The sequence below is a fragment of the Rhyacophila brunnea genome, unplaced genomic scaffold (assembly GCF_057557595.1).
Source record: "Rhyacophila brunnea isolate RB1 unplaced genomic scaffold, BYU_Rbru_1.0 scaffold_1, whole genome shotgun sequence".
NCBI classification, from domain to species: Eukaryota; Metazoa; Arthropoda; class Insecta; order Trichoptera; family Rhyacophilidae; genus Rhyacophila; species Rhyacophila brunnea.
This window is the reverse complement of record NW_028232751.1, coordinates 62,323,063-62,395,151: the sequence shown is the minus strand read 5'-3', so window position 1 is coordinate 62,395,151 and position 72,089 is coordinate 62,323,063. Positions and strand designations below refer to the sequence as shown.

The following is a 72,089-nucleotide window of genomic DNA, read 5'->3' as shown; positions in this document are numbered from 1 at the left end:
ACTATTTTATGTAACAAAAATACTTTATGCAGTCATCAAATGTTTAAAATAGTTATAAAGGATAATAAGGCTTCAAAATTATATAAATAGATTATCTACAACGTTTAAGGAGTGTCCAGGATCATGGTTTGAAAATACAATAAAAACTCAATTTTGACCTACGACGAGCACGTGGGCCGTTAAGTATTACTATTTTTTTTACGTACTAAAAAAGGAAAAAATAAATATATTTTTATTGTTATTAAAATATGTATATGCATTTTTTTTGACGAAGGGGTACTCAGTGTTACTCAGATCCTATTCCCTTTATTCGTTACTCTCTAGTTTCCAAAATGTCACATTCCCTAAGCAGTGGCGGCCGGTGGTTACCAAAATTGCTTTTATAGGGGGTGCACTAAAAACTTTCTTACCTCATTTAAAAAGAAAATCAATTCGGCGTTGTTTCTGCTTAGCGAACACCTCAATCACTTTCTCATTAAAGTCTGGAACTGATTGTAAAAGTTTTTTCTCGATGCTTAACACAGATAGACAATTATGTCTGTCGTGGTTCATGGTATTTCTTAAAAACGATTTAATTCTTTTAAGGGTTGAAAAACACCTTTCACTTTCCACAAATGTCATCGGAATTGTACAAATGATTTTTAAAAGTTTAGTACATTGGGAAAATGATGTCATTAAATTATTATTATAAAACAATTGTAAAATAGCTATAGCACCATCCGCGTTTGTAAAATCGTCCCTATTGTAAATAACTGATAATTCGTGTTTAAGTTTAAATTCATCCAAAAAGTCATATGATTCCAGGGTCATTTTAAAATCATTTTCAGGAAAATTAACCCTGTGTATCCTTCAAAATGTTCACAATAAAAAAGTTTCGCCGCTAGCAAATGTTTATTATATTCAAGCCTATCTTTCATTTGGACTAATATTAAATCACAGACATCTTTACACATTTCTATATTGTTAAATTTTATTCTTTTACTGGGAGGCTCGGATAAACTTTCATGGGAACTTTTGATATTATTAACAGACACTTCAAAATCACAAATAAAACGTTTTATCAATACGGAGTCTAAGTTTCGAGATTGCAATTGTTTAAATAAAATGTCACAATGAGGCATTATCTGCCGAAAAAATGATAGCCAAAACATGAAATGTTCATCTGTGAGATACCGCAGAAACATTAATGCTTGATTAATTGTATTGCTATCACTTTCACTGTTTAATATTGCTTCCATATACTCCTTAAGTGGTTCGTAATATATGTAAACGGTGTCAACAGTTTTAATGTTAAAATTCCACCTCGTTTGTGGGGACTTTAGATCGCGGCAGCAGAAATTAAACTGAACAGTGAACTGCAATAATTTTTCAAGACAATATAAAAAAAATATATATAACAATCGTTTGTTTTGAATACTTACGTATTTTTCGACACAGGATATTGAATTATTGACGACAAGGCGTCGGACCCTTCGTCTACAAAATAAAATAAAGTCTAAAAAATTGCGTCGGCAATAAAACTTAGCGCGAGTCGGGTATTGTTAAACATATGACATCATGTTATAATAATGCACTCACTTGCTAAAACAACATGATAACTCAGATATTATTTTTTTATAAATTATATTCAAATATTTGCAAATATAGAACGATTTAAGGATCGTAACCATAATATTTATGTTGATAATCAATTTGTATTCAATATCAGCCTATGTCCAATGAATTTATATGAGATTTAAATAAAAAAAAACTATTTTTTATCAATCCTGCTAAATCTCAGATACTACATTTTTCCGCGTATTCCTACTGTTTTTTTTCTGTGTCGAAATTTATGATCTGGTCGGCGTCCCAAAAAGCAATTAAATCTTGTGTTTTTATGACATGTTTATGACTTTCACGTATCGGGTAGAACTGTTATTACACAATGCAATATGAATGGCAAACTAAGATCGATATTAGTGCGTTCACCACGAGCGCACGATTTCGATGACTATTCAGTGAGTACATGCTTTTGGTATAAATTTACATGGATTAAATTGCGATAAACGAGTGATGACTTATGAATAGCATTGTGCACATTGAGTGATGTTTAGGAAAAAGCAGTGCAGCGCACATGCATAGTGTTAGAGGAGCCGCCGCTGTCCCTAAGTATACTTGTTATTATACAATAGACGATTACCAACCCTAAAGATGAGTTAATTTACAAGTTATTTCTTTGCTATATGTTAATCCATATTAACCTTTTTACTGCCGGTAGGTGTATGTATAGCGGTACCTTGCACGCTACGAATTTTATTTGCAAAAATAAAAAAATTAAATTAATTTTTGTTTCAAGCGGTAAAAACGAATTCTGCGTGTATGTGACGACATTCCCAATATATGTCGTGTGTTCAACATATTTGCATGTTTAAAATAATTGATTTACCCCCCGTTTCCTGTTTAACCCTTTATAGGACAACTTTTTTTTTAAAAGATATGTGCTTAATTATTTTTTTTATGTATTCTATATTCATTTTGATGAACAGAAAAAATATTTTTTTTTTTATGTATATAGTTTTTTCGTAATTATCGATTTCCCAGCGGTCAGTTTTCTGACCGGTGTCCATTTAGGTAAAAAAAATATTTGTTCACAAAAATTTTTTTTAATAATTTTTTTTAGGAAAAAATTATAATTTCATTTATTTCTGTAACAAAAATAATTACTTTATCAATTTTATAGAAATTTCTCAAAATAATAAACATTTCTAAGGCCTTGTTGGCTTTTTCTTTTGTTCAGATAATTGATACGGCATAAAACACGGTATGCAAAGGGATACTTTGCAATTTGTTACTGAGCTTCGTATCACTTTCAGCATAGTGCTGCAATAACCACATCTACGAAGTGTACATTTTTATGGATAATGATTTGAATTGATATCGTCAGGAAATGGAGGTCGACCAACCCTTTTTCGTGAAGTAAAAGATCCTATCAGCTGATCAGCCAACTTGTTTCTAAAGTGAAGATGTGTAATAGGTTTTTTTTCATTATCCAACACACATTGGTATTCTGTTATTCCTTCAAATAATCTCAGGGATGCGTCTTTACCCATGTCTTCAAGGTCTTTCGCACTAAAACCTCCGCTTCTCCCATTTTCCATCCTCAGACAATAAAAACAAAATTTTGTTCGGCAATATAGGCTTCTACTTATACATATAACATTCCATAACTATTTTATTTCATTCTGAGATATGTATTTCAAAAAATTATTACAGTTTGAATGAAAACAAAAACAATTATTTTTACCCGCGATTTTTATGGAAAACATTTTTTCAAAGAATGACACATATCATCAAATAACTCGATAGCGACTAATTATCCACAAAAACTAACTAGTAATTGTAAAAGTTCACTATATTGTTATATGAAATTAGATGTGTTGTGGTTTAGAAATTATTTTTAGTGTTTATATTATGTAAATCAAAAAGGATCCAAATTATACAATTTGAGGTTAGATTTTCGACATGCCACTCAATAATTTGATATTATTTTACTATAACACATACAACTTATAGGTGAAATACAAAAAACTATATATTTGTATGTATATATGTAAGTGTGCATACTTTGTTTTCAGTAAACAAGTCACAATTTTCAAAAAACAAGAACTTAAAAACACTGTTGTTGAAAAACTGGCAGCTATCATGTCGCTAAATGGACACCGGTCAGATAACTGACCGGGACACATTTTTCGTAATATACTCAATATGTGCGAACTTCAGGGCGATTGGTCAGATTCAAGACCTCTGTGCATTATCTGAGAATGAGTAAAACCCATAAGGGTGTTTATAACTTGTAAAATTATAGAAATATAGACCTTAATGTTGCCGGTCTCAAAACTATCCGTTTTTCGCTTATGACCTATAAAGGGTTAAAGCGGGACGTCCACAGACTTCATTTTTGTATATGCGGCATTCCGTTCACGGAAAAGTTCGCATCTTAAGACATCATTGGCAGCCATCCGGTTAAAAAATTTAACACTAACACTTATTATCTACCTAGCTCTCCTTTACTATAAATAATATTCTTCCTTTATTAACTTATAATCTATCCTCTTATAGGTACATGTTAATTCGTATCAGGGGTTGAAATACTAATTTGAGTTCAGATGGAATTAGTTAAGCGTAGAAAAATCCAACTAGGTAGAGGAAGGAGAAATCGCTTTGTAACGGTGTTGGTGTCATTTGAAAATAACGCTACCAACACCTAAATGAGTCATCTGCACTGCCACAAGAATTTGACACCAGAATACTATTCTTGCGAATCGAAAGACAATCTATGGGTGTGCGCCAAAAAGACAAGTTTTATATTGACAGGAATTTTATTAACAAATAGTCTACAATATAATATGAATTATATTTAAATATAACGAAATTATCCCTCACAAAATAAATGGACAAATAATGCTTAAAAATTGACTGCTTGAAGAGAATTTTAATAGAGCTTCTACCTCAGTTGAACCTGATGAAATTGGTACTTTTAGTCGTACAAACTCGTTAATCATGTCAAGTGATACAAACATTGAAGATCTGACACCTTAAAATATGAAGCCTAATTATTATGCTTGTATTAATGAAGTTTTAAATATTATTTAAAAACATTATATATAATGAAGCAGAAGAAAGTCATATGAAAACATATATTGTATATATACATATATTGAGGTTTGTGATAAATATAATATAATACGAATCAGAATATTAACGATAATAAATAATGATAGCAGAATCAAAGTGAATTGGTAGTAGAAATTTGTAATTTAAATCAGATGCTATTAGGTGAGGAATGGTAGTGCCTCGTAGTGGTAAGTAGCGTAAGCAACACCAGTTGGCACACGCAGGTTTTTCAAATATTGTTTGTGAATACCAGTGGCGAAGGGTGAAGATAGGCTGTTAAGATTCAACATAAATAGTCAAAAACTTTGTCATTCAAACGTAGGCTACAATAGTGTTTGATAATTTTTTAAATTCAATTAAACCCTGCCTATCCAAGCCATAATAGATAATAGCAGAGGGTCGGAAAGGACCCTTTTTTGAGTTGCTCTGCTCCGGGACCTAATACTTGCTCCAGCTCCGCTCCAAAAATTATGTATTAGAAATAGACCAACAATATTATGGTTTACATGTCACAGTGGCCATCTGGTTATTAAAAAACATTCTCCCTTCCATGTACATTTCTATCCCTCCATCTGTACCAGTGATTTCAATTGAGAGATTGCTTTAGATATTGAAATATTCCACTTACATGAGGTGAGTTTATGCAATACCAGTCTACATAACTGGACATTGTTTTGTCTTAAAATGAGGTCTGTTTAACCGGTTCTACGCCTTCAGTGAGTTTTCTTGCTCTATGAGGCCATGATTGACAATTCACACATACAAATTTTGCAAGTTATCTTGTCCGACTTTAAGCTCAAATTACTAGCCACTGTGGATTGATTTGCATAATCTACAAAATTAAACATACAGTGACATCTGTTTGAAAAATTATAAAATACTAAGCCACAAATTATCGTTATGACAGCCATTTTCAGACAGTCGTTAAAAATCTTCGGCCTGTCAGATACTGCCATTGTAATATCGTGAGGCATACAAAAAGTTAGTTATGGCTTGGGCCATCATATCGACAGAATTGTGACATAGAGCGAGAAAACTCGCTGAGGCATAGAACCAAATGTCAAAAAGTATCAATAGTTTTCATTCTATACAATAACAATATTTTTTTCTAATATAATACTACTTTTGTCTTATTCATAGTTAGTTTTTCACAACCACAAAAAGGTTGGTGATTTGAGAATAAGGTATGTTGCAATAATATGACATCTCAATTCATACTTTTATTTAAATTCTCTACGCAGTGTGTCTTATGTGCCTAATGTTTCATTCGGGGTCGGATTTCATGGGATATACCTACTCCAATGTTGTGAATAAAACAAATTACACCTTTTCATACAAAACGGCTACATGTTTGAATCCTGTACAAAGTATAAATAGGTATAAGATGCTGTTACAACTGCTCCTAATCATTTTTTAATCACATGTCACACATTTAATTATAAGCACCTCAAATGGCTTAAATTTCATATTTATTACCTACATATTGAAAATATACTTAGAAGTGAAGGATTGAAAATTGGAATTAAGTATAATAAATTTCGAATTATGAATTGGCATTGCATTTAGTAAGAAAGGGATTATTTTTTTCTGTCAATATAGGATTTGAAGTGAGGCAAGTATTGATTATGTAGCTAGAGTCTATAGCTAAAAAGAGTTGAAGACCCACATGCCATACAAATATCAAAAATGAAAAAAAATTGAGTACGTTTGGAAGCTAAGTGTGAACAATCTGCAGACTTTGTATGAAATTGATTATGATGCCCAGTCTTTCTTCATCCAATGAATCAACATTTCATGATCACACAAAATATATCAATACCATAAAATAATAAATGGCGCTGTTTTAAAATTGAGTTAGTTTAATCACAACACAAATTCTTTCTGCTGTGAATTTTCTGAACGATAGAATGTATTTTCGGTTGACCTGCATGACTAGCGTCAATCACAGAAGTATTTTTATTTTTAACATAATCAGGTATTATATTTTTGACTGGCGCATCCGAGCTGGTATTATTTGCCGGACACATTGATATATTCATGACCCTCTCCATATCACAGTCTGAAATTTAAAAATAGCATATAAGCGTTAAAATAAGTACCCAACCATGTAGTAAAATTGTATTAGAAATGCTTCAACGTGTTCAGGCACCATGCAGCTAGAGATAGTGATAATAATTTTGAAGATACGAAGGCTTTTTTAGAATTACTAATAACCATGTCCTTGCTTTTTCGTACAAGGTGGTTGTTAGTAATTTTGGTTAGTTAGTTAGTAACACCCAGGCTATGAGAAAAACACATAAATGTTTCTGTCATGACCGGGAATCGAACCCAGAACACTCGGGTAGAAGGCCAGCGCCTTACCCACTGCACCACGAGAACCGCCTTTTATTACTTTATTAGTGTTTATGAAGCTCCGGGCCCAGATGACACCCGGCCCGTCATAGCATCAATCATCTTATAATGAATGAATTAAATGAATTATCAAACACCTAACGACAAATCAAAAAAATATGTTACGAATACAACTACTAGTAAATCTTTAAATTAAATAATAATTCTAAGTTATTGGTAGGTGTTTCTTTGAGATGGTGGTTTTGAATTTGACGATGTTATGCTGATTGCATACATAATATTATTTATTCAGAGACAAAACTTCAAGGCCAATTATCTCAGTTTTGCAAGTGTCAATAATTGATCTCAAACAGATAAATGCGAGCATGCAGTTTTCTTCTTTAGTAAAATTATTAAAACGACTTTCAAATGACCCTTGCAATATGGTAAAATTGGTAAAAATTGACAAAATTTGGTAAAATTGCTATTATCTGCATTACATTCATTCTGCTCTTTCAAGTGTGGAAATTGACTCAAATCCTTATTTTCTAACTGAGAGATGAACAGTTTTAATTTCATATTTATGGCACCTTCTTCAAAAGAATAAGTAGGCGCAAAGATGCAATGCGCCACTTGTAATCATCCAATGCACCACGGTTCTGCCACCAATGCTTTATACCAGGGGTAGTCAACCTGGTACCTACCGCCCACTAGTGGGCGTTCCAGCTTTCATGGTGGGTGGTAGGGGTTTTAAAAACATTTTCATTACGTTTTCATAAAATTCCCTGTAACAATTTAAATTTCAGAAAATGTACTGAAAAAGTATTTATATCGCCCTCGCATAAGTTTAGTTCACGTTACGTAAGTGAAACTAAATGACGCTATAGTGCAACCGCAAACAAAAGAGCCTCGCCCCAGAATAGCTCGCGCATCTCCCCCCATGCCACCCAGCGCTCCCCCCCCCCCTGAAACCCAATCCACTGTGGCATCCAGTGGCACTGGTCAGTACACAGCTAGATTTAGATAGATTATTGTGCAATCGGCGAGCGGATAGAAAATTTGACTACTAACAGAGATACAAAATTGGGCGGTATAAAAAGGTTGACTACCACTGCTTTATACTATAATCAACATAGAAAAAGATGGCAACACTGGTGCAAAAGGAATAATATAATATACTTCTGATTGTCAAATCCATGTAATCCAATGATGTCATTGCAAAGGCAGACATCTTGCTGAATACATCATAAAGTTGATTAGAGAGATGATGACTTTGAATTGTTGCTAGTAAATACAAACTGTTTAGTAAAGACGAATGAAAATATCACTTTTGATCACATTGTCAAAAAGTCGATTTGACCAAATTTGAAAATTGCGTCTTGATATGTTTATTACAAAGAGCACTAACTAAACACTATTGCAATTTTAAGAATACATACTTTAATAGAAAAGAAATTGGCATGTCTTATTTTCTATCATATAACCTATTTCAGTATCAATGTACACAATTCATGGAGTGGGGTCACTGCTAAAAGTTGGTAAGTCTCGAAATCATGTTATGGAGTAATTCATTCTCATAGTCAACTATATATATTTTTTAAATTATCATAAACTTTCAAGTAAGCAACTAGGTCTCTTGAAAGGACAAAATTTATTAGATATTAACATCATTTTACACTATCCAACGATTATAATCAACAAATGCAATTCAAATTTATTGTATATGTTATGCACACTATATTGTCAGCGATATCAATGTAACATAAATGGGTCACATTATCACTAAGGCTCAATAGTTTGGGCAGAAAACAGGAAAGAGAGGGAGGGTCGCCGAGCGAGACAAGGTGGTGCAACAAGCGCGATATAAACAAACAACATAGTGGCTATAGATACTAACAACATTAGCTCAGCCTACTTCCTGCACTAGGGAAGAAATCGGATCTGTACACCGCAACACATTGATCGCAGGTTGGTCATCGGTGACTGGCAAGGAAAACGATTATCACAATGGTGTGAAACAGAAACATTTCAAAATATTATAATTTACATAACGCATTTTTATTACACTTTTGCTTGGAAGTGTTTTCTGCTAAGTCCAAGTGAACGCATGAATATCAGTTGAATATAATGATATATACAACGCAGTGGCGAAGGGTGACTTTTTGAAAGAGGTACCCCGCTTTCAGACGGGATACCGGTGTCACGCTCGTATATAATAAGGAGGTCTTTGTATTCGAACAAAAGGGTATTTGTATTATGTTTATGAACGCCCCGAGCTAATGAGTCAAAGCGTGTATGGTACACTTTTCCGTCGGCCGCTACATTCTCAAGCCGCCGGTACACCTGTTTTTATGATCGCAGCCAGTTTCATGTTCTAATTTATATCGCGAAATTATGCGTTGACTCATTAGCTCTGGGCGTTCATAAACATAATACAATGTCCCCTTTATTCGAATACAAAGGCCTCCTTATTATATACGAGCGCGACACCGGTGTGAAAGCACACCTGTCAGGTATACAAGTATACTTAAGGGAAATAAGAAGATAATCCAATATCACTACTGATGAATAGGTACACACTAAATCGATGACATTTTAAAAGCTCACTAACGATATTAAATTGAGCGATGAGTTTGGACTATGTATTTTCCTAAACATTCATAAACGTAACATACATAATTTCATCCGTAAAACTAGACATTTTAAAATACTCTTCTGAACAAATTATGTTAGTCTACGATTAAACTAACTGATAAGTAGGCTAAGTGGCGGGAGGTTTTATATGGCGGCAAGTGAGAGGCCGTGAATTTTTTAACAAAAATAAGCCTAAGTATTTTGTTTTTTTAAATATATTGAAAGTTTATCATAAACACTTACCAATCATATGCTAAATGTCTCATTATTGGACCAGTATTCTTCCAAATTTAAAATTATTCAAAACAAACGCCTGAGACTGGTATTCTGTCTTCAAAGACAAGCGAATAAGTTCATGTTTTTTGTATTGCCGGCATTGTACGCCCGGCCATATCCGCGAACTAGTTCGCTTTGGCACAGAACCGCCTAGTATGGAGTCTTCGCCACTGATACAACGCATTGGTGGCGATTGGAGTGTAATTTCAACATACACCGCTCCATTTGGAGTTAATATGCGTCGTGGAATATGCATTTTTACACAAACACTGATATTCAATGTTAAATTGTATGGAAAATAAACAGTTTGAAAAATGCTATAGGGACAGCAATAGGAAGGAGATAAAAAATTGGACCAATAAGACAACAACAATTTCACAATCATTAAGCCTAGTACAGACCTACATACACTTTCTGTAAACAAATTATACAATTGTCGTTTACTCCATAATAGCAAACGCACATGCATAAATATTGGTTTGAAACTCAACACATGTCCTCAACTGCAAACATTGCCATCAAATTAGTTGGTACATTGTAAAAATTTGCACACTTTAACCAAAAAAACATTTCATGAGACCTGTAGCGGCATCTGTGTAAAAATATGTACTTAATTGACATTTTGCACATATAGTTTGGATTTTCATCACGAGATGACATTATTATTGAAATTATTTATCAACTCAATTAGTAAAACAGAAATCTGTTAACAAAAGAAAAATTTTACTTATATGTAGACTAATAGGCCCCCATACACGGCCAGTTTGATTAACAGGTTGAACATGCCAATTAACACGTAATGGCAGCCATACAGTTATCTTTGGTAGATATATCTGCTGCTCCCATAGGCAAAAAGTTTTCGACCGCCAGATGTCAGCCAGGTTCAAACTGCCGGCGACCCCCCACTCCCGTGTTTTTGTAAAACTGTTGGAATTTCGACTCGCCGAAAGCTTTTGGGTGACATTAGTTGTTTGTAAGTAGTTAAGTTAAGTTAAGTAGAATAATAGACCGCGCGATACGGCTGCGGCTGGTGTTGCTTATTATAAAATACAAATTCATTTATTATTAATAATATAATAATATGTACACGGAGATCGCAAATATATTTTATTTATTTTTACGAGGGTAAAACAAAGTCATAATTATTTATGTAAACATATTATTTTAAGAATAAATTATTGATTGGGATCCAAAGGTCCTTAATAATATGTTGTCGCTGGTTTGGAGGTAAAACTCATTATGTGCACTTTTGGCCAAAATGAGTTTTTTCATTATATCCACTAATTTTTACGATATCTATTGCTGGAAAAGGTCACTGTGACGATAGCTATCTTATTAACGGAAAAAAACTGGGGAAGAAATCATTATCAGTACCTATTTCAGATTTATGTTCAGGAAAAAGTCATTCCCGCACATAATGATTTTTTCCTGAACTGTAAACATGTATATAAGTAAGTTAGTGAGTGTATTATCTGTGGTTTGCATTGTTTATAACTATCATATTGTGCCAACTGTATATTACTGGATGATTTTTTGTATAAGATGAGAATAAATGATACTTATACTAAATAATCAGAATGATGGTGTTAATAAGTTTAATGTGAAATACTGCCTGAACGTTAAAAATGTGATGCATTTCAAATGGACCAATTAATACAGCTTTAACTGGATTAAGCCAAAACTGGATCATTCAGAAACAATGACCGAAGAGGGGAAAAAAGTCCAGCCAATAAAGCTAGTGAGGCAAACATGAAACTGGTTATCGATCACATTAAGAGTTTCCCTTCGTAGACTTAACAGCCGCGTACGATACAATTAACCATAGAATTCTGCTGAGTAAACTTTACATTTACAACCTCCTGAATGATTTCAAAATAACAGGAGTGATTGAAAAGCTCCTGGCCAACCGAAGATTCTTTGTAACACTGCACGGAAAACGCAGCCGTTGGAGACAACAACGGAACGGCCTTTCACAAGGTACCGTCTTCGCACCCACACTGTTCAACGTTTATACTAATGATCAGCCAATCGGAGTAAACACAAAACATTTCCTCTATGCAGATGATCTAGCCGTGTTATATCAAAGCATTAGCTTCGAAGTGGTTGAGAAACAGCTTAAAGATACATTAAGCGAGTTAAAGACATACTACGACCTCAATCAACTTAAGCCAAATCTAGGTAAATCACGGGTAGGAGCGTTCCATCTCCAAAACATGGACGCAGGGAAATTGCTTGATGTTGTTTGGGATGGGGTGCATTTAGAACCCACAAACAGCCAACAAATACCTGGGAATCACCTTAGATCGGACGCTGTCCTATAAGCAACACTGCATTAATACTAAAATGAAGACACCAGCAAAGAACAGTATCTTGAGAAAGCTAAGCAGTAATACGTAGGGAGCTCAACTACATACACTCAGCCCTTGCACTATGCACCTCGGTGGCCGAATATGCCTGTCCGGTGTGGCACATGTCTGCGCACACGAGACATGTGGACTGCGCTCAACGAAACCTGCCGGATCGTGACAGGGTGCTTGAAATCCACGCCTGTCATTAAAGTTCACGTGCTTTCAGGAATAGCCTCCCTCTAATCCGACTCCAAACTGCAGCCCTAGTTGAAAAGGCAGCCCAAGAGAGAGTCCGCGACAAGTCATGCATGGGTATCAAATGTGCAAAACAAGGCTAAAATACAGAAAAGGCTTTATGGCGACAACTATAATACGTCTGACCGTCTCACCCGAATAAGAGAGACTATCCGCATGGGCGGCCAACCTAGCCTCTGAGGGTTTCAAAGATTGGGTAAAGCCAGCAGAGCACCTCCCGCATGGAGCCAGTCTTGGGTACTGAACATGGAAAGCTCTAAACAGACTGAAAACCATGGCAGGGCGCACCCGAGATAACATGCTGAAGTGGGGGTTCTCTGAGGACCAAACCTGCGAGTGTGGTGAAATGCAAAGCATGGAGCACCTATTTTCATGCAAGGCTTGTCTAGTAAGCTTCAACTTCGACTTGATCTTACAAGCCGAGGAAAATTGTATTACCTTCGCTAACTTCTGGAGTTGTAGCACATTGTAGGTATTGAAGACCCAATATGACGAAGAAATTTAAAATTAATAAGCAATAGGAACATAGATGAAAATGTAGAGCTAGTAATGTGGCTCCAAATTAAATGTCTACGTTATGAGAAAAAATTACCTGGAATTATCCAATATCGGTATAACCATACAGGACCTTACAGAAAAATTTATGCAGCGGGAAAAGGGAGACGGAGTAATGTTATTTCACAATTAGTAGGTGCATATCAATCCATATTACCAATATCTAATTTGAAAAAAAAGATCTTATGAAGTTTTGTAAAAACGGTTACATTCCGGAAGAGTTAAGATATTGGTATGAAAATTTACCATCTATATAGATCGCAACACATTAGACACATTACCAGAGCCAGACGTTTTGGAAGACATTGTTGAGGAATAAAGAATATTTTTAATTGCTGTTTATCTTACCTCAATTTATTATAATTATTGGTTTGTCCTTATTATCGTCATCAGTGTATTATTATTGTGAAATAATTATTATTAATCTCAGTGTATGTTTAATTGTTTTCAATTTGAATTGTTACTAATTCCTATTTTGGTTAAAATAAATATTTTTTATTCTTTAGTACTTAGTAGTAGTCTTAAGTACCTACTAAAAAAGAATCCAAAACAATAAAAAACATTGCGAAACCCTTGCCAAAGTATTGACATACTATCACTTTACTAACAAACATGTGTGTGGAAAAACTCATTATATACAAAAACTCATTTTTTTAAATGTTCCTAATTTTTTTATAGAATCTTCAATGTATTCTCTGATTTTTTATACATTTTATACAAAAAGAAGAAAAAATGTTAATTTGAAATTGGATTTTTAATTGCAAAAAATATGTTCAAACCTCATTATCTCAGAACATCAAAATGTAACATAATGAGTTTTACCTTTAAACCAGCGTTGTGTTCATTTTGTGTACATTTAAAATTTCAATGCCAACACAATATCATAATATAACCATCACTAAAAATAAAGTAACATTTGCGCAAATATATCCACACTTGCTTGCATTTACACATGTTTTCCATCCGCAGCGAATACAAAATAAAACATTAAAAATGTCAATATTCAATAATGATTGTAAAATACAATGTTCATTTGTTAGCAGGCAGAAAGATGTATAAAGGTTTGCACTCGGATTTAGATTTTGAAATGTTGGATTTATAACATATGCTAATTTGCACGTTATTGAGATAGATTTTAATACGATATGATAGTGAATTTGAATACTCTTTGATATTTATATATATATGTAAAGATAACTTACAACTATTGATTGAAAAACCACATAATTCTTGCAGGGTTTAATGATAAATAAATAACAATTTGGTAAATGGCACTAAATTCAATCCATGGTGTCTCCGTATTTGTTCTTAGCCTCAGGTTGAGGTGGTCCAGGTCTCATTATTGGTGGAGTGGGCTCTTCTAACCTAGAAAAAAATTAGTAGATCCAATTAGTACTTTCTTGGTATGTAGCAGTGGCGAAGGGTGGAGGTAGGCTGCTAAGATCCGCCATAAATAGTGCACATTAACCTTTTTCAGTCAAATGTATTTGGTTTTATTGAAATAAGGCTACAATTTACAGATGGTATTGGTTGGGTTTTCAAAATCAATTAAACCGTGTCTTAACCAAACCATAATAGTATTGGTATATTTTAGGCGATATGACAAAATTGTGCACATTTTTTCATTCTTACTGTCATCCTGTAATGTAATCATGTAAATCCTACTTCTCCCTCTATTATAGTAGTTAAAACCCTATGGTTAAAGCAGAGAGTTGCAAAAATGAGAGAATTTATCTAGTACAGTAGGCGCTCGGTAATCCGGCGTTCACCAATCTGGCATGTCCAATAGTCCGGCATTTTGCACCTGAGCTCTCCTGCTCTATAATGCGGCAGGTTTCACATTAAACTGTCGGATTGCATAGCGGAGAGCCGTTCGCTCGGTAGTTCGGTGCCCGACCTTGACCGATTATTTATCATTTCCTAATGAAATTCAATAATCCGGCATTTTCGACAGAGGTGAAAAAATTGTGGATTACCGAGCGCCTACTGCATGTTGTTAACTTAGAATCTTACTTATATGGCTGAGAACGTGCTGTAGAATGTTCATTCCTATTTTTTTCACGGAGAGTATCGTAAGCTACTCCTGGAGTTCTTGGAGGCAGTGCAGAACCATCTATTGTCAAAGATGCTGAAATATTAAAAATTAAAATAGTTAAAATATTAAGAGTATGCTTTAATATCATAACTATAAGATAGTCTGCAACATTCACTGCTGACCTGATAATTAATATTTAATTACAACATTTAAATATCATGTAGACATCAAGGTAAAAATGAAAAATGTGTACCATGATAAACATAATACATAATGCACTAAAGAGATGTACTGTATGTTAACCTTTTTACTACCGGTAGGTGTATATATGGCGCTACCTTGCACGCCGCAAATTTTATGGCAAAAATAAAAAATTAAAATCAATTTACGTTACGTGATAAAAACGAATTCTGTTTCAATTCGGAGTATGTGACGATATTCCCAATATATGTCATTGTGTGTTCAAGATATTCGTATGTTTAAAATAATTGATTTACGTTAAACGTTTACGTAAAATTCTGTTTAAAGCGGGACGTCCAAAGACGTCATTTTTGTATGAGCGGCGTTCCGTTCACGTCTTAAGACGTCATTGGCAGCCATCTGGTTTAATAATTCATTTCTCCTGCCATTTCGTATTAGATGAATGTTTCACAATACATAATAATAATTAATCCATACTCACAGCTGAAAAGGAAAAATGGCTGGAGTTCAGAAACATACATAAATGTCCCTGGACTACCTTACCTGAGTCTCGGGGAAGACAATAACAGACTTCTAGTTTTGTAGAGAATTAAGACAGTACTTCAGTGAAACGGCAAATAATTTTCAACTGTAGGTGCGAGGTGCGACGAAATTTCGGACTGGCTGGCAATCGGAGAGCGAAAGTCGAGCTGTGAACACGTCAATTTGTTTTGTGATGGCGACGGGGGAATTAATTCTTAAATCGTTTAAAAATGACTAAATAACGTTACACATTTACTTGAAAAAGAAAACATGTCAATGAATATATTATTATTATTATTAATAGAACAATAAACATGACATTAAATGGACGCATGTTGACTTTTTATGACAAATTATGTTTTGTCCTGCACGCGTTATTTGCACAATCTTCGCGTCGCGTAGTCACAATTGTTTTAGACCGTGCCCCAGCTGAAGTATAGCCTTAACATTTAAATAGTAAACAAATAAATCATATTTATGTTATATATTTACATGTTTTAAAAATCCGTGCATTTTATTAATATATCTGATATTTAAAAATCTATTTTTAATAATAATATAATTACTTCAATGTTGATTTTTTAAAAATGTAAATTCAATATGACAGAGGCAACAAAAACTTTCCTATCATGTAAGCAAGTGTAAGCGAGATGTAAAATAATATCGTTTTCATTTTAACACTTTACGGTCCGGTAACGCCACATTGGCGTCCTTTGCAAGCCGAACGTTACGATCCGGTGACGCCTACGTGGCGTCCTCACATAGGCATATCTTTACTGTGAAAAATAAATATGAAATTTAATATTTGGTTGCAAGATCTATCGACAGATGGTTGAATGACATGTGCAAGAAGTAAAAGCACGATGGAAAAAAAATATTGCGCGGTTTTTACAGAGATGGCGGACGTAATACCATTCAGTATTTTTTTGTACCTATACCATTTTTTTAATTAGTTACAAGCCCGTTTCTAGGCGGGTGAATCACGAGACATAAACAAAAAAGGTAATAAACACTCAATGTTATATTCCAGTGTCGTCACTTCAACTTCGAAATTTTATTGTCGACCCTTTTCAGTGGTAGTCAACCATTTATGAACCTGCATTCTTTTTTTTTTAAATGAACGCGATTTTTATCTATGAAATTGCGTGCTATTTGATATTTTGTCTTTAATGATTTACTACCCATGAAACGTCCACCATGCTTCATCATCCATGATAGAAATTTTATCTTGAAAATGAGAACAGTTATAAATGTGAACTTGTATCGCGTTGTCATTTTCGTTCGATTTTTTCGGGAGATTATTGCTTGTGTAACTGCATAAATAATAGCTATTATTATTTATATTGCACTAATTTCATTGAAAAAATAATTAATCTAAGTATATTTCAGCTAGGATATATATTTTTTATTAGTTTTATCTCCAAAAAAACTTTTTAAAATGGAGGACCATTCGTTTTTAAACAGAGGAAAACTATGCGGATTTTATGTCAGATATTCCCAGTGACTGAAGATATCGGAGATTTTAGTGTAATTTTCAATCACAATCAAATATTTCCGGGGATTTCCGCAACTAATAAACGTTTAAGAAGAAAGTGTAAAGTGTGTTCCTCACATAAACTTCGAAAAGAAACTATTTACATGTCCAAAGAGTGTAAAGTACCTCTACATCTACATATTGGTAATTGGTTTTCTTCGTATAATTTTAAAAAAAGTATATTAGTTGTTAGTTCATTTTACATTCATAGTTTTATAAACTATTTCAAATAATTTCAGCTTTAGTGTGATAATAATTATTTCGTGCCTAGCCAGTTATATAAAGGTATTATCCATAAAATTGAGTGTTGATTCAAATATTTTTGTGGAATGTAGATGTTTGTTTTACAATCCTATTGCTCATAGATTTTGTTATATGATTTTTTTACGCACGCCTCTGCACTGTTATTGGATTGACTCGATTCCTACAATAATACCAAATTGTAATAAGCGGTGGGAATGTATATTATGCGTGCATTTTATTTAATTGAATTTACTCGAAAAGATGCACGCCACTGCACTGCCTTTATCGGCTAGGCCATAAAAGTCGTAAAACCAATAAATCACTAGTGAGTGTTCGTTCGGGAATGAATGTGCATTTATTTTTAAACACTTCACAGTTTGTGTGAAGTCTTTGTTATTTTATTATATTTGATATTCAGAGATATGAGTAGCTAGCGCTAAAAATGAATTGATACATATTCTATAGAGGTGTAAAACATTTTGTATTTGAATATTTTATTATATTTTTTAATTAAAAAATAATATATTGTGATGCTTTATATCAATAGGCTGTTTCCTTTACATTATATTTATCAAATTGAACTAATCTAATAACATATAATATACAATTTACGAAAATTTACGAATTATATACTTTATCTTTATGGAACGCGGGCCAGAGGTTGACAATTGTTGAATAAATGACACAATTTGATGCATTGATATATTTTAAGTATTTTCTGAAAATTTTATTGAAATATATCAATAGGTTCAAAAGTTATATCATTTTTAACTTCGCGATCGAAATTTGTTGATTTTCATTAAAAAGTACCGGATATTGGTGTAGGTACTTCGCGAAAATTCGCGGACCGTATAGTGTTAAAATCCAGTTCAATAATAATCGTCATAGTTAATACTTTGAAGGAAAACACAAAAAATCTTGTACACACTTGCCCCGACAAATAATAACAAAAAACGTTGTAAACAAAAACGGCAGTTTGAATTCCCTTAAAATGTTAATAATATTTCTTTCTTAATCTATACATACAAAATTTTAGAATACTTTGTTTAGAACATAATATACCTTCAGAAATAAATTATACGTTTAAAATTTTACGAAAATAGAAATAATCGTTTTTGTTTACTGAGCCTTCAAATGCAGTGTGATAATCGCATAAGTAAAATAATGACTTAGCCCTCTGCAATATTTTGCAGCAGACATGCACCTCAATTTGATCAGAACTTTATGGTCAGTCAAGTGGCAAGAATGGAATTTGATTTATTATAAAAATATGAAAAATAAGTGACATCAAAAATATAAAAAATGTAAATAAAATGAAGTGTTTCTTTAAAACAAACCAACAATTGACATTCAAAATAATCTCTGACAAGTTATTAAACAGAATCAGTACTATATTTTAACTTGAAGCTAAAAATTTGACAGTAAGGAACATTCGAGTGATAAAGACACCTGATGGATCAACTGACAGCAGATTTACATCTCTCTAAACTGCCTAAAATTATTTTCAATCAACCTCACTCTCTTTTAACACTAAACTCGACACGAGTATGACTTGTTGTCAATTTATTTAAAAAAAAAAAAAAGGGAGGAAATGAAAAAGTAACCCGTACCATCAGGAACAGGCCTGTAGGTGTCATCTAGATTGGAGTTAGAGGAATTGGGTCGATCAGTGTCTAAATCAAGTGATGAACTCGGCCCTGCATCGGAGTAAACATCAGGGGATGATGCAACGGACATAGTTATTGGGTTTCCAAATCCAGGAGAAAGGGGCCTACATTTAAACAAAGAAAATCAATTACTTGTTTTAATATTGTATTTTTTGACCTACACTATATCCTGAAATGAGAAATGTAGTTATACTATTATTATTAATTTATCTTGAGGCAATGAAAAGCGCACATTACTTGTGAGAAATTTGCAGTTAGGTAAAAGTAGCCTTTTATAAGATTTCGCATAACCAGGGTAGGGCGATATATTGACTGAGAGGCAGTGAACGGTTAAGTATAGAATGTTGCCAACTGTTTGTTATTCACAAAAATATGCCAAATAGGGTAAGAAAATAAACCAGATGGCAGAAAAACATGCTAGATTTTCTGAAACGTCAGTGTCTAGAAAATAGATTTCAAAAAAAATATCTCGTAATTATTAACCTTTTTTTTTAACAAAACGAACATCGAAAAATAACTTTGGATTAAGCAACTAATAAAATAAAATTCCAAATTAATGCACGTAAGAAATGTAGTCCATCATTTTGTATGTCACATTCATAATAATATAAAGTACAAAAGGCCAGTATGTTGATTTTTATGCAAATCTGGTACTTCTAACATTCTGGCTTTATTATGAGAAGTTTTAAGCTGTTTGAGGTATTGAAAAACGTTAGTTTAAACGCCATACGTCAGATGCAATATTTGCAAGCTAGCTGCCTATTCAAAAATGCTAGATCTGGCAGAGAAAGACGCTAAGTTGGCAACGCTGTTGGTGAATGTATATTTTTTAAAGGGTACAATATTTATTTTATTAAGAAAGAAACGGTCAAAGAAGAAGAGTCAGCTGTTTTATTTGATCACATGCACTTTATTTATTTATGAAATTCACCCAATTTATACATTAACAATCTATTGTCATGTTTCTAATACCAGTAACCATTCCTGCGGAACTATTCTATACACAACACGACTGCTATCGGCCACTATCGGCAGCTATCGAGGGCAGTTTTTCATATTTTTGTATCAAAGCATTAGCACTTATTGTAACAATTACAATAAGTTAGTTGTAATTGTTACAATACTTATGTATATACATTTAATTACATACTTTTTTATATAATATAGGACACAGAATTGTTATAATGATTAATGAATTAAATCTCACAAGGCAGTTAAATGAATATGAAAATTGCAAATATATTCAAATTACTCTGCGGACCACCAAAATTTTCTCACGGACCAAGGACTGCTGGTTTAGACGACTAACTTATTGTAACAGTTATAATACTTCAATACAAACATATGATAAATTACCCTCATTAACCACCGATAGTGGCCGATAGTAGTCTTGTGTATAGAATAGATGCGCTGATGCATAACTAGGTCACAAGTTTTTATTATATATGAATTATTAATTTAAAAGAAAGCATGAATACCATAATTACGAAAAATGTATGGTAAAACTGTGTGTTATAAAGTGCGAGAACACAGTGGTCGAGTGGGCAGCGGGGCGGCAGCGGCGTGCGCAACTCAAACCTATAACCGTGAGTGAAATGTTCGTAGACAGTGTCTTTTTTTTTGGCATTTCACACACAGTTATACGTTTAAGTTTCACACGCCCTCGCGTTCACTCTGGCTAAGCAAGAAGAGTCTGAGCTGTTATCTCTTCACCCTATGACCCCCCCGTGTCACAATTGCTTACCACTCGTAATAGAATCGAGCCCTTTACCTCCTCTCTACCCCTGGTTGATGTCATCAATCTCACCTTCACATTGAATGTCAAATAAAGACTAGGTAAATGACAATATTGAGTACATTGTGTTGCTAGTATTTTTGAATAAAGTTTTAATTTCATGTGTTCGATATAAACCCCATTGCGTGAAGTTAGAATGAAGTCAATGTTAATCTTCAATTTCTACTAATTAAATCTCTCCATTACAGGATATTTGTCATAGAAATAGAAGACACATTGTTATAGACATGGAAATATTAATTAAATGAGTATTTTAGGTGAATAGCTTATATTTAAATTTCTATATCTGATAGTAAAGTAATGTATTCAAAATGAATTATAAATTACCCAATCTCTCCATCTCTTCGCTGCCGTAGCATCTGTCCAATTGTGCTATTTGGAAGTTCCATCAACATCTCCGCGCACTTATTCTGATACGACACCTTTCCCGTGTAATAGCCAACGCACAATGCTGCCATTACTTTTGGTGCAGGGCCGAATCGACTATTTCGTTTCAAATATCCTGTAAGTGTTATCAATAATGATCATTACATACAAAAAGTGAAAAGAAAGAACCAATTAACGTACTAACTCACTTCAAAGCAGTGCAGACTAGTGTATAGCATTGATTCTAAAATAATAATTTACTAAATTCCACCATTGGGTCTCATATGACGCAGTAAAAGAGTCACTTATTAATTAATACATATCTGCATATTATAGTCTATCATAAAATTATCAATACAATTCTATTATTACTATCAGCGCATCTATTCTATACAAAAGACTGCTATCGGCAGCTATCGAGGGTTGTTTTTCATATTTTTGTATCGAAGTATTAGCACTTATTGTAACAATAATAACAATAAGTTAGTTGTAATTTTTACAAAAAGTGCTATGTTTTAACGGCACCTATCTTGGCTGTGCTAAACTTTAGAGCGAGATAGACAGTTTTGACAGTTTAGATGGCTAACTTATTGTAACAATTGTAATACTTCAATACAAACATATAATAAACTACCCTCGTTATCCACTGATAGTAGCCGATAGTAGTCTTGTGTGTAGAATAGATGCGCAGGAGAGCAATTATTAATAGCTTGGGCAATGTTCTGGCTTCCTCCAATAATTCAAACTCTCTATATCCAAAATGGCCACCTTTTCATACACAGTGTGAAGGTGTCTCCTCGGAGAAGGCACCTCGCATGTACATAGATAGTACAATAAAACACAAACTACATGAATCTGGTAATTTGCTGAAAAAATATGCTTTTTACCTGACTGAACACCAAGATACACCAAGAAGCCCAACATTGATGCCAGCGGCAGAGAACGTTGATAGAAACTTTCAGTGTTGCACTCACTCATGACACGTTTTTCTTCTGGCGAAACTTTTAAAGGTGGCTGAAAAGGATGGAATTATTTTTATAGACAAAACAATTATCAAATGAAAATTGATGAATTTATTTTAAACAAATTTTTCGTTGAAAATTAAGGTAATGGTATGTTAACGTATGAACACACGTTTATCATTGCGAAAATTGTTTCAGCAAGTTTATTATAGGGGCTATCTTTTTCTGTTGTTGCAGGAGATGCTTTTTGGAAGTATTTCTTAAGTATATTATGTAAAAAAAAAATTTATGATTTTACCGAGGCTTTGACTGCGACTCGCTGTCATATCGCCTCTTCTCATCTGGAAGAGGACCCGCCAATCAGGCCCTCACTCCAATTCTGTTTCAAAGAACTTTACAATTTTGCCAAGCTCTTCCGTTTTACCCACCGCCAGGGCACTTTTCAATTCATCGACATTCTCAAAGATATCCGCAATTCGCAGCTGTACTTTGTGTTGTTCATATTTAAGGCATTGTACTGCTATACAAACCAGGGCATCAAACGTGTGGATGGTAAAATGGATTTACTCTATTTCCCCTTTTCTAGGGATGCCCTGTGGTGAAAAATACATTATTTTCGATCAGTATCTGGTACAGTGACGATGGCCAACCGGCTTATGCGTCAGTTTATAATGTAAAGGTGCCAGGTTCGAATCCTGGGTCTAGCAAATACATATATTGTTTCTAATTTGTGTTTGGAGTCAGAATAATAATTATAGATCTAATAGGTTGAGCAAGTGGCTAACATCTATATCTGGTAAAAACAAAAATCTGTTAATACAAACCTTCACTCTGTGGAGGCCCATATAATCCTATTAAGATTGGACACGGTCAAAAGAAATAGGAAATGTAAAGATGGTGGTAAATGCTTCTTCCTTATTTCTTTGATGTTTCGGGCTCGTTGAGTAAGTTGACTGCGAACGTTGCTCGAAGAAGGTCAAAAACCTTGACAATATTAATACAGACGATGGGCTACACTTAAAAATCATGGCACCCGGCTATTTCAGCAAAATCCTACATCCAATCTAGTAACTTCGGTCATCACAACTGACACTGTAAAGTTTAAACTATCACCCCCGCCACTTTTACTCCGAGCAATGCTAGCTGTCAAGTAAACAGAACCCTTTTTGACACACATTCATTCATCGAAAAGTGCTTTTTAACACATTATATCTCTTGAGAATGGTCTGTGCAACATGGAAATCATAAAAGTCTCAAGCAAGGTATTCTTCATAATACCTATTCTAGTTGAAACAAATCGTTTCCGCAAAGTAAATGTTAATGATACACATATATAAGTATTTATACACAGCAATATTACCGAAATTAATATTTTCATAGTCCAGAATCATTGCTATCATTCATCATTCCTTAAACTTGGAATATTTTCGTGAACATTATTATCACAAATGCAGACCTCAACAAATATGATGCAACCTCGCCTTTTCGACAGGCAAGTAAATTTTAAAGTAATTTTAATTTATTATCAACAAAAGGCTTTGTAACATAATTAATAAACAATATAATATATTATTATGTGTCGAATGTTTACCGAACTAAATTTGTGTATGACTTTATTTACTCACTTGAAGCACTCTTCGATTGGGTGGTGGTTGATTTCCTAGGCCTCTGTCCATCGGTATTCCTTGATTTGGTAAATCAGTACTCGTTGGATTCATTTTGAAGTTTTAAAATACTATTTTGTACACAAGATTACGTAAAATTTCTTTCCTGATAATGACAGAAACCGGTTGACAGATAGATTACGGTGTTGCCTGCATAGATAATAAACGGAGTATTGCCATTTTTTTTCACCGAATTATTAATTTCGTTAAAAATTTGAGTACCTACTACTCGTTGTCATCATTCTGTTGAAAATGTATAGATTTTTTGTTTCTAATAATAAAATAAGATAGAATTTAAAAAATTCCAAGGCCCTTTTTTATTGAGTACTAGCTGAAGTACCCGGCTTCGCACAGGGTCGCTTCGAGGTTATATTTATCTTAGATATTTAAAAAACAATAAATTATTTTTTTAATATTAAAATATCTGTGTTATACAATATGGCAATATGAAAATAATTCTAATAGGAGTAAAGGTCAAACAAAAGACCACTAAATTAAAATCGAATCGAAAATATGCAAACGTTATTAATGTTATTAATATGTAGTAAAAAAAAAATCAAAATTGCATGGAACAAACAAACAACAAACGTTGTATTTTATATAATACTAATTTAGAAACCTTCGCAGGTGTGCGAACAACAACTGACAAAAGTTTCATCGCAATCGGATGAATGGTATAGGAACGCATACGAATAGAAGAAGAAGATGATTATCTAATTCAGAAATGTTCGTGGGCATGCGCACGACAACTCACCAAAGTTTCATTGTGAATAGAAGAAGATAAAATAGAAGAAGAAGAAGATGGTTATTCTAATTCAGAAACCATCGCGGGGCTTGGCACAATTATTGACGAAAGTTTTATTGCAATCGGATGAATGGAATAGAAACGCATACGAATAGAAGAATATAAAATAAAAGAAGAAGATGGTTGTACTAATTCAGAAACCTTTGGGGGTGTTACCACGACAACTGACAAAGGTTTCATCCCAATCGGATGAATGGTGTAGGAACCATACGAATAAAAGAAGATGTAATGATGAAGAAGACGAAGATGGTTTTTCTAATTCAGAAACCTTTGCGGGTATGCGTACAACAACTGACGAAAGTTTTGTGGCAATCGGATGAATGGTATAGGAACCATACGAATAAAAGAAAATAGAATGAAGAAGAAGAAGAAGATGATGATTTTTCTAATTCAGAAACCTTCGCAGGTAAGCATACAACCACTTACCAAAATTTCATCGCAATCGGATGAATGGTATAGGAACGCATACGGGACAGGCAGACAGACAGACAGACAAACAGACAGGCAGACATTCATTTTTATATATAAGATATAGCCTATACTCTTCGCGAAAGTGCAAGCAATAAGTTGACAAAGTTTTATCGCAATCGGATGAACGGTATGACAGCGCATAAAATACGAACAAAGAAACAAACAAACAAACCAACAAACAAACAAATATTGATTTTTATATATTAGATTATATATTTTATTTATTGGTAAATTCAAGAATTTCCATTATAAATCAGTCAAGGTTTTCTCGGCCCACCAAATAGTTCTACAATCTATATTATATCTGACATACTGAGATGTCCGGGGTTCCAGCGGCTATCTCAGGTGTCCATCGAACCCCGGATTCACAAAACAAAGATATTTTAAATTGAGGAGAAATTAAATGAAACCACGTCTGTCTCGTGCGTAACTTGGTATTCTCTTATATTTTAAATTTTTTTACAGGTTTATATATTTTGTTTTTACAATAAGTTTCGCATGTCCGTACATGTTGGAAAAGGGACGCTTATTAATTTTTTTTTCTCTTTTTTTAAATTCCCCGTACTCACGCCGACCAGTCAAAAGGACTCTCGTGATTGGCCAAATGATCGCATGATCCTTCTGATTTGACGAATCACGAGGCCCACCTCGGCGCAGGCGCGCTGAGATTTTAACGTTGCGCAATTTGCAGCAAAATTTATTAGATTTAAATACTTATATTTAGTCTTAAAATTATCTCTTTCATCCATCATCATTTATACTTTTTAAATCAAATTAAATTTATCTTAATTACACCTCCGCCCAGTATTACTTATGATATATTTACTTATGAATAAAAAAAAATTACGTAGTTGAGCAAGGAATCAGATTAGATGTTTTATGAAGCCGCTTCTAGAGGTTAGGGTTACGTTTCGACTTATGACTACTAAATGATTATTTTACACCGGGAGAAGCCCGCCTGTAACAGGGGTGTATCATTACTTATCCATAGATGAAAGTATTTTTATTATATGTCCCTATATGACACAAAATCCCCTGAACACAATAATTTTATTATATTATTTATGTAATATCGTAGAAAGCACAATAAATGGGTACCACCTTAGGAGAACATACGGAGGGTATACTGACAGAATGCATTATCTCAGTTTTTGCTGTTATTCTGTTTTAAATGTTAAAATGTATACAATTTTACGCTCTACCTCCTGGTAAAACCTACAAAGGCATAGGATATAATGGTGAGAAAATAGAAACATTATTAAATCATATTGTTATTATGTTATTCTGATAGAAAGATACAAAATACAGGACTTGTAACATGTCGTATATTGTGTTTGCTACGAGGGTAGCCGTTTATATTTCGGGAATAACAAACAAAAACGAATTTTTTTAGAATAAAAACAGTTTTATTGTTTTTCAAAATATTCCCCACGACAATTTATACACTTTTCCATGCGTTTGAACCAATCTGGAAAGCATTTTTGCCACTTTGTAGAAGGTAACTCCAAAACATGGTTTTTGAATGCATCAACCCCCTCTTCTGGTGTAGAAAATCGTTGACCACGCAATTTATCCTTGGCTGTCGGGAATAAAAAGAAATCATTTGGTGCCAACTCGGGTCTGTACGGCGGATGACCCATCAATTTGATGTTTTGAGTGCTCAAATAGGCGCTTGTTTGAGCCGATGTGTGAGAGCTCGCATTGTCTTGATAAAGGATGATTTGACGCCAACAGTTGCTTTTCCTCATTTCACCAAAAACTTCTGGAAAACAAATGGTTGTGTTCCATTCAGAATTGACTATTCTATGATTCTCTAAAGGTACAGTTGCGACATGGCCCGTTTTTCTGAATAAACAGGCGACCATTTGCTTCGAGCGCGAGCAACTTTTCTTGGTTTAAACTCATTTTGGAAGACGCATACGGTTGACTGCTGTTTACTTTCGGGCTCATACGCATAGATCTAAGATTCGTCACCTGTAAAATCTTATTAACGATTTTTGAAGCACCTCGATCGTATTTTTTGAGCATTTCATTGCACCAATCGACACGCGCCTCTTTTTGTGCGATTGTCAAATTATGCGGGATCCAACGCGAACATAGCTTCCTTACGTCTAAATATTCATGCAAGATCATATACACGCTAGTGTTACTAATGCCCAAAGATGCGTCATTCTTACGGTATATCACATAATGATCTTGCATTATCAGTTCACGCACAGCATCGATGCTTTCTAGAGAAACAACTGATTTTGGACGACCTTCACGCGGCTCGTCTGTGAGTGAACGACAGCCACGATAAAATTCGCTAAATCAGCGATATACCATAGTTTTTGATGGTGCTTTATCTCCATCTAAAGCATTAAGTTCAGCGATGCACTGTTCCCGTGTTAATACACGTCGAAAGTTGTTAAAAATAAACGCAAGAAAATTTTCACGAGTTAATTCCAATTTTTGGCCGAGATAAATTTTTCAAATGAATTTAAAAAAAACAAAAAGCGTCCGTTTGTTAAAACGTTCTGAGTACTTTTGCCGTTAAAAATGTCAAACTTTAAAATACAGAAGTCAAATTGCACCTAGCAACACCAGTGTTGCAAATTCCCGAAATATAAACGGCAACCTATGTATAAAGGTTAGTCTTTATAATGTAGAAAAAATGTTTTTAAATCATAAAAAAATCTACGTGGAGAACGCTTTGAAAAAAAAATTAAAGTCCTTTTTGCGATTATCTCAGAACTTGTTTTAATGACTTAATGCTTTCTGTCAGTATAACCTCGATACAATGGATGCCCTCTATTCCTAAGATAACAATCAGAGACACGCAAGCCAATAACACCAAGAATCAAGACTGGCAACGGTGAACATCAAAATGCTCTTCACGGTTAATTTGTATTTTTTCCAACAAGTTCGCCACTATATATCTAATGCGCATGCGCAGTATTGTGCAAGCTGCAGCTATCGCGTGAAAATTCAAAAGCCACTGAACTTTTTTGATCCATGCATGTAGTCTTGAAACTTACACGATAATACGTGTTTGCACTTGCATTATCTTGTTATGGCCCCGATAATACGTACTGTCAATGCACGTGTAAAGGGGCTATTAGTACATTGGAATAGTTTTTTTTTGCATCTCCTTTTAACAGAAAAAGGGATTCCTCACCATTACTAGAATAAAATTAACTGTTTTTGCAATAAAAAATATATGTAGTAACGTCATTGGAACCGAGAATCCAACAGCTTGTTTCAAACAAGCAGTAACAAAGGTCACACTGATTATCCTTCTATTACCTGTAATTATTAATCTTTTATGCAACTCTATGTCGACGTAGAATTCATATTAATTTAATAATTGTATTGATTCTTTCTTAATAAAATAAAATTTAAAATATTTTTTTGCATTTTTCATAATGATTATTTTATGTAATAAAAATACTTTATGCAGTCATCAAATGTTTAAAATAAATAATATAAAGGATAATAAGGCTTCAAAATTATTTAAATATATTATCTACAGCGTTTAAGGAATGTCCAGGATTATGTTCTGAAAATACCATATAACCCTATTTTGACCAACGTGGCACGTGGGCCGTTAAGTAACCATCTATGGACGGAGAGTTTTGCCACTTTGTCACCTTGGTACCTTCCTCTGTTATCAACTAACAGAGTCAAGCTGTCAGAGCCACCTTCTTCCTCACGCAATGTCTGCCTCGGACACCCAGAGGCGGCATGCAGAGGATAATCAACTTTTGCTAGTTTCCTTTTGTAATATTAGTTTCTATTTTGTTTATGTTAACTACTCTCAACCATTGTACACCTATGTTTGCTTTATTCATTTTTATTATTATTTGTACATAATAATGTGTACTGTTTTATAATTTTAATACAAAAATGGTGTTCTGTCAAATTCTCTTTTATTAATAATTAAACCCCTCTCTATTTCCTTATTCTACATTCTAGATCTAAATCAGTGTTCCCAAAGTGTGGTACGGGAAGAGTTTGGTGTGGGTACGCGCTGCACCTGGCTTTGGCTGCGCCTGGTGAAACAAGCATTGATACGACATCAATACAACATCCATGCTAGGTTTATGGCATGCGGAAGAAGAGCGATTGTTGGAATTAACTTCAGACGGTTCTTGAAAAATAAATATAAGGAGCGTCCTTCAACATTATTCTCGTTGCAAATGCAACATATTGTGTATCCAGTTTTAACAGAGAAAGTCCTGAAATACATCTTGCCTTTTCCAACTTCATATCTATATTGTGAAGTTGCTTTTTCAGCATTTGTAGATATTAAGTCAAAAATGGGAACAGGCTTTTGGATGAGTTTACTAAACTGCTTTTCTGCATTTTTTTTTATTATACAATATATTATTATACTTAATTGAAATATTTTTTAAAAACTTGTAGGTACCTACATATTAATAATATAATCTTTGAAACAATTATTACTTCTCTTTTTAAATATGTAGTGTTGGAAGAAATATCTGAAAATCACCAGATTGGCGCTTATCAAAAGCAAGCAATACCAGTCTACATAACTGGACATTGTTTTGTCTTAAAATGAGGTCTGTTTAACCGGTTCTACGCCTTCAGTAAGTTTTCTTGCTCTATGAGGCCATGATTGACAAATCGCACATACAAATTTTGCGAGTTATCTCGTCCGACTTTAAGCTCAAATTACTAGCCACTGGAGTGATTTGCATAATCTACAAAATAAATACACAGTGACATATGTTTGAATAATTATAAAATACCAAGCCACAAATTATCGTTATGACAGCCATTTTTGTAAGAGCTTCGCTCTACATTTCACGTATCGTTAAAAATCTGCAGCCTGTCAGATACTGCCATTGTAATATCGTGAGGCATAAAAAAGGTTAGTTATGGCTTGGGCCATGATATCGACCGAATTGGAAGAAAAGTATCAAATTTTTTTAATAACACAAAAAATGCAGTATTTTCTTGAAAAACAAGTCATTATAATGTAATACTCAATTCATGTAGTCATGTGGGATGACTATTGAACAAAATTTGGGGATTATAACATTAATTAAGTAGGTGCGAAAAATTTTGTAAATATCATTTGTCTAATCTCATACAGTTTCACACTCTTTTTCTTCTTCTTCTTGGGGCATAGGGCAAGCACAAGTTCGCGCCACTTACCTCGATCCATCGCCAACTCTTGTGCTTCCCGCCATGCCAGACCTGCAGCGCGTAAATTGCTCTTGTAGCACTGCTGCCGGATGAGGGAAGGCTTTAGACTGTGCCACAAGGATACAGTGTCGCACTCTTTGGTGGCATCCGGAACACATGTCCCAGCAAATATGCAGGTAATCACGAAGACACGTTTTACGTGGCTAGGACATTTCACGGTACATACGTATTTATTTCGTTATGTACTTTTGGCTGTAGGTGATGATGATGATGGATGGAGGAGTGAAGAACTGAAAACTAATTGTTTATTGGACAATATAATAGAGACTGATGCAGAGTGACAGTTACACGATTGAGATACAATGAGGAGTGAGATAGTTTAACCTTCGACGCAATGATACGGAGTGAGATTAGTTCCACCGTGATAGCCTTTTTTTCGCTGTAATACCGATAATTTGTGACTTAGTATTTCATAATTATTCAAACAGGTGTCGCTTTGTTTTAATTTTTTAGATTATGTAAATCAATCGAGTGGCTAGCAATTTGAGTTTAAAGTCGGATCATAAATCATTGGAACCATAACTGAAAAGAAATCCAACAGATATTTGGATATAGTCTTCAGACTAAGAACATACTTGCTCAAGAAACAAAGACAAAAAATGTGAAAAGAATTTCCTACATATTTTTATTGAAGATATTGAGGAAATGGAAAGACGGTATCGAGGAAGTTGGTATATAAATATGACAGCTGATTATACAGCTACTCACTGAAGATATCGATTCAGAGATAAGCGTGGCAGGTCAAGTGAGATAAACATACACCACAAATTTTCAGTAATAGTAAAAAAAGTTGGCTGCGGCGCCATTTTACTTGGGAGTATATTAACATTTACAAATATGTGGCTATATGATGCAATTAGATGTGATATGATGATTGATATAATTAATGATAATTCACATGTAGAAATTAATTTAAATTATTTTAGTGTTTCCCGACTAATAAAAATGGCTATTTATCAAAAATGTATATTGAAGGGTCGCATGTTACTTGGCTACCACAAAATGGGATCTCGATCAGTGCTTCGTAATAGAATGCCGAGTGCCAACAACTCAATAATTCAATTGGATTTTGAATATATATTGAATACACAGAACGCCCTTAATTTTACCTTGCGGAATCGTGGGCTTCCATTGGGAAATACCATTTAGGACATACTAGTAAGTGTAGAACATCATACTGTCCTTAACCTTAGCGAAAGGTATGGGGGCCCGCTCCAGGATGTAGACACCATGGAAATAATTATACACAAAAGAAAATCTACAAAATGCAGTTTGACGTAAAACGAAAAAGATTTGACACAAATCAATTTTTTTAAAATAAATAATTTCATAGTCAATTTGGTATAATTATGTATTTATTTCCCATTTAAACACATATTATAGGCACCTGTTTTGTGCAAAAACCCAATGTTATACACTATAATTGACATTGAATTCAAGATGACCTAATTAATTATAATTACTTATCTGAAGTAAAACAATTTTTACAAATGTCGTCCCGTGTAAGTAAATTTGTCCATAAAAAAAACAATCCTGTATTTTACAACCTCGAAAGAGCCACAATTTATTGAAAATATAATATTATTGTTTTACAATATTACCATTCAAAAATACGGTGTGAATCACATGTTAGATATTGTTACAAATTTTGTATATTGGTAAGAAATAGAGTATTACATTTCGTTGAGTATAATCAATATAAAAAATTAAACTATTAAGCGTGCGGGTATCAACGATTTATTTTTTAATTTCTATATTCTATTTCAACAACATAATATTATTAAGTCGGTGTTTTAAAATTACAATTCATAATAATTCATCCAATAAAATAATAACAAACGCAATCATATTTTAAATTTCATTTAACAAGGGACATTTCAGTAAAATAATTAAATCAGCATAAATCATGCAATCTCAGGTAAGTACTTTTGAAAAAATTAAGGTTAACAATACTGAATACAATCAGTTTTACAAATAATAATATAATACAAAGTAATACTTGATAGCAACTAACCCTATCAATTAAATGTTTTTACATCAATCTCAAAACTGTGTTTTGTTTTTGTTGATCATGAATATTGGAATGATTACAGAGTTTATTTTATTTTTTAACATTATAATATTTATTTAACGTGTGACTAACGATTTTTTAAATATTGCAATGTAAAATATGATAACCCATTGGCTTCCAAATGAGAAGTTTTCATGTAAGTATGAAATTCAGTTCATTCACATCTAAACACGAGAAATACTTGTGTAAGATAAGTACTTTTTTAAATTGCTCAATCAAATATGCATAATATAGGAATACTGCAGATTATTTTTTATACAAAAAAAAGAGTGTGAACAGAGCACATATGGTAGAACTGAAATGTGTACTGAAATGAACAAAATGATTTATTTGATTATGACAAAATAAGGAAATATTATTTCCAACCAGCAATTTCAGTTTTATTGTTACACATTTGGCCGGCTTGAATAAAGCAAGAAATTGAAGAAACCTTTAAAGTATTTAGTGTGATTTATTATTTCCTAAAATTGACGCTCTCAACTCATCACCTCGGCTCATTTTCATCTGGCATTTCATTTTTGAGTTGGTTGTGACGCATCAGCCAGATTCATTTTCCTATGTATAAAAAAGTTTTACATCGAAACAGTGAATTTATTTTAAATATTTAATTTTAAAATGAGCACATAAACCGTGTTTTAAGACATTGGTCATTTTTTTAAGACTTTTTGTGCTCTGGAGGTCCGTTGAATGAACCCTTAACCTAATAAACACTTCACTGTATCTAGATAAAAGAATCTGTGAATGGTCAATTATTTTAAAGAAACTTGGATGTCAATGGATTAATCGGCAATTAATTTGATTAATATGTTAATCTTGTTAAATACTTCATTACTACTGATGAAAAAATAATAAAATATAAACAATTATAATTAAAACCTTGCGGTTCAACTATTTCATTTATATTTTTTATAAACTTGAGTTTGTAAAAGACATTGAACTGTTTTTAACAAACTAATCTTTAAAACAATAAAAAAAACTTATCCCAGTAGCTCTATTCAGACCTGCCGCGAGTGTGTACGCAAAACCATGGTTGTATCCGCGATAAGTGATATCTCTACTGAGCCCATGTTCGAATCGCAGACAATTTGATGTTTGTTTGAATGATCGATAAAATAGTTTTCTGTGATAATGTGAGGCGGTGATATTACCAAATTTGAATTCATTCGTGTAAGTTTACCGTCAAATAGCAAATAAAAATCATATTAAATTATTGTAAACATGTTTAAAAGATACTTACAATTCCATACAATTAGTTTCATAAAGGTTTCGTATAGAATTGCATAGTTCAGGTAATTTTTTGTTAGTTTCAAAATTGACAATAGTTTGACATTATCAAATGCTTCAAGCAAGTTCTTTGATTTTCATATAATAACAAAAAATGATATCTTAGGGTGTGAAATATGTGGAGATAATATCGTCACTGTTCTGGCAGAAAACACTAATTCAAAAAAATGACATATTGAGTTAGTACCAAAATGTTCCTTATTTCAAACTTTACCGTCTGGAAAGCTTCTTAATAAATAAACAGTCTTTATTTCAAAGTCACCCTTTTTACGATTACTTAATAAACTCACATGAAAGACCATTATTTCAAACATTTTAACAACTTCAAAGTCAAATTACTCAAAACTAGTATTCTCCAGTTAGTGTTTTCTGCCAGAACAGAGACGATATTATCACAATAGTAATAACCCGTATTCTGCAAATCTATTGCCATTTTATAATTTAAAACAAATAATTGCAATAGAAATTATTACCCAATGACATTTCGTTTTCTCTAGTGAGCATGCGCGCATTCTAAAAAAACATAAATAACTTAATGCGCGAGGGAAGTTTCGTAACTAAGTTACCCTGTTGCATTAACGGAGCGATAGATTACCGCGCCGCAAATTCAAGTTGTTCTGAGTATCCAAGGTGAAGACAACTCGCTAATCTCAGATAGGTGGATTCAAGCCAGGGCGGGTACGTTAAATAGAGCTAATGGTCAAATCAAAACTAAACTTCTAATTTATAAAACAATTATAAGGCCAGTGGTCACTTATGGCTGTGAGACTTGGTGCTTAACTCAAAACGAGGAAAACAAATTAGCTGTCTTCGAGCGCAAAATCTTTGGACCCACATTGGAAAATGGGAACTACAGAATAAAAATGAACCACGAGTTGGAAGAGCTGATTGAACAGCAAACAATCATAAGATACTGTAAGTCCCACCGACTACGATGGGCGCGGGACATGTGGAGAGAATGCCTGAAGTTAGAGCGCCAAGGATCATGACGAAGTGGCTACCCCAACGGAAGAGACCCAGAGGCCGTCCAAGAAGGAGATGGGCTGACGCCGTAGAAGTGGACTGGCTTCATATAGGAAGACCTGGTAGCTGGAGAAGTGTGGCGAGAGACCGGAGTGAGTGGAGAGCGGTTGTGGAGGAGGCCAAATCCCACCCCAGGATGTAGCGCCGTGGAAGAAGAAGAAGGTCAAATCAAAACGCATTTATATATAATGATATAAGTGTTAGCTCCAAGCATCGCACAATACAAATTTAAAAAAATTAAGTAAGTCAATAATATATAATAATGTTATTCTGTAATGGTAAATAAATCAAAATTAATGTCTTCAATATTAAACAGTAAGAATTATGAGTAAAATTCATAATGACAAAGAAGAGGTGGGTATAATACAATTTTATTGTTGCATGGAAAGTAAGTTGTCCACCAAAATCCATGTGTTTTTTCTTGTTCTGTTATAATAAATTGCTTTGAGACCTACAACTGAACAGTTTCTTGTGGACAGATTTCAGTTTATATCTTGTCCAATTTATCAAGTAATAATATTTTACACTAAAAACACAGAGAGAATGACATAAAACGTATCTTTCATGCAACAGTTAGATTCCTATGGATAACAATTTTTATACAGTCTGAAGTTAACAATATTCCGCAATCCTTTAAGCTACAAAGCAGGTGACAAGTGTATGGATTATAAATTCGAATTGATCGTGCGAATAACAAAGTAGTAGTGTGCTATTTCGTGCATTAATTAACATGAGATTCAAGTCTTCCGTTATTTACACAAAAAGCAATCAATGGAATGTTTTAAAATAATTCAACAACTTGAAAGAATACGGACCAATTAATCCCCCCCCTCCTATCAACCTGACATCTTATCTTTGGATGCTATCACTAAGGATTATTTTTGAATTATTAATCTTAGGTAAATTATATTCGAATAATGTAAAAACCCGACAATGTTATTATATTCCTAGATCAAAAAACACTCAGCAAACAATCAAACCAAACAATGTGAATTCTTAATTTGTAATGGGCACTTATGAAATCAAGTGCTTTTATACCATATAATTCAAGTTGATAGAAAAAACATAGTTTATATTATTATTAAGCAACTCACCACTAAGCAGAATGGCAGTTGTTTTGAATAAAATCTATGCCAATTGATTTAGAAAAAAATATACTTTTTTGTCCAGTCGCGGGATTGACCCCGCTGTATGGTAGCTGCTCTACCATCAGCTATTGTAAATGCCGGTAGAGTAATATCTCAAAATGATGTTTCAGCTGATATTAACTTTTGTGTGAACGGTAATTGATCAGTCAGGAAACAAATTGCAGTTATTTTTTATGATATAGTTGATTGGACGGTTCGATAGAATGTAATCACTACAAAATATCTTAAAATATACTTTAAAAAAATAATTGCTGATCATTCAAAACATTGAAATAAGAAATAATCAACTTAAAAATGCAGATAAATATTCTGTTACAGATCTGATCAAATACACAACAAATTTTATAATTATTATCCTGACAATTGATAATTTATAAGGATTACAAAGTTATAATAAATAGGTATTTAAAAGAACATTCTAATGCTTTTAATTCTGTTAATATATAAATTTATACACTTTTGGTTTAAAAAATTATATTGTGATATTAATTTTATTATTTTGAATGTGAATGTATAAACCATTTGATAATAAAATAAAATTGATGTATTAACATTATTTAAGTTATAAAAACTATTTAGTAGATATTAGAATTATAGAACTGTTAACACATATAATATAAAATGTAGGTATTCGCTAAGACTAAGCTCAAATAAAAAATGAATCTCATATTGTTTGACTGATATACAGAACACGTCGAAAGATTCAACGAATAGTAATAATAACAACTACGTGTTTTGTGAAGAACATAGAGAATTTTACAATCCTAACTGAATGTTGTAACAATGAAACATAACCAAGAATGAGAAAAGCCCCCGGTGTTAAATAGATTCAAAATGATTTTTAATATCACTTAACGTATAAATATAAGTCACAATTATTTTAAGGCACTTCACCATGAGCTACAGTTACTTAAGCAAAACAATATAGAGAAATATATCGATAGATTGCTTGGGGGTATGTGTGCATTCTCATTACTCATTCTCGTACTGCTTTTTACCATTTTGTTTGTTGATAAGAGAATATATTTTGTATTATTTCTATATAAATAGAAAGAAATTACATACAGCATCTTAGCAGGCCGGCAAGAAAAACATGTCAGTATGTAGCTCCATTTTGAATGCAGGAATCACTACAAACATGTTCCTTTAGCGTGGAGTAGATTTAAAACTTGTCTCTGTATTTCCTACCATGATTATTTTTCTTATAGCGGTATATTGCACTTCCTATTGACTAATATTCCTCCTACAACTAACAAAAAAATTAAAACAATCCACAGTACATATTTAAATGATTGGCGTTATTGGAAAAATGCCTATTCATGAATTTTAATGATAATTATTAAAGAAATTAACTGATGTTAATATGTAAAGATCGTTTTATAGGCACATTTTGATTATTAAAAGATCAAAGAAGCTACATATGATCAAAGAAGCTACATATACTAAATACATATGTATTATGCACATAAGTAATTATCTCTAATAAAATTCATAGGGTTACTGCCAAAAGTTGGTAAGTCTCGTAATCATGTAATGGAGTAATTGCAATTTGAAAATTTGACATGCCATCTAAAATCAGGCACAACGCTAATAATTTCTTTGTGCTTCATGTGCATGTTCTATGTATGTATTCATGTAACTCTAAATACCTAATTTACCGACTTACCAACTTTTGGTAGTAACACCACATTTAATTATATTTTGGAAGTGTGATTATAAAAAATATACCTCGTGATAAATAAATGTAATACTTTATCTTATCGTATAATTAGCATATTATAAAATCCAACTGAATGAGAGAAAAAGAACTAGTAATATATTAAATTAATGTAAATGTACATTAAGGCATCGCTTTCCAATAAGAAAACCTAATATTGACATATGGAATGTACTTCTAAACATTGTTAATAAGTAATCAAAAAATAATTGATTAATTTTTATCCAATAAGATTTTGATATGAGTGAGAATATTATAATATATACATTCAATATAGTAAATCCTCGGTGGAAGGCCATCATAATTAAGCAAACGGCATTTCTTATTACGTCTTCCATATTTTTTTTCCACTTTCAACTAATCTATCGATTGAAGCTGGTATTGGTCACTTATAAAAAAATTAAATGGTGAAAAACATACTAAAACAATAATAAAACCGTGTTGTTTATTTAATCACCATAGCACACATTAATCAAAGTCACTCAGAATGAAATTGCGTATCCTCTATGAAAATTAATTGACATTCAAACTTTACCTTAATGCTATAAAAATATGATAGAAAAATATTTATTATTTGTAAAATACCTTCATTTAAACTGTATGACATAATAACCATTTAAAGAACGCACTGTAAAATTAAGTGGCTAAATAAACCAATAATATTATGTATAATAATTCTTGTTTAATTTATGTAGATATGAATAAAGCTGTTGCCATGTGAAATAAATAACCAAGATTATTGGGTGTACTTCTTTTCTTTGTAAACTCTTTTCAAAGCATGACAATTTTTTTCAATCCAAAAGTAGCTTATTAACTGTACCTATGTGTAATGTTTTTACTTCATAATTTTATCTAATGGGCCAAAAAGAATTTATTTTTATTTTTATGGATTATGAAGTTTTCTAAACGATAAGCTAAATAACGATTGCAGAAATTGGATACTTATTGATTAAAAGCCGTTTACCTAAATCTCATTGGATTTCTTATATCTCTGGTAATATTTGACATGCAGCTATTAAACTCGGCAGCCATGCAGGGTTTGTCAAACAACAATATCCATTAAAACTGGAAGTTGCATGTTGGGCAATAGCTGTTCAAATCGATATTTTGTTGGATTTCTAAAAAGTGCATTATTTCCTGATATTGTTGACACAGAAAACTCCAATATTCGTTGTAGTTTCTTATTAAAATAGCTAAAAATCAATTCTAAAAAATCAGTACTTGAACCAACTATCAAGAACCTGAAAAATGTTGGTTCAAATATTGGCATCATGTCATATTGGATCTGCCGAACAATGCAATGTATTAAAATTTGAAAGTTGCATGTTCGGCATTAGCTGCTCAAATCTATATTCTGTTATAACATGTGTTATTTTCAATACTATTGATATAAAAGGTTGAAATATCAGAAAACAATTCCTTTTAGAGTTTTATAAATATTTAACGAGTAATTGCAAGAATTTGGTACTTGTTAATTATTCATCCACTCAAAGATGGATTTTTTTTTATAACTTATAATTTCGATGTCTTATAATAACTCTGGTAAAATTTGATGTACCTACAGCTATCAAACTCGGCTATCATGTTGGATTTGTCTAACAGTGGAACGTGTAAAAATTGTAAAGTTGCATGTTGTGTATCACCTAATAAAAAAGGCGATGATTTACTTTTATGAGTAACTGATTACTTATTTAAAATGATACAAATAAATGTCGATATGTCTAATTAAATTTTGCTTATATTTATTGCAATTAAGACGCCTCAGTATTTATTGGAAAAACAAAATATTGATTGCCGTAAAGTAGGTAATCATAAGAATAAGTTTTATAACCTAATATTACTTAATAATACATCATTATGTACCAAAAAAAGGCTTATGTAAGAAAATGAAATGTATTGTCTTATAATAAATGCTTTGTAGATAGTGAAAGTCGATATAAGTCGTTGAGAGAGTTTTTCATCAGATCGACTGTTCGTTGCACACTTTTGGAAGGTTTTACTTTATAATAAATATTGGAGAAGATAATTTTCAAAGGGTTAAACACTATTCCTTCTATTCTATTTAATTATATTTTCTTGGTACAGTGCAATTCATTGGATACCAAACGTATCTACCCATTATATTATCTATGTACTTTATAAAAAATAATCCGAACATTGCTGTCAGATCTATATGGAATTGGTTTAATAAACAACTAGGTTATTTAAAATATTAAAATCTTATTGAATAATGACAACTGAGATGTATGTTTCCATGGTGCTTCTTATAACTAATGTATTATACGCGAGAATGGCGATCTCGTAAATTCCACAAAGAATTTTAATTAAAATGTGGCTTTCATATCACACTTTTCTCAAATACTGGAATAAGTGCATTTTGCAAGCATATCCCTTAATTCTGCGTGTGAAAGGAAAGTGGAGATATATCTAAAATCAGTACATTCAAGAAGACAAAATATAAGATTGAGTTTATGACAAATTTGTACATTCAATTTGTCCCTTTTTCCCTTTAGGCATCATAATTAATTTGGCATATCTGACTCGTTTTGCTATTTTCAGACTTATCTCCCCTTTCCTTTTGCACATAGAATTAATAACATCTATATTTCATTTTTCACAGCAATATATAATTTTGAAACAAGATACTAATAGATTGACAATTAATATGATAATATAATTTATATCCAATATCATTAGGAGAAATTAATATTTAAAATATTTTTATATGAATTTGATGGTTACAATCGATATTATAGTTTTTATTTAAACACACTAAATGAAATATTTTCCAGTTCCGGCACGGATACATGTCCACACAGTCAACATTATTATTTTGAAACAAGTTTCAGTGCATGCTTCATGATCATTGCTATAATATTAACACAGTGAACACGTTTTGCACAATAGGTCAAATACACGAAAATCTGCAAAATAACTCTTTTGCAATGTAGGAGAACATTTTAACTATATACCGTATTGTGTATTTTTACAAAATCATTTGATGGTCACGACGGTGTTAACAAAATAGAACAATAATGATATAAATACATAAATGAAGATTTTAAATATAGATAAAGTTCATTTTTTCAAACACTCAATGCATTTTAATTTTTCATGATGTGTTTCTGTTTTTGCAACAATTAAGCAGAATATTTTATGAGAAACGCAACATGCAAATTATAGAAATTTTTGCTGATGCCCACTAATCATTTTAATGCTAAATTTTTAAATATTTATAGAAACTTAACGTGAAAATAGTCACATTCAAGCCTCTGTAGGAATAGTGTCGATTTTTACACAAAATGAATAAGACAATGTGAAACGCAAGACATGCCGAAACTGAAATCAATCTACTTCATCTTCTCAGTTAAATATTAAAGCGGCATACATTGCCTAATGTTGTGTCCCAAGAGGCGTTACTGACTGGTCAGTAACGCTACACACGGCTATTGATGAAGTTAACGCGATGGGTAAATCTGTATCACTGAATAAATCCATTTTTCTCTTTTACATGTGAATCGTAGCGGCGGTGTATCGGGCTTCCCCGCGGCGCCAGCTCCATTGTGATGGCCGATACTGAAATAATAACAAAGATATTTTTATTCTTTGTTAACAAAGTAATAAAATTGTCATTCCGCATCTAACCGGAGAATTTAGGGCTGCAAGGAGTAGAGGTTGTATTAATGAACTTTTTAATGAAGAATGGTCGTTAGCCATTCACCCCCAACTCATAGAATCAAACACACATTAAAAAAAACAACATAAATTTTTGCCAGTGACGGGATAAAACCTTTTATAAAGTATGCCACACCGTGATCACAATAAAACTGGATTAATTCCCAAGCTCAGTAATCCAAAATTTAATTTATCAACAATTTTATCATACCACAAGAATGCTATAAGTATTAATAAAAAAATATTGTAGCGAATATAGAAATACATATTAGAATTGCTGTTTGTTTTGCATTATTGGAACAAATTAAAGTACACATTCTTCAATCCCCTCTCACAAAGATACGTAGTATGGACCCTACAATATGGAGTATTCTTAAATAGATACTTTCACAAGGATTTCTGCTGTATCAACTGACTGTCTTATCGATACATAATAACAATAATTTCTAGTACCTAACCATTGAATTGCCTGATAAATTGTATTTTCAATAAATTATAAAACAATATTATGATGTATTTATTATGAAATGGCCATACCTTAACACCTTTGCTTGCCTTGTGTGCATGGAAAAGGTACAAAACGTTATAAAATTGCACACAAAATTGAAACATTAACTGTGTAAAAGTTGTATGTATTATCTATCCCTAAAAATGCCAGAAATGAAAATAGAATGACACGAATATACTATCAGAATTTAATGTCAGTAGAACTACAGAAAATTAATAAATACCTTGACAAGAATCTGGCCACTGTTGGTGTGGGGGTTGCGGTACGCATAGACAACCCATGAGGCGATCCCTCCCACAGCAATCAGTACAAGCAGGCCGGCAATTATAGCTCCTTGAGATCCACCGCTGTTGCTTTCCACCCGTCCTACCTTTGGTTCATTTCCAGACATTTCAACACGTGCTGAAAATATATTATGACGGTACTTAGTGATTCTTGTTTGTAAGCCAGTTCCCGGCCGGCCAAGCTTCATGAGTTTTGTTTGATAGAACATAGGCATAACCAACAGGATGTTGAACATGTATCATGAGATTGCCCACTAATAGGATCCGACCGAGCAGATGTATTTGCCAGGGTCCGTCCACACAGCCCCTATTGACACTTTATGTTACTAAAGATAATAATAGTAGAGCATGTCAACATTCTTTTATTTTTTAAACTATTTTTTTAATCACCATAGTAGCAGTACACAATGTGTATCAACCATGTCATGGTTGATACATCAGTCCTGTGCGGCTACGTCTCAAGACAAGGAAGTTCGGCACCAAAATATTTTCACCCAGACACATTTATAGCGTCATGGAAGGTGGTATAGATGGGGTAACTCAAATCTTGTTTATCACTGTCAGCAAGATACGGACCCCATAATATTGACATATCCAACAGACATAAGGATTGATGTGAATTGTATCAAATAGTAATTAAACCAAGTGCTCAGGACTGAACTAATACAAGTGCACCGGTCACCATGTTGAATAAATTGACTTCAAAAGCAAAGCATTTAATGACTATTTAATTAGCGCATTTAGATAACATGCTAATTATATCAAATGGCCAAATAATGAGGGCACAAACGAGTGTGCCGTCCGCATGGAAAGGATTAAATATGTAAATTTGACATTCCCATATCCATGGGATATAGCTACTCCAATGTTGGAAATAAAACAATTTCATGTCACACATTTAATTATAAGCACCCCAAATGGCTTAAATTTCATATTCATTATCTACATATTGAAAATATACTTAGAAGTGAAGGATTGAAAATTGGAATTAAGTATAATGAATTTAGAATTATGAATTGGCATTGCTTTTAGTAAGAAAGGGATTATTTTTTTCTGTCAATATAGGATTTGAAGTGGGGCAAGTATTGATTATGTAGCTAGTCTATAGCTATAAAGAGTTGAAGACCCACATGCCATACAAATATCAAAAATGAAAAGAAATTGAGTATGTTTGGAACCTAAGTGTGAACAATCTGCAGACTTCACATGAAATGTAATTATGATGCCCAGCCTTTCTTCACCCAAGGAATCAACATTTCATGATCACACAAAATATATCAATACCATAAAATAATAAATGCCGCTGTTTTAAAACCGAGTTAGTTTAATCACAACACAAATTCTTTCTGCTGTGAATTTTTTGAACAATAGAATGTATTTTCGGTTTACCTGCATGAATAGCGTCAATCACAGAAGTATTTTTATTTTTAACATAATCAGGTGTTATATTTTTGACTGGCGCAGCCGTGCTGGTATTATTTGCTGGACACATTGATATATTCATGACCCTCTCCATATCACAGTCTGAAATTTAAAAATAGCATATAAGCGTTAAAATAAGTACCCAAACATGCAGTAAAATCATATGCAGCTAGAGATGGTGATAATAATTTTGAAGATACGAAGGCTTCACTGGATGTCGGCTAAAGACATGGTTGGAAATATGGTTGAATTTGACAATTGATATTTCTGTACCGATTGAATAAAGGTTAATTTAGATGAAATAGTTTGAATATATTGGCTGAATTGTTAATTGTCAAGTATAATAGGACTCTATTGGCATTCCTCTTCTAATGACACAATCACAAGGCAAAAAGAACAAAGGATCCTTGAGGGGGTCAGCAAGTGGCAACCCTCAAGACTGAAAAAACTAAATTTAACATATTACACATCTAGAGTAAGTGGCATTTAGTAACTTTATATAGTTTTCAGTCATATATTTTTCACTATCCTACCAAAACATGGTTGTAACTTCTGAAAATGAAATAAATCTTGCTAACACACTTTTGTAGCCCTGAAGTTAACATTCTTAACAATAATTTAACACCATGAATAACTCATTTAACCTAATTTTTCTTATGCCTTTTTGGCTAAGCAACCATGATATGGAACTTACTATTGAGAATCCAGGCTTGCTTCTGCCTATCGGCTCCGTGTGAACATTTTTTCAATCTAGGACACCATGTGCACTGAAAAGTACAAATCAAAAATAATTAGGCTTGCATTTAATGACATTACAATGATTCGTACATCACCACACTTGTCAATAGTTTCTGTATTCTATCACTTTGTTTCACTAATTACATTACTTACTTAGTTACATTACGTCTTAGCTGTCACTAAAAAAATCGCACATGAAAAAGCGAAACTTAAGATATCAGTTATAATTGTTGTGATAAGCCGCCATACTGTTTGGTATTGTTAGACGGCCATATTAGCATACGAGACCCTCGGTGGAACCAGCATGTTTTTTCTATCATTGATTTCGTGTATTTTAGATACAGGTTATGGGAGATTGTAATGTTCTCTCTAGTCACACTTCAGTGATTCATTTATCATTAAAACTTTGTAAAAATTACTCTTAACGCTGTGGTATTCCAATATGTCAAGGATTGTTTGTATCACTAGTCTTAATGTAATTGAGTGACATTGATGCCTTAGTTCAATATAGAAACAACTCAAAATACCTTGGCGTTTATGATTTTTACTTATGAAAACTTTGATTTTTTACTTAAATGTGGTTTTTATTTAAAAAAAAAAATCTAGAAATGCTAAGAAGTAACCCAGACATTCCTGTATAGAATTAAAATAATATTTAACCATAGAATGGGTTAATCAATTTATCAATCAATCAATCAAACACATATTCAAGTAATTTTTAACTCTCAACAAATTTAAAATAAAGTTTGCCTCGCATTTATTGAGTTGTTTCAGTAGAAAATAAGAATATAAAATGAAAATAATTTACCTCGAAAGAAGTTTGGTGTGTGAGACACGTTTGGCAGGAGTCGTATTGTAAACAGGTGGGTAAGGCAATAAATTTTATCACAGTATTATTCGTAATATGAAGGTTTATAAAGTCTACACGGTGATATTCATAAATTGTTTTCCGGCGGATAACTAAAACATAAAAATTAATTAATTTAACTGATTTTAATTAGTAATCGTTACTACAGGTGGGTACAAATTTTTTTAAATTAATTTGGGGCATCGTAAAACCTCGTTAATACGAATTCCACTGGATCGAAAATCGAAAAAAATTCGAATTACGAAAATGGAATGTATGTGGGAAAAAATAGTGATTTTTTTTTCGGTTTTCATTAAGGCCATTGGACCCGTTTTTTCCTGTCTTCTCAGAATCGTGGAAATGGCAAGGACGTTTAACACGAATTGACACATAATAAACACTTTATTTATTTAAAATCTAATAAATAATATTCAAATAACACTTTTTGTGTCATTAAAATTTTCTGTTTCGCTTTACTTTTTAAAATAAATGACAAATAGTCGGTCCTGTTTTCGAAATTGGCCAAAACGACTGTCACGCCACAGTGAATTTTTGAACTTAACCTGGCACTCGCGGGCTATTGTAGTATGACGAATTCACTCTCCGCGGTGACGGTTTTTGTTTAATTTAACTTCTGTGTTTCATAATAAAAATGGTAATAAAAAATGAGTTTTATGGCTCTTTAGGCGCCTAGACATGTTCAGATTATTTTACAACATTAAACAACCGTAATAAATCAGTCATAATGTCAAAAATATCCGAAGAAATTAATTCTATACAAAGACTCACCATTTAGAAGATTTCCGCCATTTTGTTTTATGTATATGGAGCACTGCAAGGCTTGTATTTTGTTATTCGTCACGCTCGTGCTTGACGCGAGTATAGAAACACTTCACAAATGGTAATAAAATCACACATAATGTTTTTTCCCTGAGTAGGGTCGTAAATATAGCACAATAATTTTAGACTAAACAAACTTTTAGGCAGACACTTAAACAGCTATTAAATATTATTACTGAGTTACATATTTATTTTTACTTTTCACATTTAAAATTGTTTTGAAGAGTGGTAGATTTTATAACACGGACTGAGACATAAAGCCACATTGCAAATACAACACATATATCTAGATAGAGATGTTTTTTTTTTATTAATTTTTGAATTTCCGCACACATGACAGCGTCTTCTGGGCTTTTTATTATTTGCCGTGGGCGGAATGTGTTCCGGCAAATGATCTGTTAAAGTTCTAGGTAACAACCTCAATGGATTTTCACTAGTCGATGGTCTGGGTTGTGGAGTTTTCGTGATTTTCACAGCGTACTTAGCAACTAATTGTTTTATCACGACTAACTGAAATTCTCCTAAAGTTTTTTTACTACCAGTAACAGATTTATACATATAGAATGAATTTAATAAATAGAGGTCAATCATGTGAAATGCTACTTTTTTGTACCATTTCACAGATTTCCTCATGCACGACAAGCTGCTGAGCATCATGTCGGCCTTGTCGACAGTCCCCATATTTTTATTATACTCTAAGATGCACTTTGGCTTCATAATGGGTTCTCCGGTTCTAAAATTAGTTTTACCGGTTGGACCGAAGGAGTCATCGTGCATGGTTGTAAGCATGTGGACATCTCTTCTGTCACACCATTTGAGAGCCAACAGTGGGCTTTTTGACTTTGCCTCTGTCTCCCCCTTTTTCAGCTTTTTGAAGCATGGCATTTCTTTGCGATTCTTACGTACAGTCCCACAAGCATTGGTTTTATTTTCATGGAGGTGTTTGAATAACTGTGGACCGGTGTACCAGTTATCGCACCACAACGAATGCCCTTTGCCCAGATACTCGGTCAGCAGCGTTGTCACAACAGCTCCGGAAATTCCAAAATTTTGGCTATCCACTATGTCTGTCCCGTCACCACAATAAATAATAAAATCTAAAATATAACCCGTCATAACGTCACACAGCACGAACATTTTGATACCGAAACGATGACGCTTCGATGGAATAAATTGTTTAAAAATAAGTCTCCCTTTAAAAACAATAATGCTCTCATCGATACAGAGATTTTGATGCGGAATCATCGTGTCTTTGAAAATTTTGCGTGTATGCTCTAAAAGTAACCTAATTTTATTTAGTCTATCTGAGGTAACACTTGTTGGATCGGAAAAATGGAGCATTTGGAGCAATAACTCATATCGGTCTCTAGGCATTGTCTGACCGAAAATGGGTGCACTTAAAAAACAATCCGTACTCCAGTGTTCTTCTAGTGACAAATGTTTGTTTCGTGTCATGAGCATTGACACCGCAAAAAATGCATATAATTCTGATACAGTTGTATCGATCCAATTATGAGAACGTGATTTTGGTCCAAGTTCTTGAGTATTATATTGATAGTGAAAAAAAATGTTTGTTTGTTGGACTACCTTCAACATTATATCACGGTTTAAAAAATGTTCAAAAAAAAGACACTCAGGCGAAGTCTCAGTCAAATCGCTGTTTGCTATGCCGGATTGAAAATCATCAAACTCATACACGATCGGGACATGGGGTCCGGATGTCCATGTTCTCAAGTGTTCAATTGGCTCTTCTGATATATCTACATCACTGAGGTCAGATGGTTCCAATTCTTCTTCAGATATTTCGTAATCGGAGTCCAATTCCTCACTTAAACCAGCCATATTGAAGTTTGAAAAAAGTTTTCAACCAAACACTCACACGATAACAAAGGTAAAATAGTCCAAAAAAATATAGTCAAAACACCTTATAACAGTTTAATACACATGAATGGAATAGTTAAAAACACATAAACAATAACACAGACAAAATATTTATAAATATTATAATAGTATTCACACAATACAATAGATCGCGTAAAATACGTAATATTTTGTACGGAAAAACGACAAGAGCGATTCCTTGCACAGTCCTCTCACAACAGTGATATTACGCATACTGCGCAAACGCAGTAAAGTGGCGCGATGTTTCAAGCCAAAATTAAATGAGCGTAGATTGACGGCCTGTCGAAGGCATGTCAAACATCGAAGTTTTAGTACTGTAACATAATTTATTTGACAATATTATATATATGTCACCGTTGGTAATGAAATAAGGCAAATTATGGTAGAGATTTCAAAATCATGCGTCATGTATATTCTACATAATCGACCGGCGCATTTTTGCGTACAACATTGGCGACAGAAGCGCTGTAGCCCCGTGGTTTTGCGCAATTTCGCGTACTACTTTCGTGACAGAAGCGGGCGCCGGGTTAATAATAGTTTTGCAGGTATATATTGTATGAAAGAAATGGGTAAAACAATACATTTCATTGATTAACTCACGTACTTTTTTTAATTTCAGAAAAATAAAGATTTTAAAGCCATTTTAGTTTGAGTATACATCAGCCAATTTTGAATGATTTTTTCTCACAAAATAATATATACTGCACAATAAAAATATTTTTTTATTATAATATAACATTTCCGTAATACTATAAATAATAATTAACAATGAAAAAATAAATAAAACCCTATAAATTCGGTACAATTAGTGACGCTATATTACCAAAACACGTCGTACGTTTTCATGTATTTATCCTATTTTCAGACAATTTAGATATATAATTATTTTGCAAAATTAACAAAAAGAGACCATTTGATCGATTAATCCATAATTTCTCATTTCTAACCTTAGTAGGCTTGTGAATTTCAACGGGTGAGGACGTCTTTTTTTTCCAAAATTTTATCCGTCGCGAACAGTATTTTAACTCATAGAAAAATGACCTTTACTCGCATTGCAGTAACAATCAAATTGGCAAGACCACATAACGTAGACCAGGTGTTATAATTTGTGTTGACAAATCAAACATCATAAAATACCAGTGAATGTCAAACTAAGAAAAATGTAGTTATATTATATTATTTATTATCTTGTAATACAAATGGTTGCAGCATGTGAGATATTGTAAGATAATTGAATCTTATAACCACGATGGCTACAAAGAAGTCCTAAAGGTATTCGTTCGGTGCAACATTTATAAAAAAAAATATTTTGGACTTGAGCAGTTTAGATAAAATATAGGTGGACTTTAATTATTTTGATAAATACCTACTTGGTTGGGCTTAATACAGTTTTTATGTACCTGGGTCGCCATGTTTTGTTATTTTCAAAGGGACGTATCCAGGAGTATGTTTATTGGCATTATCAATAGAAACAAAATAATATTATTTTTCAAGGTCTATTTATTATCGATCTTAAGTGGTTTATGTCACAAATAGTAAATTTGTAGAAAATTTAAAGTAAAATACGTTTTCGAATGCTGTCATAGTAATGGCCACTGAAACATGTGTCATAATTTTCCTAATCGTCAAAATAATAATAAAATAAGTGTTTTGGGGCACAAAATCACGTATATGTTTTATGATGTATGTATTTTTCAGATGGTTTGTGGTAAAATCTTTTTTTTTCATACTGCCACAATTCAACTATTCATAATTAATTGTTTGTTAAATTTTTCATTGTGCACTTTGACTTAATAGGTAGGTGATAAAGTTTTTACCTTACTTTATTGTATTAATTTATTGTTAAGTGAGAATTAGCTGCTTTCGTTGTCAGTGTATATTTGAGGAGTGCGCATCCTGACGATGTCGAAAGGCGAAACCAGGATCGCATAAAACGACTCAAATGAAATAGTACAAAACTTTTAGAATTTAATATATTTAATGCCGAGTTGAATTGAATGGAATCACCTTAGGCATTTATTAGTAATTATTTAACTCAAGTAAAACATATATTGAGGTAAGAACCTATTTCATTGAATAATAAAAACAATATTACTCTTCACATCACAAGTGACAAGATTTATATGAATTGTGTATTGCCTGAACTCGTTGATCAGACTAACACGGTCGATGGATATAAGAAACCCTCAATATAATAATTATCAAGTTAACAATTAATATCTATCAATATAATAATATCAATTATCAATTAATAGCTATCAATAGAAAAGAAAATAAAATTATAAAAAAAAAACAATTTATAATAGTTATTCTTATACATTGCATACCGTTAAACCAATACACTAATTAAGGAACCAATTATTAATTTTCTATACACTAATGTTCCGAAATCCTCCGCGGCGACCAAAACGTACTGCCGTCAAATACATGCTATTATAATAATTGTTTCTTAAATCATATTTGTTGTGTACTAAATTTAAAAAAAAAAACGTTCCTCGACAAATATTCATTGAATTGCTTTCTTTTATGAGTCATTTTTTTATAATTTAATAAAAACGCAATAATAACAGAAATCTTTCATGCCATCTTGTGAATGTTTTAAACTTATAATTTGTAATGTTAGCTTATGAAAATGAATAAAATTATATTTGTTTACACTTTCGTGTTTTTTAGTATTAGATTTTTTTTTGAAAAATATTTGCACTGAATTTGAACCTAAATATGATAGGTTCAAGAAAAGGTGTCACTTCACAAATTCAGCATATCAATAATATGAGGTTCTTATTTAGAGGTCTACTATTTTTATTCTTATAATTTATTCTACCGACTACAAAAATGTTTATAAAATTTGTTAGGAAAAAAATATTATTAATTCAACACTTTTAAAACCTCTGATTTCGTATCTGCGAGTGTTATTTTTCATGGCGCTTACGTCAAATTTGATTCTTGCGAATAAACCCATACGCCTTAATTTTGTTTCCTATCATCGATATGAATACCAAATTTCCGATATAATTCTTTCAAATTAAAATCTGTGTTAAATACCATGCGTCATTAATTCACTACTTGAAGTTACCAAGTAATGTAGGTATGTATTCATCACCCGTGTTGAGCTTTTTTTATTTTTGCAATTTTTCAACACAATTGTTTGTCTTATAAAACTATGTGAAAATACAATAAACAATTAAATACAGATCTGAAACATGTGACTGATCCAAATATCCGTGTTCTATTAACGAGGTTTTACTGTACACAGGATACATCTTCAAATGCAAAATCTCGATACTAAAGTGAGCACGTTTACCAGAATAGAAGGCCATCCATAGACTGAAACTGCATGTGACTGATCCACGTGCCATACTAAACCAATGATTTCTATTCATGGAAATATACTTTCAGTAGGTATATGAGCGTGTATATATTACAGTGTATAAACGGATACCGTCAGACGCTTATATACTTAATCAAAATATATTTCCATGATCAGAAATCATTGGTTTAGTATGGCACGTGGATCAGTCACATGCAGTTGGATGGCAGTGGATCATAAGTTAAGAAATTTTTTGCATCTAAATTACGCAAACCATAGCAAAGCTTGAAAAATATTACGGGGAAATTGCCGATTTTCGTTATGGGCACTCAAGCATAAGTGATTCCAAAAGTTCAAGACGCCCAATTGAGGTCACCACACCAGAAATGATTGAGAAAATTCATGATATTGTGATCGAGCCCGGCGAGTGAAAATGCACGAGATTGGTGAGGCTGTAGGCATCCCAATTAAATGGGTTCAAAATATTTTTCATAATCATTTGGATATGAGAAAGCTTTCCGCAAGATGGTTGCCGCGATTGTTCACAAACAACAATAAACACATATGTGTGAGAAATTTAAGCGTAATCCAAATGAATTTTTGCATCAATTTAAAACATGGATCCATCCCATATACACCATAGACCAAAGAATAAAGGAAACAGTAGGTTTCAACTGGTAAATCAGCACAGAAAAAGGCAGAGGTGGTTAAATCGGTTGGAAAGGTTATGACAACGGTTTTTTTGGATGCATATGGCATAATCCACACCGACTATCTTAAAAGGGGAAAAACAATTACTGAGCAATATTACTGCAATTTATTGGACCGTTTCAATGACACAGAAAACAATGAGAGGAGAAAAATTCTCTTCCACCACGACAACGGACGGATGGTCACATGTCATTGTGGCAAAATTGCATGAATTGAAGTATAAAAATAATTGTTACCTAATACATCATATTCTCCATATTTAGCCCCCTGCGACTATTCCTTATTTTCATATGAAATGGCTTGGCGGTAAAAGATTTGGCACTAACGATGAGGTCTTCAATGAAAAAACCGAAAAAAAAGGGTTGGAGAAATCATACTATTTGGAAGGGAACATAAAATTGGAAAAACGCTGGACCAAGTGTATCGAGCTAAAAGGGGACTAAGTTTCATTTTTACTAGACTTATTATACTGCCCTCGTATTGTATTTGTCTTCCACATCGTTTGAATATAAATGCAACTCACGGAAGTATACGCTATCTATGACAAATGCATCGCTCAAGCCAACTTTAACAGGATGCCTTTCATCTTGGATTGACTCGATCTTGAGAGGCATTGACTTATACGCAAATGTGATGTCTCCATTCGAGTGGATCGTCCCAGCAAATGTGAAACGTCCGTCTTCGGGTCTACTGCTTAGAACTACATTTTCCCAGATGATGGTAAGTGATGTTCCTGAAAACAATAAACAATAAGAAATAGTTAATTTCATGTCTGCCATTCCCTCATTCATAATCATTCATCTTTTTTTTGTACCAAATGCATTTGCAATAGTGATTGCAATTATTATGAACAATGTTAAACAGCAACCACAGGGAAATGAGACGGGTGAGTGCACAGGCTTGAAGTAGTATATAACAACACCATAAACGTAACGCATTACCAGTAGTGCACAATAATTTGGGCAGGAAATAGGAGACAATGAGAAGGGCGCTAAAGCGAGACAAGACCATACAACTTGTGCGATCGAAACGGAACCGGCGATAACAACCATAGACATGTTAGTGCTGGAAAGAAAAATTTTGTTTGCGCATGTTAATACATTTTAAGCAGTCTTCGCTACTGACTCACAGGTAGAGCAAAAAGTGAGAGAAAATAAATTTTACAAAAATCACCCTATTTTCCAAAATATCAGTTATTTTTCAATGAAATGTTGAATCCACACCTATCATACATCGCGCTCCAGTTCTTTTTTTTTTTTTAACAAATAGTCAAATAAGTAAGAAGACATTTTTTGAAAGGTAAAGAAAATACAAATAGAATACATCTTCAATCTAGATCATAATATAGTATCATCAATAGGGATCCACTTATGTTATGATTTATTCGCTGAGCGACATACTTCACGCAACAGGTAACAACAAAAAACATGCAACTATTGTAATGCATAATCACTGTGCAAGAGTATGTGTAGATACGTAAAAGAAACATAGGCTAATTTATATTTTTGGAGATGTGATAAAAACCAATTTCATCCTAAAAAATTTAAAAACTGCTTGTGTTTATTATTAAATCTTATCTATTTTCGTATGATAACCCATGAAACATTTGAAAATTTTTGAATGATTCTGTACTTTTCGCCTTTCTGCAAAAAGTGTAGTAACTCGTGAATTTATTGCTGTATTTCACAAGTTATAATTTCTTGTTCCGATATGACAATTTTAATAAAAATGTTTCCTGTATTATTGTGCATCTAAAATCACTTCAAAGGTTTATAATTTTAAATCATCGACGACCAAAAATGAGAAATTCACGTGTTAGAAAAGGTACTTGGTCATGTTTCTTTTTACACCGTATTAAGGCATTAGTATTAAAAAATAAATTATTCATGTTTTCAGATAAATTTTAAATGGAATCCACAAAATCTATGCTACGTAGGTAGGGAGGTCACTGATCCTAAGAGCCATTTCACACGAGACACTGGTGTGTGGACACCGGTGTTTCTGGATACTGCATTTATACATAAATGAACGTGCCCATTCATTTATGTATAAATGCAGTGTCTCGTGTGAAACTGCTCTAAGTGTGATCAATGCTGGAATATTTTTTTTGCCTATTTTGTTTATTTGACACCATAACTTTTGTTCAATAAACAACATTTATATTGTCTCTGTATTATTTATGCGTACATTTGATTGTCAAATATTGTTATGCACAATATTTAGATAAGATGATTGAGGTGCTGACGATTGCAAATTGCAAATGCCACCAAAGCAACATTCTGTATATGAGGTCTTGCTCGCTAACGATCCATTTTTACTATACCGATACTTCGATACTTGATACTTCTCTATGTAACGATGACGTCGTCGTTATTTACAAAACACGCGTTGCCAAATGGAGCACCGCAGATCAATCGAATGCGACTTTTTTGTTTGAGAAAAACATCTAGTGCTGCTATCAACAAATCACATAAGTCTCGGGTTGCGGTCGAAGACGCCAGAACGCATACGCACACCTACGAATTGGTCATCCCTATACCGGCTCACCGGTCACCGCATCCAAATATATATATATTTTGAGAGGTTTCGCATGACTGTCGCTAGGTAGATGTGCCCGGTTTTCATATACAACATTGAAACGATGTTCGTAGAAGGTTTGATATATTTCTGTGTGGTAGACGAGGCGGGTTTAGATGTGAGAGCCGGCTAAGACTACATTGTGTGGATAGTTTTTAAAATTCAGTTAAACCCTATATTATGCCATTAAACCATACATAATTTTAGATATTATTTTAGACAGAAGAATATTTTTTATCGATTATGGTATGGTTTAGAGCTGTAATATTATGTATTATTAATTCAACGAAACTATAAGTATGACTGAAAAAGTGTACTCTATTTTTGTCGGATCGTCCATAGTATACCTATACTATTGAGGTTTGATCTAGGCAGGGTTTAATTGAATTTTCAAAACTAACCAGCACCATCTGCAAACTGGATTCTTAGTACGATTAAAACAATTAAGTATGATTGACAAAGTTTAGTGTGGTCTATTTATGTTGAATCTTAACAGCCTACATCCACCCCTCGCCACTGGTATACACCATATCCAAGATCCAGTGTTAAACCATTGGCTACGAGGAACGCGATCGATATAGTCGACATTAATCACTCATAGCTCGTTGAATATTTTTTTAAATTTTTATTGTCTTCACAATAATTGTTCACAAGCGATGTGTTAATGATAAGCTCATTTGTTTACAGGTGGCCATGTCCGAAATTATGAACTAAAGCCATTTAAATAATATGATATTTTACCGCGCATCCCAAACACGAATGACCTATCACAATGGAAAGTCGTAATCAAGCAATCAGACTCCCAAAGGTTTGGAATTTAATTGATATCAATAAAATACAACTATGAAAGTTAATAATTAATATTGGAAAACTATTTGACATTCATTGAAGACATCGGGTATTCTCTTAAGAATACTTAATTCGGGAATACCTGACTTAATTCGTGAGCGTTAGTTTAATTAATAATATTAATGTTGAAAGAAGTAAATCATTTTTTTATCAAGCACCGTTACGAGAACATTCAAACATACTTTCACGTGATTGTCAAACGGTCAGATGTATTTTTTTCTTTTTAAAAATCAAGCCGTAAATATGGATGACGATACATTTATAAATGAAATTTATGAAGACAGATACAGTGAAGTCAGTGATTCTGATAGTGACAGTGACGTAGAGGGGTTCGTCTCCAATTGACCATGCACAATGCATTAGCTTACATAATAAAAGACATGTTTTGCTTATTGTATAAATAATATTGTGTTTCATTTTTTGTGACTTGAGCCAAATACTTATGTAAACACAGTAAAACCTCATTAATAAGAACACGGATAATTCGAAATTCGCCGTAATTCGAAAATTTTGCGAAAAAAAAGTCCCTTGAACATTATTTTCATATAAAACCATACCTTTAATTCGAATTTCGTAATTCGAAATGATTTCAGAGTCCTGGCAAATAAAAATATCCTAATAAAGTACACTATTTCATGAGCCAGTCATTGAAAATTGTAAAAAATTTTTTTCAATTTGGAAAAATAAAAAATATTTCGTGTTTTTCTATAATTCTATAATGATATACCTAATTTATATAATGAAAATAAAAAAATCGAAATTTTTATATTTTTCTTCCATACATTTCATATTTCGTAATTTGAATTTTTTTTTCGATTTTCGGTCCCTTGGAATTTGTATTAATGAGGTTTTACTGTAATTATGTTTTGGAAAAACTATTATAGTGTAATGCACTACATATGCCAACTGCCAGACGATATTACTCGGTGAATTATTTAACTTATTTTCATTAAAAAAATTAGAGCCACTGATTTTGCAATTGAGACATAATAAATCGCAAAAAATCCATTACATGACCCGTTGAAACAATTGTTGTTTCAGCAGTTTCTTGGATATTTTAAATTTATTTAGAATGGCCATATTTATAACCTTCTTCACAAGATGAAGGTCTGTTTGGTTAGATTAAGAATTTGATGATTTCAGCCAGTTTTCTACAAATATTTCCCGCTAGAGCAAAAGTTATGATAATTAACAATTCTTATCAGTTTCGCGCGAATCAGCCGCGCGTACTTTGTGCATATTTATACCGGTGCGAATGTGTTAAAAGAATAAATTGCTTGCAAATTTTCATACAAAGTAGTTACATTTCACAGACAAATAAGTATGTAATAATTATAATGAAATAATTCAACATCAACAGCTGTTTCTTTGCCTAGAACACTAGAATGATGTTAGCAACATTTATGCATCAAAATTCTAATTTGCAATTTTCTGTGACCCGCAATCATACTGAATCTATTATCTATGAGTATGCATGCAGAGATTATATTGATAACTAATCGAAGGATACTGACCATTGCTTATGTACTTCACATAACTGTCTTTGGAAATATGGGTGTCGAAGTTGGCCATCAGGGGTGCTATATATTGTGTTGCAGCAAGCCAACTATGATAGTACTCTCCTGTGTAAATAAATCCACTACTGGCTACTGTCACATTGGTAATATTGTGCCCATAGAATGGAAACACAAATGGCAGCCGTATAACCTGAAAAAGATAAATATGTAAATACAATAATGATTAATGGTCTATATAATAAATATTCGAGACAAAATAAACAAGACTGCATCTATGGGACATAAGATGTGTATTGCATCCCGTGTGATTATTCAAAATATTTTGCCTTCTCTCACAATATATATATAATATATTATTGGCAACGGGTGGAGGTAGGCTGTTAGGATTCGCCTTAAATAGTGCACACTAAACTTTGTCAATCATACTTATTTGTTTTCATTGAAATAAGATTACAATTTACAGACGGTGTTGGTTAGTTTTTAAAATTTAATTAAACCCTGCGAAACCAAGCCATAATAGATAATAGTCCAAAAATACTCGTCTATCTATAAAATATCTAAAATTATGCAATTAAATAACACATAACTTTGGATATTTTATAGCTAACATAATATTTTTTATCTATAAAGTATAATTTGGTTTAGACAGGGCCAAATAAATTAAAAAAAAATAATCAACAATATGAGTAATATGTACTCTTAATCCAACAAAAACAAATAAGTATGAATGAAAAAGTGTGCACAATTTTGTCGTATCGCCCAAAATATACCAAAATTATTATGGTTTGGTTAGTCAGGGTTTAATTGATTTTTAAAAACTAACCAACACTATCTATCAAAATTGTAGTCTTAGCTCAATAAAAACAAATATGTATGACTAACAAAGTTTAATGTGCACTATTAATGGTGGATCCTAACAGTCTACATCCACCCTTCGCTACTGATATATATTATATATATATATCTACAACAGCTGTTAACACAGTAAATAAAAAATGTAGGTACATTGTATAACTAACTATAAAATTGTAGAATTATTTGTCCATTTGCTTATCCGGCTTGTAAGTAATATTTGAGAATACTAGAGATAATTACACTCACCGAGATCTTCTTAAATGCGTCACTAAGAACATTATGGGTGATGATTTCACCACTGTTTAAAATACTCGTCCAATATTCATCGAAATAATCTTTGTCGGTTACAATTGTGCTGTTGTAATAGTCATGTGTGTCCTGAGGAAAAGTAAAAAAGTTAATTACCAGGCAAGTGAAAAATAACCTTTAAACAGTCTAAACATATAAGAGTGAAGCTGAATTACAAGGGTAGCCGTTTATATTTCGGGAACAACAATCAAAAACGATTTTTTATCAATGAAAACAGTTTTATTGTTTTTCAAAATGTTCTCCACGTTAATTTATACACTTTTTCATGCGTTTGAACCAATCTGAAAACCATTTTTGCCACGTTGCAGAAGGTAAGATTAGGTAGAAGATTGTCAAATTATGCGGGATCCAACGCGAACATACATTCTTCACGTCTAAATGTTCATGCAAGATCGTATACACGCTGGAGTTACTAATGCCCAGGAATGCCTCAATATCACGGTATGTCACATGACAATCTTGCATTATCAATTCACGCACAGCATTGATGTTTTCTGGAGAAACAACCGATTTTGGACTACCTTCACGCGGCTCGTCTGTGAGTGAACGACGGCCACGATATAAGTAGATAAACAGGCGATATACAGTAGTTTTTAATGGTGCTTCATCGCCATATAAAGCACTAAGTTCAGCGATGCACTGTTTCCGCGAATAATCCACGTCGAAAGTTGTGAAAAATAATTGCACGAAAATTTTCACGTGTTAATTCCATTTTTTGGCCGAAATAAACACCAGTGTTGCCAATTCCTGAAATATAAACGGCTACCTATGTACTAAGTGAACTACTTTTTCACCCTCAAGCAATTACACTGGCAGACTCTCGAGCCAATCGTCTGCGCCAATTGCCCCTGGTGTGAGATATCAAAAACTGGCCTAAATAGAATAATTCTTATTTTTAGTGCATAACTCAATCGACGATTGGTGACAGTTGAGACAAGGATTACCGAGAATAGACAGTAATGGTCAACCCATTGTCTCCGATCTTTGATTGTGTCGTGAGGGAAAAATAGGAATTGTTCTATTTTGACCACGACTCCAGTGAACGATCCAAAATTACATCAAACACAACCCATTGGACTCTTGCTCTGAATGAAATACACAGTGATGATAAACAACAAATAATTTTCACCCAACGTGGAATTGAACCAATACCACCCTTTACCATAGTGCCTGAAGACGCCGAAAGGCGACTCAAACGGAATAGTACAAAACTTAAATTCCATCAAGTACCCTCGGTCGTTCACTGCTAACCAGTTAATTACCCTATTTTTATAACGTTAATTGCGATGGAGCGGTGTGCGCGTTGAACGACTTCATATTATAAATAGTTTATATCTTTACATTTTGACTTTTCGTGATGTTGTTATCAGTGAGCAGTTTATCTTGGGGCTCCAAAAACTCCTCTAGGTTCAAATCAGTCGCAGTACTGTTCCCTGGAAAAATGGTACAATTTCCATTAGTATTTTTCACATTCTGGTGCCATCTACTGGTCAACAATTTCAGATTATATGTTTTGTCATATAAACCTACTGAGTACATTGACTATTAATAATATTCAGTAGAGTAGACAGACACATTTATGAAAGCTTCTTGCCACGGACCTACTCAACCGTGATCGGACTAGTTGGTTGATTGAAGTCACAAACTGGTTAGAAATGTTTCCCTCATGATGCTGTGTATATTTATAATTTGAATACGGTAAACTTTTATTAAAAAGTTTGATGTAATCTAAGTTAATGTAAGTGGAAGCGATAGTATACTGGCAACCTGTAATTCTACAGGTGACATAGGTGCTACTGGCTGGTAGTTTGAATTTCAACAATGTCACTTTTGAGTGGTTCCATAGCCAGAACACCCAATTTATCTGCTTTTAATATTAGACCATTTCTTTAGTGCTAATAAAATAAAAAACTTTAGCTAATCTAATGAAAATAAACAATAAAGATTAATCTTGTTACAAGCACATTCACTGTGTATATATTTGCTAAACATTTTTCGTTGATAATTCGGACAGATTTAAAACCATTTTACAATGTTTCACTGAGATAGCGTTTACTTAAAAGATTCTATATTTATAGCAAGTATACTATCATGAAAACAAAAATACCGACTTCATCCGGTGCGAAATAAACAGAACAATATTATGGAAAAAAAAAAAACAAAAGATGACATTCAACTTAGATTATTTTGGAAAAAAAATTCATGTCCACATCCTGTTTAATGGTATACATATTAGCATACTGATTTATCACGTTTTGCAATAAATGACTCAAGTTGATAAAGAAACCTATTAGCACAATATAAACATAAAAATGTTAAGCAACAATGTATTTGTAAATAATGCTCCACAAAGAGAACCGATTGTGCAAATTCTAGCCGACAATTTATTGGAAAAATATGATTTAAAAATATATTTCAATGAAAATGGTAACAAACTTTTCATTGAAGGGTATTAAAAAATATTTGTATTTAATTAGTATATTATGCTGTAATGCACTATATCAAACCAATTGAAACATGCTCAGATAAATAAATTTTAATAAACAAATATATGCGGTTTCGAACCATGTGCTATACTAAACTTATCTTTTCTGGTCATGGAAATAATATATTTCCACAAAGTATATTATAAGCATCTGATCGTATCCATGTATACTATACACTAACACTTACAAATTTATTGAAAATACATTTTCATGAACAAAAATCATAAGTTTAGTATGGCACACGGATCTAAACCGCATACGGTTTCAGTCCATGGATGGCCTCTTACCTTCTTCTGGTACGATGGGATCACTAACACAGATCACGGTGGAATTGGAATTCTCCCGCTGACATTTATTGGTCTGCTGGATGCCGGTCCCATTCTCTCCGAGATTATGGATTTTTGGTATGGGTTCTAAAAATGAAATTACCATCAACCATTTAAAATTCAGAAGCGATTGAAAATGACCGGTCTGTATTTCGTGTACTTAATCAGAGAACTTTCAAATAAATAAATGCCACAAAACAGACGGAATAGGAAATGCTTTCTACAATTTATAATGTTCTATTATGTCACAGGTTTAGGGCATGGCCACACTGAGCAGAGTGGAATGGAAATTAGTTGCAGTACAGCACCAGCTTTCACAGGTTACAGGCTATACCAGCTACGGATTCCAACATTCAATTCCATTTACCATTTCATAGTGTATATGTGATACAAACTTTTGGTATTTACGAATCTATATCGACCACTATTATAAACTTTCCAGTATCGAATATGATTAGCAGTAACAAACATTGGGAATGATAGTCAGTAACTGCAGAGTGGTTTTAAGCTACTCATAAAATAAGTTGCGGAGTAGATAGTCTTTGGCACAGTGGCAAGACGCATCATCCGTATTACCGGCTGAGTTCAGCATATTGACTATTGGCGAGATCGATGATGATAGATGGGACGTGGGGGTTATTTGGAAAAGGAAAACAATATGTTTGGACCTTTCACCAATAGACAATAGCGTGTAATGTTGCTTCTCCTATTAAAAAAGACTTATGAAATTCTCTTGAGGCATTCACAATTTGATATGTTACTTTGTGCACTGTTTTTTTAAAACTGTTTATTGACGGTTGATACTCAACTGACGGTTCACGACTGACTTTATTCTAAAATCCTGTTGAGGAGGTACAACTCTTCCTGTATAAGAAAACATACTGGTCCACGTGGCTTTACATTGACAGTTCACAATAGTTCTGTTTTTTTATCGTCTGACCCGGTAATTTATGTGGGTTCACCAATCGCATAATAAGAAACCAAATACTTACTCGATGTAGTTACAATGTTCGGATACAAGTCGGAATTGATGATAACTGTAGACTCGTTGTGGGGGGCATCCTTGGGTACTGTATTTATAATTGTAGAATTATCTACAGCATCCCGCTTAAGTCTAACATTACCCAACAGTACTACATCATCTATAATATAATTCCCATTGGATTCATAAGGCAGGGTATAGTCTGAAAAAAAAGCTATGTATGTAATATATTTCTTTTACGCAATAGTTATGCCTAGTTCAGACCAAGAATATTTTTAATTGAACACTGTTTTCCATCGGCAGTGAAATACATTTTGATTATGTTTGTTTTTGTACAATATTCATTTGTTCACACACAGATGTATCTTGGTCTGGACTAGGCATTAAGTACAGTACTATTGAAAATTTGATAAAAATATTTGGAACAAGGATATTTTATCAAGGGGCATTTGAATATTGAAAAAAATGTTATTAGGCAGTGTTATCTGTGGTTTTATGTAATTATTCAACTAAATCAGTGGTGTACTACCCGTGAGTCATATGCAGCGTAGTGTATCAATTATTGCGGCCCATCGGCTTAAAAACACCTAGCATATTATATATTACCTAGACCCGCAGATTTATTCCAGCGTAATGATTAACAGTAATGACAAGAATTCCACGCACAGTTGTCACATATTGAAGATCTTGTATTCGCCTCACACATTTTTTTCTTTCGGAATTATTTTCCTTAAGTACTTTTCTACGTAGTCATTAACTACTATCAAATCCAGCTCCTTCAACTAGTAAAATTAGATTAAAATAAGAAGATGGTTGAAAACTAGGTAACATCCTTACATTATTTGACCAACAGCAAAATATATTTTGTAATAATTGGAATATATTTTAGGTGCTCTATTTTGATATTAGCATATCCAAATATTTAATAATATATTGTCAAAACAAATATTCCAGCTGGTTTTTAGTGAATATCTCGGAATAAAAGTTTATGGGGATAACTGACATCTGAATTAGTGATTGATAGTGTCTATAATGGTACAAAAATATTACCAGTAAGTAGTAGGTTTGTGGGTGAGTGAAAAATCTTGGTTTGATTAGGCAGGGTTTAATTAACCAACACAATCAATCAAAAAAAATAAGTATGACTGATAAAGTGTGCACGATTGTTGTCGGATCTCTACAGCCTACCCATACCCTTCGCCACTGGCATATCGTGCTATTGATTTTTTTTTATATAGGTATATATTTTCAAATAAAGATTTTAGGCAGCAAGCAGATTCAAACCTTGGACACAAACGATTATCAGTTGCGTACACAACAAAAATGCCATAGCAGATTTCGCATTTAATGGTAATTTTAGATTATTATTTAAAACCACAATATAGAAAAAATCTATTTTGTATCTAAGTATTAGTTTATATTAGCATTCACAGAAGGTAATTGATTATTATGCATTATATTTTCAATAATCATTTTCAAAATACATTCTACTACAAATTTGATACAATAGAATTATTGATATAATATGTAGAAGTATTTAAATATTTGAATGTCGTACTCATTATCAATATAAATAAGGTAACATGTTTGTCATATTTTATGGTTAAAAAGAAAACATGTATAGGAAATTCACTGTAAAACCAATAGCATCCACTACAAAGCTTGCAGTGGATAGGGAAATTGGAGAAAGCTAATCCAGAATTATGTAGTGTTAATTCCAGAATGACTGCGATCTTCAGTCATAATGGTGGTGACGAGGAAGAGATATATTTTTTTACACTTCAAATCGTACAACTTCTAAGCATAACTGGTAAAATATCGAATAAATTAGAAGCAACATTTGCCTGCAAGTACGAATGTTAAAAAAGTATCAATACTGTCGTTCCTAAAAAAACTAATTTGAAGATTTGAATATACAGTCGAACTCGGTTATTACGATCACGGAAATAGCGAGATCTCGGATGTAATGAGGAAATATTCGTTGACGTTTTAGTTTATGATTTTCTCCATACATTTATTCACTTTTATAACGAGCTACTTATCGGATATACCGAGAAAAAATATCGTCAAATTTTTTTATAAAACTTTAATGTGTCGATCGTTTAAAAACATTTTCGACTGTAAACAATAAAATCTGATTAGGCAAGATGCCGCCGGGATCGGATTACGTTTATGACACTAGTTAAGTGTCTAATTACCTAATTGGTGTTTTCGCCGACAACATTAAAGAAAAAAGATATTGTATGTAAAAAATCCAAGTTTTGTCAAGTCAGTAGGTACCTACCAGCGTTCATTATAATAAACAACTTCTTTTGTAGTTTATGAATCCCATGCTTGTTTCGGGGATTTTTATGATGGTTTTCAGATTTTTTATGTTCTATGCTTAAATAGAACGTGCCAAAAATGTTATATAACGATATGAGTAATGCTTATAACGAGCAAATTCAGTCGGTCCCATCTTCCTCGTAATAACCAAGTTCGAATGTAATTACCATTATACAGGTTACCTAATTCATGGTACAAATTTGACAGTCACATAATAATAGCGTAAAATAAATAATTCAGTCGCACATTTTTAATGTACAAGCTCTTAGTACCGAAAAAGTTGGACATTGAGAAGAATTGGACTCAATAGTGGCGTGAACTGTCAATTCTTGTTGAAAAGGCATTGTTCAAACTAAAATACAACACAAAATGCAGTACTAATTCCACAAATGATCAGGACCGGTTCCGTTCGCTTTAAGGTGACGCATCAGTGAAACGGCAAATAATTTTCAACTGTAGGTGCGACGAAATTTTGGACTTGCTCGCATTCAGTGAGAGAACGTTGAGCTAGAAACACCTCACTTTGCTTCGTGATGGCGACGGGCCAGTTAATTCTTAAATCGTGTAAAGATGACTAAAAACGTTACCCATTTACTTTAAAAAGAAAACATGTTAATGAATATATTATTATTGTTACTAATAGAACAATAAACAAAACATAAAATGGACGTATGTTGGATTTATATGACAAATAATATTTCGTTTGACAGGCATCATTTGCACCCGCGACCCGCAATCCGCGCATCACCTAGCGACGATCTTTTTAGACCGTGCCTCAACTGATGTACGGCCTTAATAGAACATTTTTAAGTGAATACCTACCCTCTGGACTATTTTCTGGATCCGGTATACCTACATATTTCTTTTTTTTTAAACCATGCCCTTGCTTTTTCGTACAAGGTGGTTGTTAGTAATTTGAACAATCACACAAACAACCAGGCTTTGAGAAAATCACATAGATATATTGTGTCCTCACCGGGATCGAACCCGGAGCTCCCGGATGGAAGGTCAGAGCCTTTCGCACTGCACCACGAGAGCGTCCCGGCATACATATCGTACTGTACGAAAACATTTGTACAGTTCGGTTATGAGGAATACAGCGGAAAACGCATTTTGAAAATACCCGATATACTGGATTATTTGTTTGTTTGGGTTAGTTTAGGTTAGGTTAGGTTAACCTAACAAATAATGCAGTATATCGGCTATTTTTAAAATGCGTTTGCCGCTGTATTCCTCATAACCGAACTGTACTTTGGCTACGTGTTAAAACTGTGAACTAACATGCTCCGCCTATTTTTAACCGCAATTCCATTATAAGCTCGTCCCATTTAGTAAACAACAGCGCCTGGAAACGTAGCCAAGAAGATGTTTTCGTACAGCACGTCTTGCCAAACAATTTAAATAATATCAAAAGTAGCTTGCATGCCTTAATGCGTTTGGAGACTGGGCTATTGAGGTTAACCACTGAATTAGATTATCTATTTTTTCTTTTTTTTCGTATTTAAAAAGGGTACATTTAGCTTCGATAAATTAATACTGAGAGTACAATGTTTTATCAGCACAAAGCGAGTACGTATTTACCTACTAAAAGTATATTATTTGATAACCCTACTTATCAACCAGAAGATTTTAAATAATAACAACATGAATATAATTACTTTGATAATCAAAGGTTCGAGTATTAATTTCACCATCAATAACATTGAAAGCATATCGATATTGTGAGGTATAATATTCAGAAAATGTCATTCTTCATGGATGAATAGGTATTTTATAATAACGCAATAAACGCGTTGCTACGTTGCCATTACACTGTGAAATTATGCTACAATCGTCATTGACTGTACAAGTTAACGGCAATGCATAATGTCACGAATTGTAAGTAAGGTGTATATTAGAAAACAAGAGTTAAACATGTCACAAATATACAATAATTAGCACTCCGTGCCACTCCTTGTAAGATTTGTCGACTATATTAATTAGAAATGGACAACACAGTGAGAGATATCAACGACTGAAACATAAATAAATTAGCAAAAAATTATTAACATACCTTGACAGGACGTTTGAATCACAACACAAATAATTAATAAAAATACGGCAACTTTGTGATTGACATATTGCGCAGCCATTTTTATTTCTTCCTGACTTTGACTTAATAAACCATAAACTATCGCTACGAAAATAGACATAGACAAAGATAACTAAAAGGTAAAAAAATACTGTCATACCAGTGTTTCAATGTTAATTTCAGTAGATCTACAGATATAAATTTAATATTATTGAATTAAATGTCACACCTACCTGTGTATTTTTACCACGTTTTTATTACCACGTATTCTTGTTTGTCCAGTACAAATTTTTTCTTGTGTGTCCAGTCCCAGCAACTAAATTATTAATAAATAATTACGTGCGTTACTATGGAAATCAATATGAAATGTCAAAATGACATTTCAGTATTCTATATTTATTAATACATAGAATTTTCAAGTTTATATGATTCAACAGAAAATTTAAAAACGTGGTATTTATAAAGTTCTTTTTATCTTGTAATTATTTTTGTATACTTCTGAATTAACAATAAAAACACTCCCTGGAGGCCACTAATCCACCTTTCATTAGGAAGGTACCTAGGTACCTACGTAAAATTGTCGAATTTTTGAATTTAATGAATTTTTAAAATTTTATTTAGCGACACTGCATCTAGAGCCGGCGCTAGTTGCAAGACAAAACATACCTACAGGTAACATAATATAGCTACTTATATTTTTATTGGTAACATATAGGTACCTACTTCTTTATATACTATATAAGAACATATAAGCATACAGACCATTTTGTTACAATCATAAATTTCATTATCACCCAATATTAATTCGATCTAAATAAATGTCATACCCTATTCCCTATTCTCAGTGACGTCCCGTGGGGTAGGCAGATTGAGCGTCGCTTGGGGGCGGCAGTTACCCAAAGCGCGGCAAATCAAGGAGAATCACTAGGTATATAAGTATATAAATAGCTACATAAACTTAGTAACAGGAAATATCTTTCCATTACAAAAATCAGCTCACTGTATGTATTAATGTATTAATTAGGTACCTACCTACTATAAAAGTTTTAACAGGATTTTTTGTCGGTTTCGCGATATCTAGTTTACTTCCGTCGTCCTTGAACGTCACGTTCTTGGTGAACAGCAATGACACGTCGTGCATACCTAATTTAAAATTTATCCAAATATGTTTGCCAGTCACTCACGAGTTTTGGAAGTTGTCAAGTGTAGGTATTTTTAATAAATGTAGATACCTACCTATCTGAAACCGTAGACTCGCAATATTGTCTATTGGAGCAGAGATGGCATTTAAATTAGATTTAGTGGTACCTACCTATGTGTATTGTTAGTAACGTATCAATAAAACACATTTTTTTAGATATTGGAGTCATGAAAGGATGATAAAAAGTACTGTATAAAAGAAATGTGGCGGCATTTAGGCACTGCTTAGGGGCGGCATTTTGTCTAGGGACATCACTGCCTATTCTTTGTCTTTGTGACTGTTGTGTAAATTGTAGTGATATCATTCATCGCTAGTAGGTAGGTATGTTACTAATTATAATAACAATAATACCCCGTTTACATGTGCATGGATTTACCTGCTGACATCGCGGCCATAACAAGAACAGCACTGTAAACAATAAATGTATTATCATGCAAGTTGCAAGTTACATGCATGAATCAAAGAAGATTCTGAATTTTCACGCGATAGTTGGATTTGTTCGATATCTGCGCCTGCGCAGTAAAATGATAGTGGCGAACCTGAAAAAACAAACTACACCGCGCACTGATTTTTAGGTTAACAGATTTTCACTAGCTGCCAAATAGTACTATAAAATGATAACATTGCGTCTCGCTTACTCTTGAAGAATGAGATTGGCGAGACAGTCAGCACTAATACGTGTAAATACCTGTTATTTTCGTGATAGTTTAAAATACACACTATAAATTGCTGAAAGTAAATCCATGCACGTATACAGGCGCTTTAACAATAACATATACCTATGTACACCAATGTTATGTCATTAGTGTTATTTTATTATTTTCATTATTAAAATGTTAATTCAAAATTGAAAAAAAAACAGAATTGGTAATATGTACCTACGTATTAGTTTACGTACCTATAGGTACGGTAGAAATCATTTGAAACAATAGAGGTACCTACAATATAAATTCAAATGTAATTGGTACCTACATAAGAAGTAACGATACCATTGATACCACTATAATATGTAGGTATCATAATATTATGTTTAATAAAGGTATTTTATTAATGTTGCTTCCTGTATGTACCAAATAACAATTTATTAATTGTTACCTATTATTTGTAGTTATTAGGTAGGTACCTATACGCCATACGGCTAGTTTCCCGCAATATTTCCCGTGGTATTTTATACGCCTTTTAGCTGGACGATAATTATTATTTCTTATGGTCGATCCCTACGAAATTGGATGTTTCCTCAGAGGTCCCGAATGTTCGGACCACAGAAAAGATTAATCAGAGGAATTCTGAAAGACAGTCGCCATGAACCAGCGAACTCAGAATCGATTTAATATAAAAACACAAGGCAGCGTGCCGAATCTCCTCAAATATTACCAATGTCGATTGAATACGGAGACGACATTAACAGTCCTAATTTTATTGTTAAACCATACGCATTTGATAACCACTTGTGGGTGTGACTGATCACAGCGATAGCAGATCAACAGTGGTTATAGCTGCCGGTGAAATGTTCATAGATTAGTGTACCCGCGAAAGCGCGTGTATCCTAGGCATGGCCCCCACATCCTGAAGCGGGCCTCCAGGCCAAGACCTTTGGCGCCCCCCCTATCTATCACGAAGGTTAAAGGCAGTATGACGCTATACAGTGGCGTTTTCTAAATGGTGTTCGAGGTCAATAAAAATTCAGTGATCAACACACAATAACCAAAAATTGCTTCGCACAACCACACTTATATTTTAAAACGTTAATAACCCCGAAGTAAAATAGCGCCGCAGGTGACTTTTTTTACTATTAGGGCATATTATTAAGATAAGTGTTTATCTCAATTATGTGGTCGACCCGTCACGCCGGGCCCCCCTGAACCCGGGCCACTAGGCTAGAGCCCTATCAGCCCCCCCCCCTTGTGGGGGCCATGATCCTAGGTACCTAAACAGTAGGCTGTGAAGAGCAAAATTTCGTGGCACATTTCAAACTCCGTATCAAGTCGCCATTACATTTTATCCTTGTGCTTCCCGCGATACGACCCTCCATCCACGACTCTGCTAGTCAGTAGAAATGGCATATTAAATAATGAAAAGAAGAGTACGGTATGCTCAAGAGGCCTTCCGCAAGGAGACCCCCTATCCCCATTACTATTCAACATTCTTACAACTGACATATTAAAGTTAATAACAAGGGTCAACATTGTACAATATGCAGATGATTTTGCACTTTTTTGTTCGGGAAAAAGAGTAGATGAATGTCAAAGGTTAATGCAGAAGAGTCTTGACGAAATAAAATTATTATTGGAAACGCGAGGCCTCAAAGTAGCTCCCAGCAAAACTAAGGTGGTACTTTTTGCCAGAGGCAAGAGACAAAACCAGCTTAACTTAAAAATCGACGGCACTATAATAGAAAGAGTAGACACTTATAAATTTTTAGGTATGAACCTGGACTATAGACTAACGTGGAAGCATCATATTAGTCATTGCGCGAATAGCCTGACACAACCTCTGAACATACTCAAAGTACTGGCGGGAGGTGGGTGGGGCGTACACCCCATTCATATGAGAAGGTTATACACGGCACACATTAGAAGCCGATTAGATTACGGGAGCATGTTTTACCACTCCGCTGCCGAAACTAATTCGGTGAGGCTAGATCGCATCCAGTCCAAAGCATTAAGAATATGTGGAGGATTTATCAGGACAACGCCCATTCACGTGCTACAAGCGGAACTCAGCGTACCTCCACTGAATGTCAGGAGATGGGCACTGGCTACCAAGACATGGATGAAGTGGAAATCTATAATAGATAACCCCATATTGGCAAAGGTGAAACTCCTATACGAGCTCGTTGAAAGCAATACATACTATGAGAAAAGAAAGCTCCCACTACTGGTAGGAATCCTTAAAGCCACAGAAAGTTGGGAGGTATTAAATACAAAATGCCTAGGTATGTATTCGCTGAGGAGGCCAGTTGGTACCTACGACCTCAGCTCTGTTATCCAACTAGAGGTCAAAGGAATAGACAAACCAAAACGGAGCATAGTATCTGATAAAGCAAGAGAGCGTGTCGAAAAAATGCTGACAGAGAGGTACGCAGGATGGAGCCACCTTTATACAGATGGATCCAAAGATCAGAATAGAGCAGGAGCAGCTCTTGTGATACCAGAAGTAGGTATAAACAAGAGCTGGAAGCTAAACCCAGCAATACCAATAATGACGGCGGAACTCATCGCGATAAACGAAGCAATTAAATACACTTTAAGCGATGATTTCTCGGCGCAATCCGCTGTCATTTTAACAGACTCCAAAAGCGCTTTACAACATCTTGCCGCAGCAACTCGCTCACATAACAGTAAAACCATAGCATACCACATCCTTGACCAGATCGACGCCAAGAAAAATAGAGGAGGAGATCTATGCCTTCAATGGATCCCATCGCACATGGGCATTGAGGGAAATGAAAGGGCAGATGATCTGGCAAAGGAAGCCGGCCATTCAGGGGTACCACATCAGTGGATACCAGAAAACCTGGACTGGAATGAGGCTATAAAAAAAATGTGCCATAGTATGTGGATAGATTTTCACCATAGGGCATCATTAGAAAAGGGGAAATGGAGTAAGTCAATTCTACCATCACCACGAGAGGTGCCCTGGTTTGTAGAGTCTTCTTTGACGAGGAATGAGCTTAAGTTAATACTGAGGCTAAGAACAGGGCACACCATGGGCAAGAGATTTGATGTCCTCATGGGAAGAAGCGAATCGCAGCTCTGCGATGAATGTCATGTTTTAGAGGACATTGTACATATAGCACTGCAATGCCCCAAATATGAAATTCACAGAGTACAGCTGCGAATTGCAGATATCTATGAGAATGTCGACGAATTGAAGGGTGTCCTGGCGGTGGGTAAGACGGAAGAGCTAGGCAAAATTGTAAAGTTATTTAACAGAATAGGAGTGAGGACCTGATCGACGGATCCCCTTCTAGAAGAGAAGAGGCGATATGACAGCGAGTCGCAGTCAAAGCCTCGGTAAAATCACAAAAAAAAAAAAAAAAAAAAAAGTTATCTCGTTTTCAATCGATATAGATACCTACCTATTATGCTCCGGAGTCCGGACTAGTTGCAATCTAGTATCGCACCGACGCGACGCCACGGTGCGTGCTCGGCACAGCTCAGTGCTGCCAATTCAAAATTTAAAATTTTAGCACCTATATTTTGATAAAAAAAAACAGTAGATTCGTTAGAATATCAAAAGATTTTAGAAAATACAATATATTAGGTATGATTTAAATATAAGGAGAGAATTCACCATGTGCAGAAAACGACCTTGATGTACGACAGATGGTCTTATAAATCTTATCATAATTAATTATGAAAAATAACAACAGTAAAACTCTTTTAGTGAACAGGACTTGAATCTTAAAATGTTTCTTCTTCTTATCCTGTTTCTGATACTACTCACAATAACGCAATTATTGTTCAACCTCATTAAATTGTATTTGCTGGTTACGCACAGCACAGTATAGATTATATTATTATGTGTTTATGTACATACTAATATAATTATTAAGAATGTTAATTTATTATAAACAATGA

General features: G+C 33.4%; 2 protein-coding genes across 3 annotated transcripts; both read right to left on the bottom strand.

Moving 5' to 3' along the window:
- Nucleotides 1-14,207: 14,207 nt before the first annotated feature.
- LOC147080045 (OCIA domain-containing protein 1-like) lies at nucleotides 14,208-24,195 on the bottom strand. 2 transcript variants are annotated; one of them, XR_015071870.1, is made up of 7 exons: nucleotides 24,003-24,195; nucleotides 22,303-22,429; nucleotides 21,377-21,551; nucleotides 19,198-19,358; nucleotides 15,832-15,977; nucleotides 15,066-15,180; nucleotides 14,277-14,417 (listed from the first exon to the last, which is right to left on the bottom strand). XR_015071870.1 is itself a non-coding variant. In XM_085957353.1 (6 exons), the coding sequence occupies exons 1-6, from the start codon at nucleotides 24,093-24,095 to the stop codon at nucleotides 14,333-14,335; spliced, it is 756 nt and encodes a 251-aa protein (XP_085813479.1). In that variant the 5' UTR covers nucleotides 24,096-24,195; the 3' UTR covers nucleotides 14,208-14,332. The 2 variants fall into 2 exon arrangements, 1 of the variants encoding a protein (XP_085813479.1); XM_085957353.1 differs by lacking the exon at nucleotides 15,832-15,977 and having other exon boundaries at nucleotides 14,208-14,417.
- A 15,711-nt stretch (nucleotides 24,196-39,906) lies between these two features.
- l(1)G0289 (plexin domain containing lethal (1) G0289) lies at nucleotides 39,907-66,391 on the bottom strand. Its single transcript, XM_085947788.1, has 12 exons — nucleotides 66,288-66,391; nucleotides 61,920-62,111; nucleotides 60,889-61,014; nucleotides 59,457-59,548; nucleotides 58,053-58,184; nucleotides 56,949-57,141; nucleotides 52,532-52,741; nucleotides 45,207-45,358; nucleotides 44,355-44,427; nucleotides 43,628-43,762; nucleotides 42,178-42,356; nucleotides 39,907-41,347 (listed from the first exon to the last, which is right to left on the bottom strand). The coding sequence occupies exons 1-12, from the start codon at nucleotides 66,364-66,366 to the stop codon at nucleotides 41,279-41,281; spliced, it is 1,632 nt and encodes a 543-aa protein (XP_085803914.1). The 5' UTR covers nucleotides 66,367-66,391; the 3' UTR covers nucleotides 39,907-41,278.
- Between the last annotated feature and the right edge of the window lie 5,698 nt (nucleotides 66,392-72,089).

Coding starts and splice junctions, on each gene's coding strand:
- LOC147080045 (XM_085957353.1), bottom strand. CDS start 24,095: ATGAATCCAACGAGTACTGATTTACCAAATCAAGGAATACCGATGGAC. Junction 19,359..21,376: donor CGAAGAGATGGAGAGATTGG/GTAATTTATAAT, acceptor GTTTAAATGTAG/GCCCCTTTCTCCTGGATTTG. Junction 14,418..15,065: donor GCACGTTCTCAGCCATATAA/GTAAGATTCTAA, acceptor ATTTTTTTCTAG/GTTAGAAGAGCCCACTCCAC.